The 71,104-nt window shown below is 44.7% G+C and overlaps 3 protein-coding genes across 3 annotated transcripts; all 3 read left to right on the top strand.

The window, feature by feature from the left end:
• The first annotated feature begins 11,060 nt into the window (after positions 1-11,060).
• Positions 11,061-27,131, top strand: LOC125435496 (phospholipase A2 inhibitor and Ly6/PLAUR domain-containing protein-like). Its single transcript, XM_048501694.1, has 8 exons — positions 11,061-11,114; positions 15,796-15,903; positions 16,135-16,254; positions 19,316-19,468; positions 20,082-20,222; positions 21,746-21,921; positions 24,019-24,060; positions 27,111-27,131. The coding sequence occupies exons 2-8, from the start codon at positions 15,849-15,851 to the stop codon at positions 27,129-27,131; spliced, it is 708 nt and encodes a 235-aa protein (XP_048357651.1). The 5' UTR covers positions 11,061-11,114; positions 15,796-15,848.
• Positions 27,132-27,351: 220 nt separating this feature from the next.
• Positions 27,352-37,916, top strand: LOC125435495 (phospholipase A2 inhibitor and Ly6/PLAUR domain-containing protein-like). The gene is made up of 5 exons (XM_048501693.1): positions 27,352-27,451; positions 27,516-27,632; positions 30,703-30,852; positions 35,064-35,204; positions 37,768-37,916. Exons 1-5 carry the CDS (start codon positions 27,352-27,354, stop codon positions 37,914-37,916), a joined length of 657 nt encoding a protein of 218 aa, XP_048357650.1.
• Positions 37,917-53,589: 15,673 nt separating this feature from the next.
• On the top strand, positions 53,590-70,556 carry LOC125435170 (phospholipase A2 inhibitor and Ly6/PLAUR domain-containing protein-like). The gene is made up of 7 exons (XM_048501271.1): positions 53,590-53,682; positions 54,634-54,891; positions 57,074-57,176; positions 59,813-59,929; positions 63,096-63,248; positions 65,568-65,696; positions 70,175-70,556. Exons 3-7 carry the CDS (start codon positions 57,122-57,124, stop codon positions 70,390-70,392), a joined length of 672 nt encoding a protein of 223 aa, XP_048357228.1. The 5' UTR covers positions 53,590-53,682; positions 54,634-54,891; positions 57,074-57,121; the 3' UTR covers positions 70,393-70,556.
• The last annotated feature ends 548 nt before the right edge of the window (positions 70,557-71,104 follow it).

Here is a 71,104-nt window from a genome sequence, read left to right as displayed (position 1 = left end):
AGAACAATGGCCATTCCCGCACAGCTCAAATAAGTCATCTGGGGGACATTTTTAAAAGAGGCATGTTCCTGGGTGGCTGCTTGGGCCTCAGCCCCGCCTTCCTTCTTAAGCCCTAGAAGGGTGAGGGTCTCTATCTCCCCTCATATAGGCTCATTCCGCTTTACGGCACTTTCTGGGCAGAACTGGCAGTGCTCTTTTTTGAAGCTCGTGCGGAATGAAAAAAAATCCGCTTTGCAGGCAGTTGTGAGAAGTGGTTGGACAAGCACCCATTATTTTGCGTGTGCGGAAGGGGCCATAGTTAGGCAGATGTGACTATCCCGTCGGTGTCAGGCCTGGATGCCAGGCCTGGCAAGGAGAGCCTTACAGCTCCATTGCTTCCTGCTCTTGAAGGCTGCTGGTTCCTCCAGCCATTCCGCCCTCCTCCCTGGAGATGGGCCTGCCCTATCAGCTCTCAATGACCTGGCACTTTTGTCCTGCGCTGTCTTGGTGAGTGGAGGGGGAGAATGGCAGCATGCGGGGGAGGCTGCAGCAGCATTCAAAGGCACGGGCTAGGGGCTGGGAAAATCCGGGGCTGTGGCTGGCGCCGTCCCCGGACAGTGTTCAATTTAAACAAAAATGTCCTAGAGAAAGCTAAGCTGAAAAATTTTCTTCTTGCATTGGTTTTTTTATGTATGTAGAGGTGTTGAGGGAACATTCAGATATTACAGATAGTTAAAGCAATGTAAAAGTGTTATTATTATTATTATTATTATTATTATTATTATTATTATTATTATTATTATTATTATTATTATTATTATTATTATTAATTGTATTTATAAACCACCCTCCCCCGAAGGGCTTGGGGCGGTGAACAAAACATAGAAATAGAGCACACAATAAAATCAGTAATATCAAGTGGGATTAAATAAACATTAAGCAGTGGCTCTATCAATGTTAAAATCACCCCATTAAGAGCAGTGATCAGTCAAATATATAGATGAAAGTCCCTACTAACTTGGATCCCCAAAAAAGAAAAGAAGGAAGGGGAGGCGATTGTAGGATCCACAGATGTTATAAAAAGAAGAATGTTATAATGTTATCCACAGATGTTATAAAAATTTTAAAAAAATTATTCATTAACAGTTCATAGTGGTCAACATAATCTATTCTGGCATTTAAAAGAGTTGTTAATTATACACACAAAGAAAAAATGTAGATAATATATGGGGGGCAGTATTTTGTACTTTTGCCCCCTCTCAAAAAAAAGTGTAGATCTGACTCTGGTTTTATGATGATCAAAAGGAATTCTACGCAGTAGAGAAAGTACCGTATTAAAAAGGTGTAGAAATCAAATCGTTTGTAGAAAACTCAGAATGAATAAGGCTCCCAGTCACAGTGGCTACCAAGAAGAGCAAAAGCAATATGGAAACGGCAGGTTTAAAGAGAAAAAAAGAGATTGGCACAGTTATCCTCAAGGCAGAAAGTTAAAAACTTCCCGGAAAGGGCCAAATACACAATTATTAGTGCTAGCATTTCAAAACCGTGCGTTAAAATGTAGCAGTCTCCACACATCAAGGTCCAAAATGTCCAAAGAGTTTGCTAAATACTATCAGGCCCAGGATCCCATGAGAACCTTGATGAGGGACATACCAGAAGGATCTATGATGGAATTTTCAAACCCTTGATCTAGACACTACTGTCTGATTGATGCAGCCCAGAATTGCATTGGCTTTCTTGGCTGTTACATCACACTGCTGAGCCATGTTCGGTTTGTGATCTACTAAGACTCCCAGATCCCTTTCACGTGTCCTGTTGTCAAACCAGGTGTCACCCATCGTATATCTGTGCATTTCATTTTTTTTCTGCCTATGCGTAGTATCTTACATTTATCTCTGTTGAAATTCATTTTGTTCGTTTTGGCCCAGCTCTCTAATCTGTTCAGGTCATTTTGAATTCTGACCCTGTCCTCTGGCTGCCCTTCCTATTTTGGTGTCATCTGCAAATTTGATGAGCATGCCCTCTATTCCATCATCCAAGTCATTAATTTTTAAAAAATGAAGAGCACCAGGCCCAGAACAGAACCCTGTGGCAACTCACTAGTCACTTCTCTCCAGGATGGAGATGAGCCAGTTACAAGCACCCTTTGGGTTCAGTCAGTCAACCCATTACAAAACCCCAGAACAGTAGCATTGTCTAGCCCACATTTTACCACCTTGCTTGCAAGAATATCATGGGGTACCTTGTCAAGGCCTTCCTGAAGTCAAAGTATCCTATATCCACAATATTCCCTTCATCTTCCAAACTTGTCACTCTTTCCAGAGAGAGAGAGAGAGAGAGAGAGAGAGAGAGAGAGAGGATTAGTCTGGCATAATTGTTTTTGAGAAACCCATGTTGACTTTTGGTGATCACAGTATTCCCTTCTACCCTGTTTCTCCGAAAATAAGACATCCCCTGAGAATAAGACGTAGCAGATGTTTTGCTGAAGTGCTAATTATAAAGCATCCCCCGAAAGTAAGACGTAGCAAAGTTTTTGTTTGGAAGCATGCCTGTCGAACAGAACACCAGAGCATGCAGCTGTGGAGCGGAAAAATTAGACATCTCCTGAAAATAAGACATAGTGCATCTTTGGGAGCAAAAATTAATATAAGACACTGTCTTATTTTCGGGGAAACACGGTAGCAGAAGTTTTGCTGAAGTGCTAAATATAAAGCGTCCCCCAAAAGTAAGACATAGCAAAGTTTTTGTTTGGAAGCATGCCCGTCGAACAGAACACAGAGCATGCAGCTGTGGGCGGAGAAAAATAAGACATCCCCTGAAAATGAACCTTAAGCATCTTTGGAGACAAAATTAATATAAGACACTGTCTTATTTTACGGGAAACAACGGTAGCATAGAAGTTTTGCTGAAAGTGCTAAATATAAAAGCGTCCCCCAAAAGTAAAAGGCTTAGCCTTAAAGTTTTTTTGTTTGGAAGCATGCCCGTCGAACAGAACATCAGAGCATGCAGCTGTGGAGTAGAAAAATAATACATCCCCTGAAAATAAGACATAGCGCATCTTTGGGAGCAAAAATTAATATAAGACACTGTCTTATTTTCGGAGAAACACGGTAAGTTCTTAGATTGTCTGTTTAATGATCTGCTCTGGAATCTTTCCTGATATTGATGTCAGGCTGACTGAGCAGTAATTGGGTCCTCTTTTTTCCCTTTTTTTGGATGAGGACACCATTAGTCCTCCTCCAGTATGCTGGGACTTCTCCTTGTTTCCCAGGAGTTCTATAGCAAGTTGTTCTGAGATTACTTCTGCCAGTTCTTTTAATACCCTGGATGTAGTTCATCAGATTAGAGATCTGAATTCATTTAAAGTCGTCAAGTATTCTTATACTACCTCTTTATTTATTCTGTGCTGAATTTCCCCTACTGTATCTTCTGTTCCATCTCCCCCTGACTGAGCAGTGAGCACTATTTTCCTTTTAGGAAAAGATGGAGACAAAAAAGGTGTTGAGTAGTTCTGCCTTTTTCTCCCTCCCCTGTTAGTATTTTGCCCTCTTCTCCATGCAGTGACCCTATTGTATCCCTTTTATTTCTTTTGCTATGGACATAACCAAACAAGCCTTTTTTTATTGTTTTGAATATATGAGGCAAGCCTGAACTCAATCTGAGCTTTAGCTTTCATGACTTTCTCCCCGTATGTGCTGGCTATTTATTTGAATTCCTCCTTGGTGATTTCCCCCTTTTCCCATTTCTTGTACATGCCCCTTTTAAATCTCAGCTCATCCATCCTGGTTTCCTTAAACACCTCCAATTTTTCCTCTTCTTTAGAACTGTTTGAAATTGTGCCTTCAAGATCTCACAATTAAGAAATGCCCATCCATCATGCATGCATAATGCACCATCATACAAACATCATACATACAGCAGCTTCATGTATTCATGTGTTTTCCCCCATGAGGCAATCAGCAACATTGAAGGTGTATTTGAGATCCAGGAAATGGTATGGAGAGAAAAGGATAAAAAACCCACCATGCAGCGTGGCTCAAATCAGAATGGCAGGTGTCCACAGCTGCTATTTTTCCATAACGAACATGTTTGGGGTCCTAACTTCTAGCATTTCTTTCTGGTTTGACCCTAACCCTGCTGATCTTTACAAACTAAAGATAAGCTCCTTGATCTCTTGCTGACCAAATTACATACAGAATGCGAGTGCCAGTGATTGTCTATGGAGTAAAACGTCATTTGAGCACTGATTATATTATTGCATAGGAAAAGAAAGAAACTTTAATGGGGGCTCATACCAGATTGTCTGTTACAATACACTGGGGTGAGAGCTTACATTGACCTGCTTTGAGTCACGCCATTGATGACTCTTGTAACCCTGGCCTTCATCCCCTCCCTTATAAAATATTGAAGTTCATATTATTTCTCATACTATGTGCTGCAAAATGCCAGTTTCCATGTATGGGTGGATAGCAGAGTGTCCCAGCCAAGAGCAAATCTAAGGCAAAGCAGCCTGTTTTCAGAAAGTTAATCTATGAGTTACTCCAGGCTATTATCTGGGCGTCTCATAACAAGGACATGCATCTTTGATTATCTTACCCTACCAGAATACTTCATTGACATAATGGAATCTGCACATCTCCTGAACATCACACCTCGCTAAGCTGTTTTTGGAAGCTCTCTGATGCCATGCTTACGAGAAAGGCATGACTCAAATTGCTTTCTCCCTGCATTTTTCCTCAGCCTATTGATGCAATTTCCTAAAACCAATAAATCCCTTCCCTAATCTGATGCCTCAATAGCCAAATTTGAATAACTTAAATTGGAGGCTCCAAAGAGTTACCTCTGCATAAAGCCATTCTGTGCTTCCTGATTCAATCTAAGAGCAATTGACTCCATTGTCCCAGGTACTTAGAACAATAGATGAGCTTTTGATTAGCTCAAGCCAGCAAGTCCAGCATAGAAATTCAAAGTAAAACAAAACCTAAGCTTGAAGTTCCCACCAAACCAGCAATCCACCCTATCAAAATTTTGCACCTTAAGGTCGTTGCTTTCAATGCTAGCCTTTTCTTTCTCGTGATCTACAGTTTGGTTTGAGACTGGGATATTTATTTATTTATTTATTTATTTATATTTTAGATTTATAGGCCGCCTCTTCCCCGAAGGGCTCGATATCATCCTTCGCCTGGATTCAGATGCTGGTCATTTGAATCCTTGCCTTCTACAAGATCTTCTTCAGCTGAATTTAAGAGTAGCATTATGGTCCCAGCTTCCCCAACTCCCTGCATATCACATCCCACCTATCTTTTTTTCACCATATCTATATATACTAGGAACTGTGTGCATGTGCCTTGACTTCTTACTGTATGATTGCTTAACTTCTTTGCATTTACTAGTCCTACTGTGGTTAAGTTGAGATAAGGGAGTTTCAGGGCTTAGTTGGTCATCAGTAGGGGTGCTGTTTTCAGTAGATTCAAAGTGCTCATTTGCTTCGGATGACTGTGCGTTCTGCTCTTCAGTCTCTGGATGACTCAGCAGGGCAAACTGATTGGCAGTCAGAACTCCAATATGATGAAAGCAATCCTCAGAAGAGTCTCTCGTGGCAAAGTAGGTGTTTATTTTTAGTGGTTTTTGGACAGGCCAGGTGCTTGCATCACTCTGTATCGCGCTGATTTACTTTCCTAGCACTTATATTCTGTCAATGGATTAGAACAGATTTAAAACAAACTGTTGCTACATTTTTTGAAGTTGGGCTCCTTGAATTGATTGATTAGTTAAAAACTTTCCCTCCATACAACCCTTCAGACTCCAGAAGATTCTACATAAGCCAGAAAGGGCAATAAAATGCAATAAAACAATAGGAAACAATTAGCTAAGCTAGAGTTGCTAAGAAAAACTTTCACTTTTGAAAAGCAGTTTAAGAAATATTAAAAGGACTCAGATCACCGAGATCCTAACGGTGGGATGCAACGGTGTCATGCTTATAATAAAGGTATTAAAAGAATTAAGATGCACTATAACTAAAGACTAAAACCAGTAGTAAAGCTAAAGGGATAACAGGTTTTAAAGTTTCAAAGGAGACTCAAGATTACCACGAAGCCCAATCAAATTGAATGGAGCTGGCATGTAGCTAGCATTAACAGACTTTGTGCTTGTATAATAAAACAATTCAAGTTAGTAAAACAATTTTGGATTAAAAGGGAGTGCTGGAAGATAAAAAGTGCTGAAAGATGAGGCTCTACTCAGGGGCAACCTTCCTGCGAGACGGCAGCGGCGTGTGATTGGCTTAATAGAAACAAAATTTATATAAAAATATTTAAACTGCAATTTGGTCTTTTGTGAATTCTCTGCAGATACGTTTCAAGCCGTTTCTGGTATACATAGTCTAAAAAGATCACCTCCCAGCCTGCCTCTCATACTGCCGTCGAGTAATTCCCCATTGCTCTATAAAAAATATAGTTCATAACTGTAAAGCTGGGTAACACTCTACATATACATTTCCTCTCCTAAGTTTCCTCTTCATCATTTTAGAAGGTCTGTGGTGGTTTCTAAATGCTGGAAGTGAAAGCTGAGAAACTTCGATCCCAATGGCCTCTCTGTCAAAACATATGCAATATCTTTTGGGATGGTCCCAAATCGCCATCAATTAATTTTTGAACCCCTTGCTTCCTTCAAGAAGCTTGGGGCCATAGTTCTCTTCTCCACCTATATTTACACCAACTCTATGAAATTGGTTAAGCTGAGAGTAACAGTAAGTGTTGCCTAAGGTCACCCAGTGGGATTCATGGCAGAGAAAAGGTTTAAAACTGGATCTCCCCAGCCCTAATAATTTACACTGCGTTGGCCCTGGATTGGCTTTCAGTGAGGCATTCATTTTCTTTCCAGCAGTGGCTGGCCAGATATTATTGTGGATCAAAGCACTGACTGTGCTGTGCATCCTTAACTAGATCCAAAGACATGCATTGTACTTGCAAAAAGCAGGCCTGTGGGAAGGGGATGATGATGATGATGATGAAGAACAACAACAACAACAAGAAGAAGGAGGAGGAGGAGGAGTTTGGATTTATATCCTGCTTTTCTCGACCAAAAAAAGAGTCTCAAAGCAGTTTACAAATTCCTTTCCTTATCTCTCCCCACAACAGACACCCTCGTGAGGTAAGTGAGGCTGAGAGAGTTCTGAGAGAACTGGGACTAGCCCAAGGTTGCCCAGCAGGCTTCATTGTATAGAAGGGGGAAACGAATCCAGTTCACCAGACAAGAGTCCGCTGCTCATGTGGAGGAGGTGGGAAATCAAACCCAGTTCTCCAGATTAGAGTCCACTGCTCTCCAGGCAACAGAGACTACTACACCATGTTGGATTGGGGCCATAGCACAAGGGAAGGGAGAACTAGCTCTGCTCCTCTAGCATTTCCCAGTCAGATAGTCTCTCCTGGCTTGCTTTACGCTCAGGAGAGGAAAAAGACAGGGACCATCTAGGTGATTGTCTTTTTCCCCCTTCTTGGGTATCATGAAACTTGGGAGAGGATTCATTGGAGATCAGGGAAACATCAGAGAGCAAGAGTTAACCCCTCTTCCCCATTGTCATGGTCCTAATCCAGACCCCCTCTCCCACAATTTCTTTTGCAGCTAACATAAATGTCTGGGGATCCAGTTATGGGAAGTTCCATCATGAGATGTACTGTGAGATTGAGCATGAAGCTGACAGACATTCTACTGTTCTTTGTCTCCACAGTCTGCGTAACCCGGGAGACTGTTTCTGTGGGCGGTATAAATCAGATCGCACAGACTTGCAACACAAGGGAGGCTATAAAGATATCATTTAAGTTCCCCTTCATTCTGTTTACTGATCCCACAGCACAGTAGCTACTGCTGGGTCTCTTTGAGGCCACCTGTCGCTCCAATGATTTATGACAGGCTATATTGTTTTCACCCTAATGACAGCAGAAGGAAAGTTCCCAGCAAATGGGAGGAAGGAGTTTTAGATATCTAGAGTAATCCTAGAAGTGGAGGAAGAGGGCAGAGCTACTCCAATTATATCCTGTGCCCCTCAGGCGTGAATCTGCATGACAGCACCCACAGTAAGCACTGCTGACTCGCCTCCCCCCTCCCAGCTCCACATGGAGTTTGGGGCTGACATGCCGTTCAATGCTGGGCTCCGCTTGCCCAGGTCAAGCTTCAAATTGCAGGCCTGCAATCTAAAGCTTGACCTAGCCCAGGCTTAGCTCAACTCTGAACAGGTGTTCCCAGCCCCAAACTCCATGTGGAGTTTGGGAATACGGCAAGCCTAGTTGAATGCTGAGCTCAGTCTGGCCAGGTTTAGTGTTCAACTGTACACCACGTCAATGGTGGGATTTAGCAGGTTCGCGCCACTTCGTTAAAATGGTAATTGTAAACAACCAGTTAAAGTATTTGAATCCCACCACTGCCCCCATCCCCAAACTTAACATGTTGTTTAGGGTGGGTGCAGTTCAACGGTGGCCACTCAGAGACTGTGAGGCCCATGGGAGGGCGCACCCTTTAAGGGATGGCAGCCAGGGTATGTGCCTTGCTCGATCCACTCTAGATATGCCTCTTGTGCCCCTCAGTAAACAGCTAATATTCTCAAGGCCAGAAAGAGAAGAGAAAGTGACCAGCCCCCTCCCCCTCCCTCCCCTCCCTCCCCTCCGTTGCATGCCCCCCTAACTCACTTACTCCCCTCCCTTGTATGCCTCCCCTTCCTTGCATGCCACCCCTCACTCCCCCTCACTCCCTTTCCCTTGCATGCCACCCTCCCCCTTCCTCCGCTAGGGAGGGTGGACTGTGTCCAAATGCCAGTCCCCCTCCCTCCCCTCCCTTGCATGCCACCCGTCCCTCCCTTTGCATGCCACCCCTCCCTCTTCCCTCTTCCCTCCTCCTTCCCCCTTCCCCCTTCCTCCGCTAGGGTGGGTGGGCCACCTGCCTCTTTCCTCCTCCCACCTGGCTACTGTTTTTATTGTTTTTATTGGGATAATTCGATTTGTATTCTTCTTAATTATATTGTTGTTACGTTTGTACACTGCCCTGAGCCCTTCGGGGATAGGGTGGGTTACCAAATCGAATTATTATTATTATTATTATTATTATTATTATTATTATTATTATTATTATTATTATTATTATTATTATTATTATTATTATTATTATTGTTGTTGTTGTTGTTGTTGTTGTTGTTGTTGTTGTTGTTGTTGTTGTTGCTGCTGCTGTTGCTGTTGTTGCTGTTGCTGTTGCTGTTGCTGTTGTTGTTGTTGATGATGATGATGATGATGATGATGATGATGATGATGATGATGATGATGATGATGATGATGATGTACCCGGCCTCACCACTGAAAACCCCCCTCCCCAAACACCTTTTTAATCATAGTAGTTAATATCTGTATTTGCTTTTAAAAGCTATCTTGGCTTGGACCTGGATGGCTCAGGTTAGCCCAAGCTAAGCAGGATTGGCTCAGGTTGATGCTTGGATGGGAGACCACCAAGGAAGTCTCAGGTTGCTATGTAGGGCCAGGACAGACCAAACCACCTGTGTTCATCACTTGCCTTTAACACCCTGAGGGATTTCCATACATCAGCTGTGACTTGATGGCAGCTTCCACTACCAAGCAATCCAGACTTGAAAAGATGGGTAAAAAAAATATTATTGTGGACCTGATACATAAATAACTCTGTCGGTCACTTTCCATCTTTGACCTGCCAGAACCAACATTACACAAGACAGGACTTCTCAGTGCAATTCTGAACAGATTTATGTGTGTGTAAACTGCTGTCAAGTCAAACCTGACTTATAAAGACCTCAGTAAGGGGCTTTCAAGGCAAGTGAGAATCAGAGGTGGTTTGCCATTACCTCCCTCTGCAGAATCTTCCTTGATGGTCTCCCATCTAAGTACTGACCCTGCTTAGGCTTCTTAGATCTGATGAGATCAGGCTATACCATGCCGCCTCCCCTCCCTCTCTCTAAACTGGGCTACACACTTTAAAGTCCATTAAAAACGTTCTGTAATTCCCAGAGTGTTTCAGGCTTCCTGTCTGGTCTATTAAATGCCATTCCAGCCTGGGCCCAGCTTTGAACCACCAAAATTCCACTTCTAATTCTCAGCTGGGTTCTTTGGAAATCAACAATTGGCAACCTTGTATGTGATGCACGAGGGTCAAATAAATGTACGCGATCTCCTCGTACTGGAACCCAGAGATGGGGACTTAGAGCACTTTTTACACTCTAAAACAAGATTGCTAACCTCCAGGTTGTGGATGGAGATCTACTACAGTGGTTCTCAACCTGGGGGTCGGGACCTCTTTGGGAATCGAACGATCCTTTCACAGGGGTCGCCTAAGACTCTCTGCATCAGTGTTCTCCATCTGTAAAATGGATAAATGCTAGGGTTGGGGGTCACCACAACCTGAGGAACTGTATTAAAGGGTCGCGACATTAGGAAGGTTGAGAACCACTGTCCTACTATTAAAATTGATCTCCAGGAAACAGAGATCCTCAGAGTTTCCCTGAAAAAAATGGCTGTTTTGGAAGGTGAACCCTATGGCATTATACCCGATTGATGTCCTTCCTCTTTCCAAACCCTGCCTTCTCAAGCTCTGCCCTTAAAATCTCCAGGTTTTTCCCACTCTGGAGCTGGCAGCCCTACTCTAAAATGAGGGGCTGGAGCTAAAAGGAACTAAGCCCAGATGACAAGACAGAATATATGTACCATCTTAAGCTCCTCCCGGATCTCCTAGACTTTTCTTCTGCATATAAATTATTCCTAGTTAAGCGGAGTGATATCTCCGACTGGTGTTCCCATAACACAGTATGAGACCTTGACTTGGAAGTAGATTGGCCACCTTATTATATGAAAATGCAGTGCTTCTAATTCACTGTCTTTGTCTGAAATCATTGCCATGAAAGGGCTGCTGGTGAGAGTGGAAGCAAAGCTGTGAGACTGGTGTGTGCCCTCCCTAATTTCCAATATCTGCACTATTAAGGAACTGCCAGGTGTTATCAGCTATTTCCCAGTCTACGTAAATCATCTATCAGGTGTATAAAAGGACAGAGAGGGAGAGCATTGTGCCTGACTGATCTCTGTTTCAAAGGAAAGGCTGGGATGGACTTTGGGGAACTTGGCGAACAGGTAAGCCGGCATTGGGGCTTCTGTTATTTGGGTCTTCTTAGTATCTGTCAATGGCGGTGTTTCCAAATGGCAACATCAGATGCTTACTTACTTACTGGAGCAGCAGTGGCATAGGAGGTTAAGAGCTCGTATATCTAATCTGGAGGAACCGGGTTTGATTCCCAGCTATGCCGCCTGAGCTGTGGAGGCTTATTTGGGGAATTCAGATTAGCCTGTGCACTCCCACACACGCCAGCTGGGTGACCTTGGGCTAGTCACAGCTTTCCGGAGCTCTCTCAGCCCCACCTACCTCACAGGGTGTTTGTTGTGAGGGGGGAAGGGCAAGGAGATTGTAAGCCCCTTTGAGTCTCCTGCAGGAGAGAAAGGGGGGATATAAATCCAAACTCTTCTTCTTCTTCTTCTTCTTCTTCTTCTTCTTCTTCTTCTTCTTCTTCTTCTTCTTCTTCTTCTTCTTCTTCTTCTACATAGAACTGAAACAGAATTTTGCAGCATTTCACTACGCCAGCTGTTCAGATCTCAAAAATCCAGATTTTGACACTGATCTCTCAAAGTTTGCGAAACGATATGCATGGATTAGCTCAGAAAATGAATAAAGTGAATATACAATTTAATATATTCTACTGTTATGTCAGCCCTAGTTATGTCGGGCAACATTTTTCGGTGTCAGATGCCTGTTGCAAAATTGCACCAAATACTTGCAAATCCTGAGTTCTCTGTAAATGTTTGACATCAATATATAACGGGCAACTGTCCTTCTGCTTTGTACCCATTTTTTTTGTAAGAAGTGAGGAGTCACACAGACACTTGGCTGTTTTTCAGAAACTTCTTGTTAGTTCTGATCAGATCTCACCCACATAAAGACCTCAACGTGCACTTTGAACTTTTGCATGAGACAGATTTCAAAGCTGCCGCCGTAGTTCTGTCTTGCTCAAACTATCTTTTTGGTGAGGTTTAAACTGCTGCTAGTTCTTTCTTTGCACCCAGAATAAGAATAACGGGAAGAAGGAGGAGAGGAAGAGTTTGGATTTATGCCCCACCTTTCTCTCCTGTAAAGAAACTCAAAGGGGCTTACAAGCTCCTTTCCCTTCCTTTCCCCACAACAGACACCTTGGGAGGTTGGTGGGACTGAAAGAGTTCAGAGAGAAATGTGACTGGCCCAAGGTCACCCAACAGGAATGTAGGAGTGGGGGAACAAATCTGGTTCACCAGATAAGAGTCTGCTGCTCATGTGGAGGAGTGGGGAATCAAACCCAGGTCTCCAGATTAGAGTCTTCCTGTTCTTAACCACTATACTATGCTGGCTCTCATGGTTATCATATAATCTCTTGCACAATTCAGGGATAATCAAGGTATTCAATTGTGTCCAGGAGGGTGTAGACAGGAGTATACTCTCAAGAAAAGCAAGGTTTAGAAATCTAGAGGAGAAGCTATTGGCTAGCCTTTGAGCATACCCAAAATCTTCTGTTTGGGCCTGGATGGTGCTGGTAGCATGATGAAATAACCAAAGGCTTTCTTGGGAAATTCCAAACACAAGCAAGTGTCAGAACAACAACAAAAACAAACAAACAGGAAAAGGAAACTTGTGAAAAGCGACTTGGTAGGAATGTGCTATGTTTTGATGTGGAATGATTTTAAAATCGTTTTGCCTGCATTATGATCTTGGCCGTAGGAAATGACGCAACTCACAATCTCTACACTGCTTGCTTGTGGTGAATAGTATCAATTCAATTCAATTCATTGTTTATTAGGCATAGGCTATACACACATAAACAGATACTTCAACCAAAGACCTACTCCCCACAGTTTACAAAAATATAAAACACATTGGCTCATTCTGCACATGCAGAATAATGCACTTTCAAACTGCTTTCAGTGCTCTTTGAAGCTGTGCAAAATAGCAAAATCCACTTGCAAACAGTTGTGAAAGTGGTTTGAAAATGCATTATTTTGCATGTGCGGAAGGGGCCATTGTGAGGATTTTTTCAAGCTTTAGAGTGTAGAAGCATTACAGTTCTAATAGTGTTAAGTTACCGAAGCAAGTATCATATATTTACTCATAGCAGGATCTGACTGTAATTATAAAGGTTTTCTAACCACCTTTATTACAACTTAGCTTGCATGTTTTGAACATCAGTTAAACGTTCTCTGATTTTCGCTGCTAAAAACATGACTATCGCTACTTTGAATGTAACCTCAGCATACACGTCTGCCATCAGAAAGCAAACTTTCTCTTCCTCACTACCTGTCAGGCCTGACAGGATATCATTGATATATTTGTCGCGAATAGCAGAGTAAAACGGGCAATGAAGTGTGTAGTGTATTATGTCGTCACTCTGATTTAAACTACGTCTGCATACACGTAGCTCTTTTGGTGTTTTAGCATATCTCCCCAGTGATTGTTCTGATTTAAACGTCTGATATCTCCGGGAAGTGAATGATTTCCTTAGGTGTGCTTCCTTGAGATTTGTGAGATATTGTGCATAACATTTGTTCTTTTTGACGAATAGTAGTCAGTGCCATCAGGGCAAGCCCAGTACGGGATCGTACCACCCAGCATGGCTGAGACTCGTGGGGCAAGGGCTATTACAATGAAACAGCAGCCTGGGAACTAGTCTACATCCTGAACACGGCGTACACAGGATGCAGAGTTAGGACCTAACCCTACTCTCCCCAAACGCCACACAATGGGTGAATGTAGACATGTTGACATTTTCACAGTGAAAATGGCATTGCCTCTTCATCATAATGAAGGAAGTCAAGCTGCAAGTTCAGTTGAGCATACCTCACTAGGGAAAATAGTGACAGAACTAGAGGTGTAATGAACAGAGTAACAATTCAATTTTTTTAATGCATAGTCATTAGGGAAGTAAATACATTGTTTGATGATACACATTTAGAAGAAGAAGAAGAAGAAGAAGAAGAAGAAGAAGAAGAAGAAGAAGAAGAAGAAGAAGAAGAAGAAGAAGAAGAGTTTGGATTTATATCCCCCCTTTCTCTCCCGCAGGAGACTCGAAGGGGCTTACAATCTCCTTGCCCTTCCCCCCTCACAACAAACACCCTGTGAGGTAGGTGGGGCTGAGACAGCTCCAGAAAGCTGTGACTAGCCCAAGGTCGCCCAGCTGGCATGTGTGTTTGCATAGGCTAATCTGAATTCCCCAGAAAAGCCTCAACAACTCAAGCAGCAGAGCGGGGAATCAAACCCGGTTCCTTCAGATCAGAGTGCACCTGCTCTTAGCCACTACACCACTGCTGCACCTAGGTTTTCATGTGGCTTCTGTTACAAAATACCTGGATGTGTGTGTATTGCAAGCCAGCCATTCTCCAGCTCCTTGTCTGTCAAGCCCCATTTAGGAAGCACTGGGAGAGGGGAGAAAAACAGGGATTACTGATATTGGAATTGTGTGATGCTCTAGGAATCCCCCAAAATCTTTATGGTTTTCACCACAGAGTTTTGGAAAATTCCTAGAGTGTCATATTATGCTGGTCCCTCCCCTCATTTTGTTCTTGCTGCTCTACTGAACAGCCATGGGAGCCTGCAGGCTGTGGGCAGGAGAAAAAGGAGACTGTCCTCCATAGTGGGCAGCCCTATCCATCTTCATTGGAGAACCTTATGTAGATCTCTCAGGAAGAAGTTGTGGCTTGGTGGTCAAACATCTGTTTTGCTTTCAGAAGGTCCCGGGTTCAATCCTTAGCACCTCCAGTTCAAAGGATCAGCTGATTTGCAGAGTCTTTTGCAGGGGGCTGCTGCCAACCAGAGTAGATAATACTGACTTTGATAGACCAAGGTTCTGAATAAGGACAACGAAGGTTATATCTCTTAGGTTGGCAGCATGGGGATCTGGATCAAGAACATAGCGCACAAATCAAATTAACACAAACAAACAAGGAACCTTTATTGGCATAACAACATTACATACACAGATCCACTTAACCAAGTAGAGGGAAGCTAAAATAAATGTACAGGTAGAGAAGGCTGATGTTCAGGATTTGCTCCTAAAGCGCTGTTTTACAAATCCAAAAATTTGGTGACTGCATCGTTTGCATCACTACTGGAGTTGTCCAACAGAAAGGTAATCTTTTGCAAGTCAGATGCATACTCTTTTTTGAGTAGCAGAGGTGACAGGTATTTGACTCTGGGTCCTGTGTAAAGTGGACAATAAAGTAAAATATGATCTATAGAGTCTACACTGTTCCCGTTGCATATGCATAGCCTTAAATGGTAAGGGGTTTCAGTGAATCTCCCTGTCGATAGGGCTGATGGAAGGGCATTGCAACGGGCCAACATCATTGCTCTACGGAGCCTGGGCACGGTTATCTGGTGCAGGTATTGAGCCCCCTTATTACCAGTGTAGGTGATACCTAGAGCTAAAGGAGAGCAAGTCCTGGAAGCCTTTTCGAGTAGGATCTGATGTTCCTGGTTAAACAGCCTTCTCCTCAGAAGCTGGAAAGTCTCTTTAGATGGTAGCATGGCCAGATAATCCAAAGAATAGCCTAATTTGTTAATTTTTTGTTTCTAAAATGCCCCACCATTCCGAGTGACAAGAAGTCTTGAGGGCTTTATATGACAAGGAGGCTGCATCGCGGTTGAAACAGATGCACAGCCAATATTTGAGCGTGGCAAGCCAAGCTCTTGTCTCTAAGAGCACAAATCAAATAAATAAAATAATGTCTCTTTTTGCAGTCTGTCTGACAGTTATCTTCCCCTTGAGTGACCCACATTTCCTCTAAAGAAAGATGGAAACAATCATGCCCCTCGTTCTGATCTTTAGCCTCCTTCCAAGTGTTCACGGTGAGTGTTCTTCATCTTAGTGATGGGGGGCAGACTACAGATTTGGCTGTGGGGTTCCTGGGCAAAAGACCATATGTGTGGTTTCCAGTGTATCCTTCCAATGACCTTTTGGATGCTTGTGAGGCCGAGGTCTCACTGGCTCACGGCGGGGTCAGGTTGTGACCTGCACCTCCATTTCCGCAACAGTGCTAAACCCCACTAACCTCTCAATTCCCTCCTCCTTCTTTCCAGGAGACAACAGCACTATGGAGTGTGCTTCGTGTTATCTCGGGGAGTCTTGCCAACATAAAGTGAATTGTACAGATGCAGGAATGATTTGTGTTTCTCTTGAGGTGGGCGACACCTTTGGTGGTAGGTACCAAGGATCCTAAACTTTTCAACATTCTCAATATGGTATATATGACAGAGGTTCCCAACTTTTTTGAGCCTGTGGGAGCCTTTGGAACTCTGGCATAGTGTGGTGGGCACAGCCATAAAATGGCTGCCACAGCTTACCTTCCATCACACAACTCAGAGCCTTGTGTTGTAGTGGCAGCTGATGCCAAAATCTGCCCAATCAATCAAATCTCCAATGACCAATCAGAAGCCTTGCTGGATAAAAGACCCATCTGTCACCACCCACTTTTTAAAAACACTTGGCAGGTGCCAGGAAAGGTGCCAGTGGGTGCCATGGCACAAACAGGAACTTCACTGAAGACCTCTTGTATATAGCCTTTTTATCTCAGATCAGAGGAATGAGTGTAAATCCTGTGTAGCCATAACACTCAATGGGCAGACTGGGTCCATTAATATTTTTAAACCTAAACCTTCCACAGGATGTATTGTCGAAGGCTTTCCTGGCTGGATTCAACTGGTTGTTGTGGGTTTTCCAGGCTGTATGGCTGTGGTCTGGTAGATCTCGGCCCTAACGTTTCGCCTGCATCTGTGGCTGGCATCTTCAGAGGTGTATCACAGGGAGAAGTCTGTTACACATTGTGTCTAGTAGGATGTTGCTGATCTAAAATGAGACAGGTCAATTCTACTCAAACTGCTAGAGAACATCTCACAGGCCGTGAGAAATAGCTAAGCAACAAAAGGCCCAGTGGATCTAAAATACTTGCTCTCAGGGTAGACTGTATGAGCTGCTGATGGAGACACATGCAGAGACACAGTGGGTAGACACCACTGAAGAATGATTCTCTTTCACAATGTAAACTTTTTGAGGAGCATACACAAACATCCAAGATACCTTCCCTCTTCACCCTGACCTGAATGGCCTAGCCTAGCCAGATTTCATCAGATCTCAGAAGCTAAGCAGGGTACTTGGATGGGAGACCATCAGGGGAGTTCAGGCAGTGGTGGGATCCAAAAATTTTAGTAACAGGTTCCCATGGTGGTGGGATTCAAACAGTGGCGTAGCGCCAATGGGGCTGGGCGGAGCACAATGGGGGCGTGGCTGAACATTCCAGGGGCGGGGCATTAATAATTTCTCAGTTACTGTAAAAAAAACTCTTACTGTAAAAAAAAAGTTCCTAATTTCCAGCTGGTATCTTTCTGTCCATAATTTAAACTCCTCGCATAGGGAAGTCCCATCGCTCTTACTGCCAAATAGTAGAAACAATCTACTTTGAGTCAGGCCTTCAGCCAGGGATAGGGCGGCTCCATAAGTTTAATAAAATAAAAATTAATAAAATACTTCTCCTCTAATGGACTGCCTGTCAAATACTTAATACTTTCAAATACTTAATTTTGTTTCTAGAAATCAAAAGAAGGATACTTTCCTTAAACAAGGAACTTGTTATCCCGTTTTCTACCTTCGCTAACCAGCCACATAGGAAACAACAGGACTTTATGATTTTTGGACTTAATGGAATTTCTAATGGAAAAGCAGACCCAATTAGTAACCCCCTCTCAGCATACACAAATAATTAATAACCCACTCGGGGGAACTGGTGAGAGCCTGCTGGATCCCACCTCTGAGTTCAGGGTTATTACACAGAGTCAGGCAATGGCAAACCACTTCTAAATGTAACGCCGAAGGCTTTCATGGCCAGAATCACTGGGGTGTTGCATGGTTTCCGGGCTGTATGGTCATGTTCTAGTAGCATTCTCTCTTGACATTTCGCCTGCATCTATGGCTGGCATCTTCAGAGGATCCACTGAAGATGCCAGCCACAGATGCTGGCGAAACGTCAGGAGAAAATGCTACTAGAACACAGCCATACAGCCCAGAAATCACACAACGCCCCACCTCTAAATGCCCTGAAAACCCTTCAAGGCTGTGATCTGAAGGCACTTTCTATTACCACCTTCCCTATCAAAGATTTGGGAAGCATTATTTCAGTCTATAGCCTTCCCCATAAAAAGCTTACTACTTACATATCCATCTGCATGAACTAACATCTGAACGATTCCCATTTGTTGGCAAAGGATCCCCCTTTATTTATTTATTTATTTATTTATTTATTTATTTATTTATTTATTTATTTATTTATTTATTTATTAGGCTTTTATACCGCCCATCCCCGAAGGGCTCTGGGCAGTGTACAACATATAAAAGCAACAATACAGTAATTAAAAACATTAAAAGGCAGCAGCAATTAAACAATAATTATCAAAAATGAAAACATAAATGGCATCCAGCATCCTAATTTTAAGATTCCCTCCCCACCCCCCCAGAGGGAGGCATGGTGGTCTCGTTAGATGACAAATGGCCAGATGTCAGGGTCAAACGAGGGCCAAACAGGGAGGGGGGCACCACATCAGCGGCCAGTTCTTCCAAAGGCCCGGCGGAACAGCTCCGTCTTACAGGCCCTGCGGAACTCACCAAGGTCCCGCAGGGCCCGGACAGCTGGAGGAAGAGCGTTCCACCAGGCCGGGACCAGAGCCGTAAAGGCTCCCTGGGTTCCCCCAAGGTGGGAGGAGCTACAATGCCTGGGCTAATACCATTGAGGGGCCAGGGACCACCAATAAATTGGCCTCAGCTGAACGGAGAGGCCGTGCAGGGACATATGGGGTGATGCGGTCTCGAAGATACGATGCAGCTCAGATGAAAACAAATAGGAAGAACAAATTCCCTCAATCAAGTAAAGGTCACTTCACTAGAATCTGATCGGCAAAATATAAATGTCTGTCCCACGAATTTGAATTTTATAGCATTTTCAAAAGCAGACACCGCCGGATTGAGGAAACGTTTAGAAAACAATGGCCTTCTCTCTAAAATAAATAAATACATCGATAAAATTCCAAAATGTCAAGCTTTGCATTTTGCAAGTTAACAACATAGCACATTTCTCCACTCAAGCTTAGGGGACCCCTCTACACTGGATTTTCAAAACAAAATGTGAAAACATAAATCACTGGATTTAGGCAGTGGCTGCAAATGGGTTCCCATCTCAAGGAGGAGAGAATTACTTTCAGATTTTCTCACCAGGGGGAAGCAGTGACGGGGTCTATAAAGGATGCACTTCCCCACGCTCCTGTACGCCATTAGTCCTGACCATGAGCGTCATGCCTGGAAGGCAAGTCCGGAGCAACTTGGCCTGCTGCGCAACAAGTGGCTGTAATGACCAACTGACTCTAAGCGGTGAGTACCGATGGAGTCTGGTGGCTCTGGTTCTGAGGACAAGGGAGGGGCAAGACGCTATCTCTAGTCTAGAGTTCACAAGCCAAGTTGAACTGGGCCCTTGAGTCCACAGCGGGCCTTGAACTCGTAACCTGAGAGGTTGTCAGGCATGGACTTAATCTGTGCTCCACCTTCTGCCGGTGGTCAAATGGTGGAACTGCAGGAAGACCGTGGCAAGCATCGCTCCTTGGATCGATAGGTCAGAATATTCAAAATGTACATGGCAAGCTTGCCTGTGGGTTTAAGCAACCATGGCAGGGAGTAAATATGTTTGAACTAGTGGGGATTCTCGTGCTAAATCTACTTCCCTGACTCCAGATCCTTGGGGGTGGCAAGTTTCTCCTCCATAGTGATTCCCAGTCCATTTGCTTTCTCAGAACATGTCAGGAGCCATCAAGCCTGTTTTCATCTACATCTCCTAGCCTTTTGTTCCTTCTAGAGTTGTGACAGAGAGACAGGATATGGAAACCAGCCAGCACTGGGGGCAAATGTGAGGAATTTTACTTGGCTCCCGACATGAGAGGCCTGTTTTCAGCCCTCAGGCCCATGAGAACTGCCTCCCATTGTCTTGCAGTGCCTTCAACGAGTTCGTGGAAGAATGGGATGTATTGTCCAGCCTGTGAGAACCAGAACAGCAGCTTGTGTGAAGGCCAAACTGACACCCCCTGCACAGGAGCAGAAGAGAGTTGTATCAGCCTTGAAGGAGTGTCTATCGGTACTAGTTCTCTAGATCATGCATGTAGAGCTAAGGGCCATATCTATGGATGTGGTATGAGCCCGTGTTACTCATGCAGTGACCTACACTATTACTTGTCACCTGGGTTAGGGGGAGCAGAGAAAAGAGATGAACCGGGGGAGCTGAGAGAAACTCTTTTCTGCTGTCTTCAAGGAAGGGACTGGGGTGTTGGTGTTGGTACTGGTCCCAGTACCAGTTATGAACCGTTTGGCCCTCTAAGATCTGTGCTGTTCTGCTGTACAGTTTATTTTTTATCAATTTACAGGAGGTATATTTTACCTTTTTGTCCAATCAGGGTCACCAAGGTGACTAACAATTAAAAGCAGAACATGTTCCTGCTTTCTGCAGCAATTTAGGATTGCCAACCTCACAGTGTAAGGGTGTAGGTCGAAGTTTTGTAGGAATTACAACCAATCTCCAGACAATGGAGATCAAGTCCCCTTGAGTAAATGGCTGCTTTGGAGGACAGACTCTGTGGTGCCTTTCTTTTTGGCCTTTAGATCGGGCGCCTGTTTTTAACCAACTCTTGTGAATTGCGGCTTAAGTTTTTAATGGGTTTAATAGGTTTAAGTTTTATGTCGTTTTGAGTTGCTGTCTCGGAGAACAGCCATTTTGTGAGCCGCCTCGAGCCCTTCGGGGAAGAGGCGGCCTATAAGTTAAATAAATAAATAAATGAATGAATGAATGAATGAATGAATGAATGAATGAATGAATGAATGAATGAATATCCTGCCAAGGTCTTTCCCAGCCCAAGCCCTGCTCTCCCTGAGCTCCACCTCCAAAACTCTGAGAACTTCCCAACCCAGAATGGGTGACTTTACTACTACCCCACAACACCCAAGAGGTGGGCCACATGCAGGACTTGACACCCTAGAGCCAATTGGTCATGCTGGCAGGGGCTGATGGGAATTGTAGTCCATAACATCTGGAGTGCCAAAGGTTCACCACCACTGCCCTAGAGCAGTGGTTCACAACCTATGGGTTGGGACCCCCTTGAGGGTCGAAGAGGGGGTCGCCTAAGACTCTTTGGATCAGTGTTCTCCATCTGTAAAATGGATAAATGTTAGGGTTGGGGGTCACCACAACATGAGGAACTGTATCAAAAGGTCATGGCATTAAGAAGGTTGAGGACCACTGCCGTAGAGTGCCTTTTGTTCAACATACATGGTCCACCTTATGCACTTGCTGGGGGGGGGGTATTGGGGTTGCCTGAGGCAACTGGCAACCCCCTGGCAACCTTGGGGACATGGACAGAAGTTATGGGAAATTCCAGAGCATTGCCCCTAAATCTGAGGTAATGATGTCATTTCTGGTTTTTGGCCAGAATTGATGTTGTGTGCTGGCACCCTTTCCCCCTCCCCCTGCCAGCCATGGAAGTAAACAGGAAATGGGGGTGAGTGATAGGAAGTCTCCTGCTATCGCCAACCCAGATGATTCACATATCCTTTACATCATTTGCACTTTTCCCTTAATTTGCTCCTCTGCTTATTTTTTCTCCACAGGGAATTCGAATCACAACTTCTCTATGAGGGGATGTGCTACGCCCAGCGCCTGCACCATGAAGGAAAATGACCTCATGTCCTTTGGAGGTGATGTCTACAGGCTGACCCGGAATGCCACTTGCACAAATATGGGAAGCCTAGGAGCCCTTCCCTCTCTAGCTACCCTCGTCTTTCAGGTCATGGCAGGGCTTCTCCTAGCAAACGTCCTCTGTGGCCCGGGCCTGGTTGAATACACCTCCTTATCGTTGTGACAGCCTGGATGGAAACCACAGCATCTGTGAAATCTCAGAACTTTAAGGCTTTTTCTTAATTATGTGGATTAATACTTTTAAAATAAAGGAGAAGATATATTTGGACCTAAGCTCACCATTTGCCTGTTTATTTCAGTAAGCCTAGGGAATTCCTTCAATTGACTGCAGATATTCATCTGGTTAATGAGAGGAAACAGGCCGGCCATACAGGGAGAGGAGATGCAGTCATCATCCCTGGTGATGATGCAGCTTTTGGTTTGACCTGTAAGTGGTGGCACTGTGTGTGTGTGTGCGGGGGGACACACACATTCTAGCACACAGCCTAAAACTCTATTGGAAACCATAATATTAGCTAGAACGTCATCCTGGTGTGATGACATCACTTCCGGATCACATTAGAATTTCGTGTCATCACGCAGGAACAATGAACACGACCCCCTCGCTAAGTTCCTGCCCCTCCTGATTTCCCACAACTGCCAGACCGCACCTGTCAACCCTATCTGGACCCCACATTTTTGTTAAACACATACACTGAGAACTTTCCTTGTTGGCTTAGCATGGCCGATTCCCTATGTGGGAATCTTCCTTGTTCACCCTGCATTTCTGGTAGACCATAGGGTCTGGATTTTCCACCACAAACTACTGTCCTTGTGGCCCTAAAATAGAGAATACTTTTGTCCAAAGTCTAGATTTCAGCCATGTTATCCACAGCCTTGGCCTGACCTGAACAGAGTGCACACCCCATAAATATAACTTTTCTGATACTTCCACTGTTGGTATTTTTACCAGCACTGGGCAAAACAAGAGGAACTATTCCAACCTCTGACTTAAAAGTCATTTATGAAGTTAAACTGATTTATTCTTCACCTGTACCCTACCTGGAGATTATCCTAGGCCTGCATGTATCTCTGAGAAAGGGCAGGATGAAAATAAAATTAATAAAAGCAGCCTGTCCGTTGGGAATAATTGCTTTTGTGTGTCTAATTATAATGGGGATTCATTCAGGCTGACTTGTAATGGATCTGCTTGAACCTGAGAAGAACCATGCCGCGGAATAGACAAGATAACTTCTAATTATTATTTCCCCTCCCAATGTTTCCTATTGATCAAATGCAATATAAGATCCACTCTTTCTGGATTTGTTCAGGATCACATTATATACCTGTGAGATGCATATGTGATCCCCAATTATTCACATATTCAAGTGTTCGGACTCTTTGTTGGAGAAGAATGGTGGATTGACGAATCATAGGACAGTAAATTGCTGCTGTTAGAATAACCGTTAAACCTGCAATCCACTTCATAAACATATGAAATCTCAGATCATATCCATCATGCTTCCTGAGCTTATTAGATTTCTTATTCCTGGCTACTCCTCTTCCTAAAGTTGTACCTGATGAGAAGAAAAAGAGTTTGGATTTATATCCCACCTTTCTCTTCTGTAAGGAGACTCAAGGTGGCTTACAAACTCCTTTCCCTTCCTCTCCCCACAACAGACACTTTGTGAGGTAGGTGGGGCTGAGAGAGTTCTGAGAGAACTGTGACTATCTCAAGGTCACCCAGCAATCTTCATATGTAAGAGCGGGGAAACAAATCCAGTTCACCAGATTAGAGTCTGCCACTCATGTGGAGGAGTGGGAAATCAAACCCAGTTCTCTAGGTTAGAGTTCACCAGCTCTTAACCACTACACCATGCTGGTTCTGGAAGTTAGAAAGTAGTTAATGAACGAAACTAGACTGAAGTGTTGGTGGGCTTGAGTGATGCCATCCATGTGAAACTGCAAAAAACTTAAAGACAAAGGTATTTAGGGAGTCATGCTAAGCAGGTCTACTCAGAAGTCAGCCCATGGTACCAGTTCTTTGTACTCCAGCCTTAATGTAAGTAAAACACAATAGATAAATGCTAAGCCCCAATCCAATTGGAGAGGGCTAAACTTTGCGTGAATGGAAGACCTCTCTCAAGCAATTTCCTGTGTATTTTCACAAGTACAAAAGCTCTTTGCCCTTGCGCTGTTAAATCAGGGTCCCCCTCATATTGAGGGGGCCAATGTCCCACTTCTTGGGGTAGGTTTTAATCAGGGTTTTCTGGACGCTTCTTGCTTATTTACTTATTAATTATTATCTGCTGTTTTATATGAGTTTTTAGGATGTTTTATTGATTATTAATGGGATGGAGCTTATGTGTTTGTGTATTGTGTATGATTTGCTCCTGCTTAATATTGTTTGAATTTTGTTGTTCACCGCCCGGAGCCCTTCGGGGATTGGGCGGTATAGAAATTGAATGAATGAATAAATAAATAAATAAATAAAAATTGCTTGATAAATGGTTTGGGGGAAAAGACCTGAGTAGACGTATCTTCTTACATCAATCCCCCCCCCCCAACTGGGGGCCACACAGCCCTGTATTTGCAATGAACCTGGGTAGGTCCAGAATGAAGAAGAAAAAGAAGAGTTTGGATTTATACCCCACCTTTCTCTCCTGTAGGGAGACTCAAGGTGGCTTACAAGCTTCTTTCCCCTCCTCTCCCAACATACTACACCTTTTCTTCTGAGGTAGGTGGGGCTGAGAGAGTTCCAAAGAACTGTGACTAGCCCAAGGTCATAAAAACCTGAAAAAACCTGGAGCTTTATTACTGGGCAATCAAACAGTGTTTTTTTTTTTATTGCACCAGCCATTGCCTGTTAAATCGTGAACTGAAAACAGACAGCAGACCAAAGGTTGTGTTGCTCAGAATACATTCTAGACTCATGATGTTGATGCAGAACAGAACTGCTGAGTTGCCTCTTGATAAGTTCCTCTCTTCTGAAGAATGCCTCCTTTCCCTGAGAAAATCACTGCATGCCAACACCGCTTCTACCCCCAAATAACTTATGGCAATGATCTACAACTAATGGTTGCATGGTTCGCTGAGCACATGACTTCTGAATACATTTGGCCCAGTGGTGGGATTCAAATAATTTAACTGGTTCCAAAAGGACTCAGTGGTGAGATTTCAACCAGTTCTCCGAACTTGACAAAAAAAATATTAGCTACCGGTTCTGCCGAACTGGTGCGAATAGGCTGAATCCCACCACTGATCTGGCCCCATTTTCCTCCCCTTGAACTATAACTCCTAGAAAGCCTTTCTTAAGACACCTTGGACACATAAAGGTGTCTTGTATTGTATTTATATTGTTTTGCATTTATGAGACCTTATATTGTATTTGTTTTATGTCTCATTGTACACCGCCCAGAGCCCTTTGGGGGTTGGGCGGTCTATTAAGCCGAATTAATGATGATGATGATGATGATGATGATGATGATGATGATGATGATGATGATGATGATGATGATAATAATAAACCTCTAATAGATCATTTGTCTACTTTGCTCTGCACTGCATCTCCCCATGGTTTTGGGCAATGGTTCTTCATAGCAGATCCTTTAACTAAAGTGTCAGCCAGGGATTGAACCACGCCTGCACAGTGCTATTGTTCCACACAGCGTTGCCAACTGATAGGAGTAAATGAGCCAGGAGTGATTCTGTGCCTTTAAATGACTGTTTAATGTACCAACACCACCAGATGAAACTTCTCGTTTGATGTTGTCTATTCCACTGCTAATTACTTCAGATAAAGCGGCAAGGAGCACGGTTAAAACTGGCATTCTTCCTTACCATTTGACAGACACTGCTCCCCGCTCCAAGAAGCCAAAGCAGACAACCTCAGCCCTGCTCTTGGGAATTCCACGTTCCAAAAAAAGAGCAGCCAAAGATTGACCAATAATGTTATTCGTTGGCAAACCCCCGCTTCCAAAGCTAATGACAGTGAAAGAGCCAGGACTGAACCATCTTTGCAGTACCCAGTGTGTAGCAATGCATGACACTTGACCTGGTGGTGTAAGTAGAGTTGCCACCTCCAGGAGGTGACGGGAGATCTCCTGCTGTCACAACTGATGTCCAGATGACAGAGATCAGTTCACCTGGAGAAAACGTCAGTCTTTGAAGGTGAATTCTATGGTATCATTTTCCACAGAAGATCCTCCACTCCCCAAACCCTTCCCTTCCCAGGTTCCACAACCAAAATCTCTGGTTATTTCTTGCCCTGATGTGCTTCCTGTTTCACTACGTGCCTGAGCATGTGTGAGTAATCGACCATAGTTCATATGGGACCGTATTAGTCTCTGCAATAATTTCTTTATATATACTGCCATGTGGGAGAAACATGTGGGCTTTCTATATCACATTAGAGAATCTAGGCCAGTGGCGTAATGCCCAGGGGACGGGGGCGTCTTGCACTGGGTGTGCACTGGTGCGGGGTTATTTTCTAATCTGGAGCTGGCATCTGTAGATGTAAGAAACTCTGCTTATAAATGTGGATAGAAAGTGCTGTCAAGTTGCAGCTGACTTATTGGTATGGCTTTCAAGGCAAGAGACCAACAGAGGTGGTTTGCAATTTCTTTCCCTCATCGAGAGACCCTAGACTTCCTTGGTGGTCTCCCATCCAAGTACTAACCAGGGCCGAGCCTGATTCATTTCTGAGAGCTGATAAGATCAGGCTAGCCTGGGCTATCCCAGGTCAGGGCCCTGCTTATAAAGCAGCAAGCACAAAGGTCCAGTCTTGTCCTGCACTCCTTCCCTGGTGGCCATTCTGGCCTCTGGCCCAGCTGCCTCAGCTGACATGTCCACTTCCTAGTCCATGTCGTTATGGTCAGCGAGCTGAGGACAGATGTCAGTTCCAGTCCATGAGTGAACCTCCCCGAAGCCAGAAGGAACTATCTCACACACCCCATCCTTCTGGCCTCTCCCTCCACCCTCCTGCTTTTTCCAGCCCAGAAGGTATAAATTCTTCCAAACTTAAATCTAGACAGACCTCTGGTAGCTGCTGCACCTCACTCTTGCTTTCCCTCTTGAATATTTCCTGAGACCATGCAAACACCTCTGACCTTCTGCTTCTTCTGTATACTGCTGACCACCGGTAAGTTCACAGAGTCCAATTCGTTGTTCAATCATACCATTGAGAGGGTCCAGAGGTGACCAAAAACGTACTACTGCCAACACCTTGCATTCATTTTTCACCAAGACTGATATCTCCTGACGCTGGACAAGATAACCTTCGTCCTTGTTTCTTTGCAGCCCTCATACTCTAAAGAGTGAAGCAAACCACACATATCTTAGAGGGCTTCCCGAACTCTTGTGAAATTATTTCCTTTCACGAAACTTCAGCCACCATTTTGGCTGCCATAGAAACAGGCCACCCAAACCCATGTCCGTAAACGTATGGCTCCTCTGCTTGTTCGCAAGCACACAAATCCTACCCTTTCAGTGTATTTCCACAAAGTTAGAGCTGTCTGTGGAAAAATCCCATAAAGGGACAATGGGGAACAAAGAAAACCCCAAAGAGATGCGACCAAATGTCCGCTACGGAAACACCATTCTACTGTTAATGATAGATAAGAACCTCTCCATTGGCAAAGGTGGAAAAATGGGACTAGAACTGGTTCCAACTCATTAGATTCTTCTTCTATTTCTCCATTCCAGGATTTTGCTTGCAATGTGAATACTGCAGAAGTAACAGTAACTCCTGCAATGGGGTCCCACAAACATGTTCAGAGGATGAAACTGCCTGCATCATCCTTACCATGGAGCTCAGAAAAGGTGAGAGGTTTTGGCATTTGTGTGGGAGGGTCGTGATTCAAAGGGGCTTCAGCCAGCTAAGGATATCTATCTATCTATCTATCTATCTATCTATCTATCTATCTATCTATCTATCTATCTATCTATCTATCTATCTATCTATCTATCTATCTATCTATCTATCTATCTATCTATCTATCTATCTATCTATCTATCTATCTATCTATCTATCTATCTATCTATCTGTCTGTCTGTCTGTCTGTCTGTCTGTCTGTCTGTCTGTCTGTCTGTCTGTCTGTCTGTCTGTCTGTCTGTCTGTCTGTCTGTCTGTCTGTCTGTCTGTCTGTCTGTCTGTCAAATATCTCTCTCTCTCTATTGTCTGTCTGTCTGTTTGTGGGGTAACTATGAATTCATATTGATTTTATGACAGTTTTGACTACTGACTCTTCCTCATACACCAAAGAAGGTTAGGTTTGCATATAGTGCAATAGAGTCACTTATTTATCCTTTTTTTTACATTTATTCCTCTCCTATATACAGGATCTCTAGGCAGCCTCAGCATTAAAACATTCCTTTACCACATAAACAAAAGTTAGAAACCCAACCCTAATCCCCCCCCCCCCCGCAACACACAGCATCACAGAGAGGGCATCCAGGGAAACTAACTAAATGCCTGGGTGAAGACAAAAGTATTTGGCAGGTGTCTAAACCCAACCTCTGAGGGGAGAGTATTCCAAATGCCAGCACACCACAGCCTGGGGGCAATGACAGAGAAAGCCCTCCAGCATGCCCCACCCTCTGTATCTTGGCGAGGAGGGGGGTACCACAAGGAGACCCTCCCCCTGTGATCTCAGTGCTTGGGCAGGTACATATGGACCCAGGTGTTCCTTTAGGTAGGCAGAGCCCAAACTGTTTAGGGCTTTGTACGATAACGTCAACACTTTGAATAGGGGCTGGAAGTGAATTGGGAGCCAGGGCAGTTCCTTGTCACTTATACAACATAAAGTTATCTTCAATTCACCCTGTAAGTTCGTGGTGTCTTTTTTAATGAATGATTCAGTGCGCCGTCCATGCATCATTCATAAAAAAAAGACACCACAAACTTACAGGGCGAATTGAAGTCAACTTTATTCATAAGTATACTTGTTTAGTGATATATGTTGTATAAGTGACATAATTGTATAATTTGCACGAATATATGCATGCATTAGTTGAATAATATATACCTTGCAATCATATATACAGTTTATTATTTCTTTGGGGCGATTGGCTGCCCGCTGCTTTATTGGTGCTTCTGAGCTGTATATATTTGTTTTTGTGTTAAACAACTCCTGGGAAGTGCAAGGGGCGAAGTCCTGTAATTGGCATCATGCCTACAATGTGACCTTATTTCCAGAATGAACCCGGAAGTGATATCACCGTATCAGGATGACATTCTAGGATTCACCTGAAACTAGTCCTCCCCCCTCCCTTTTCCATTAGATTTGCAGGTGAATCATAGAGCATCACCCTAATGCAGTGACATAACTTCCGGGTTCGCGCCTGAGATGACATCACAGAGTTGACATGATGTTTATTTTCTTCTTAATTTTCCTGTCAAATTTGCAGATGATACAACGGGGGTGGGGCTTATCTCTGGAGGGGATGAGTCTGCCTACCGGGGTGAGGTGGACCGGTTGCTTTTGTGGTTCAGGGGCAATAATTTGGTCCTCAGTACCAACAAGACAAAGGAGCTGATAGTAGACTATAGAAGAAACAAGTCAGAAATTCAGCCCTTGGTTATAAATGGTTATAACCTCCTATGCCACTGCTGCTCCTTAGGGTGATTACTACTGCCCAGAGAATTATTGGATGCCCTCTTCCCTCTTTGGAAGAACTTTATAATTCCCGCTGCTTAAGGAAAGCTCAGAATATTCTGGAAGACCTGTCTCACCCTGCATACTCTTTTTTTGAGGTATTACCATCTGGCAGACGATATAGGGTCATAAAAACAAGGACAACTAGGCTCAGAGACAGCTTCTGTTCCAGAGCTGTGGCTATGCTGAACTCCACGGTGTCGTGCTGATGTGGCTGTAACTATGTGGGGACGGTTGGAAGGGGATTGTGAGGATTATAGAAATATGCATCGGGGGATGTCTGTATTTTCTTCATTGTGCACGCACAACAATATTAAAGTTATCTTATCTTATCTGTCACGACTTCACCCAGCAGTGTTGAGAGGAAGGCTGACAGCTCTGGGGAAGGGATGTACCTCAGCTGGGTATAATGCAGTGGAGTCTACCTGCCAAGGCAGCCGTTTTCTCCAGGTGAACTGATCCCTGTAGTGTGGAGATCAGCTGAAAATTTAAGAGATCTCCATGGCCTCCCTTGACGTTGGCGGTACCTAAGTGGGAGTAGCAGGGATGTCAATTGGAAAACACAATGTTCAGTGTGCCAAAGGTGAAGTCCTGGTATTCTCACAGTTCAAGGCATTTTCCCCATGGCCAATAAACCCCGGGGGGGAAACTGGAATCATAAATACTGGGATGTTTCTATCTTGGTTTCTCCCTCTGCACAGCAGCCCATCAGCGCGTTCAGGTCAGGAGGAAGAACTCCAGGTGATTCCACACGGCCCCCGGTTTCGTTTCATTTTCCTCGCCGACTTTGCCGTGCATATGCGAATTGTCCCATTTTCCCGATGTTCTGATTGGCTGCAGGCGGAGAGGTGGGGAAAATAAACCGGTCCATCTCCTGCAGTGTTTGCATGGGAGCAAGATTGGGGTGGTTTTTTTTTTTTAAAAAAAAAGAACTGCCAATTTTATCGTTTTTTGAGAGGCGCGGGATAAGGGAAATCTCGCTGGGCGGGTCCAAGTTAGACCTGGAAGCCATGCAGAAGTCACAGTTGAACCGGGATGCTTCACCTCCTTATCCCAGGATATATTGGCCATGGGGAAAATGCCCAAGAGTCTCGTATAGCAGGACTGGGAATGATGCTCGGTGAGCTGAACCTACTGTTGGACCAATGGCTGCACTTGGCACAAGGCAGCCTGGTATTTATGCCACCCAAAGGGAGTCGGTCTCCTTACTGCTGATCCCTTTATACCTCTTTCAGGGACAGAGGTGACTGTGGCTACCTATAAAGGATGCACCAGACCCAGCTACTGCGCTGCCTCCCCCATGAGTATCCGAGTTCCTTCCTATCATCAACGGAGAGCCAACAAGTGTTGCCGGAATGATCTTTGCAACTCAGGAGCAGTGGAATGTAAGTAGGGGAGGGCCCACAGCTCCGTGGCAGAGTATCTGATTTGCACGTACAAGGTTCCGGGTTCAATTCTCCAAATTTCCAGTGAACAGGATCAGGTAGCAAATGGGACAAGAGACCTCTGGTTAAATCCTTGGAGAGCTGCTGCCAATCTGAATAGACAATATTGACTTTGTCTACTCCCCTCCCTCCTTCACTCCCCTTCCCTTGCATGCCACCCCTCCCCCTTCCATGGGGTGGGTGGGCCATGTCCAGATGCTGGGCTCCTCCCCCTCCCCTCCCTTGCATGCCACCCTCACCCACTCCTCTCCTCTCTCTCACTCCCCTCCCTTGCATGCCACCCTCACTCCCTCCTCTCCTTTCTCTCACTCCCCTTCCCTTGCATGCCACCCCTCCCCCTCCCTCCCCTTTCCGTGGGGTGGATGGGCCATGTCCAGATGCTGGGCCCCTCCCCCTCCCTCTCCCTCCCCTCCCCTCCTTTGCATGCCACCCCTCACTCATTCCTCTCCTCTCCCTCACTCCCTTTCCCTTGCATGCCACCCCTCCCTCCCCTTTCCGTGGGGTGGATGGGCCATGTCCAGATGCTGGCCCCCTTCCCCTCCCTCCCCTCCCCTCCTTTGCATGCCACCCCTCACTCACTCCTCTCCTCTCCTCCTCTCCCTCACTCCCCTTCCCTTGCATGCCATCCCTCTCCCTCCCTCCCCTTTCCGTGGGGTGGATGGGCCATGTCCAGATGCTGGACCCCTCCCCCTCCTTCCCCTCCCTTGCATGCCACCCCTCACTCACTCCTCTCCCTCACTCCCTTTCCCTTGCATGCCACCCCTCCCTCCCCTTTCCGTGGGGTGGATGGGCCATGTCCAGATGCCGGGTCCCTCCCCCTCCCTTCTCTCCCTTGCATGTGTTCTGATTCAACATAAGGCAGTTTCATCTCTTCATTTGTAAGGGAGGGGGTGTGGTTGAGTGGCAGAGCATTGGTTTGGCACGCAAAAGGTCCCAGGTTTGGTCCTCAGTATCTCCAGTGAAAAGGACCAGGCAGCAAGTGACATGAGAGATGTTTACCAAGAGAGTTGCAGGCAGTGGAGACCAGACAAGACTGACCCAGATAGATTAGTGGTCCAACTCAAAGTCAAGGCAGCTTCGTGCATATAGTTTGAGAAAGAGGCTGTGGCTCAGTGCTTAAGCATTTGCTTGGTAGGCAAAAGGTTCAGAAAGTGATTGTTGTGGGTTTTCCGGACTGTGTGGCCATGGTCTGGTAGATCTCGTTCCTAACATTTCGCCTGCATAAGAACATAAGAACATAAGAACAAGCCAGCTGGATCAGACCAGAGTCCATCTAGTCCAGCACTCTGCTACTCGCAGTGGCCCACCAGGTGCCTTTGGGAGCTCACAGGCAGGATGTGAAAGCAATGGCCTTCTGCGGCTGCTGCTCCCGAGCACCTGGACTGTTAAGGCATTTGCAATCTCAGATCAAAGAGGATCAAGATTGGTAGCCATACACACTGTCTCCAGACTTCTCTCTGTGATACACTTTTGAAGATGCCAGCCACAGATGCAGGCAAAATGTTAGGAATGAGATCTACCAGACCACGGCCACACAGCCCGGAAAACCCACAACAACCAGTTGAATCTGGCCGTGAAAGCCTTCGACAATACATTCAGAGAGTGAGTTCACCATATTATCAAAACAAGAGAAGAGGAGAGGTGCAACCAACATCCAAGTGAAGTATAAATTTGCACAACTGCAGCTAGCAGAATGGACTGATTATCATCACAATTTACTCAAATAACAGTATTTACACAATATATACCCAAAGCTTAAACCGTCAGCTTGTTTCCACTTCAAGGAGCTACACAGTCTCCATCAGACAGATCTCTTATTGTGACATCAAAGTCAATTTCTAAAGCTCCTCCAAGATTACATAAGCTAAGAGTCTGTAAGATCTCTAAGAAAACTCACAAGCGGCCAGTATCCAGTAGTAGTCTGGCTTTGACGTAGCTTTGGAGGCTTGTGATATTTTCAGTGTTCATCAAATTTCCACATGGATAACTTTCTCATAGGCTGATTATCCACTGCCGGCGTTCCCTGGCCTCTCCCTGCTCTGGCACAAAAAGTTGTGCTGGGAGTGCTCTTGCTTATCCTGGGGAAAGCGAGAAGTACGTGCAGGGCAAGAGGAAGTGTGTCAGGACAAGAAACTTTGCCCTGATGTGCCTCCTCTCTTGGCACACCACAAACAGGAAGCACATTGGGACAAGATTTCTTGCCCTTCCTGTCCCACTACGTGCCAGAGCATGGGTGGGTAATTGACCATAGTTCACATAGGACCGTATTAGTCTCTGCAATACTTTCTTTATATATATTGCCATGTGGGAGAAACGTGTGGGCTTTGCACGTGTGTGGACTGGGGGGAGCAGCAGTGGCATAGTGGCTAAGAGCAGTGGCTAAGAGCAGGTGCACTCTGATCTGGAGGAACCAGGTTTGATTCCCAGCTCTGCCGCTTGTGGAGGCTTATCTGGGGAATTCAGATTAGCCTGTGTACTCCCACACACGCCAGCTGGGTAACCTTGGGCTAGTCACAGCTTTGCGGAGCTCTCTCAGCCCCACCCACCTCACAGGGTGTTTGTTGTGAGGGGGGAAGGGCAAGGAGATTGTAAGCCCCTTTGAGTCTCCTACAGGAGAGAAAGGGGGGATATAAATCCAAACTCTTCTCTTCTTCTTCTTCTATATCACATTAGATAATCTAGGCCAGTGGTGTAAAGCCCAGGGGACCGGGGGGCATCTTGCACTGGGTGTGCACTGGTGCGGGGGTGTGGTGTGGGCGGGGCATGGGCATTTTGGGGCATGGCGGGGTACAGGGCAGACACGTGCCCTGGGCGCAGTTCCCCCTCTCTACGGTTCTGATCTAGGCTGATCTCATGTTGGAGAAGCTGTTTCAAATTCACTTTGATGTGACAATATGAGATCTGTCTGATATAGACATTGGTCGATTCCCCACTGGCAGGTTTGACCTAGGTTCAACCTAGGTTTGACTTAGGTATTCCCCACAGCCACTGAGTTCGACACGGTTCCGTCCCAGCTTCACCCCCTCAAACTGTCAAATTCCAACTCCATCAGGGAGGTACAACTTTTTCAGCGAACCTAGGTCGAACTCAGGTCGAAGCCGGTAAAGTGGGGAATAATCGTATGTAACCCCTTGAAGAGGAAATTAGCTGATGTTTTCAGCTTTGGGTATATGTTTTGTAAGACCTCAGTGGGATGGCGAACTGCGATCCAAGCTTTTTACAGTTATGACAGCAGTAATGATTTGGGGGGCAACTGTGAGAATGGCAGCTGTTCCCACGGGGCAGCAATAGCTTGGGTCAGAATTCTGTGTGTGGTTGAGTGCCTGGGGAAAACTCATGGAATTGCCTCCATCACCAGCCAGCATGGTGTAGTGGTTAAGAGCAGGCAGATTCTAATCTGGAGAACTGGGTTTGATTCCCCACTCCCCCCCACCTGAGTGTCAGAGGCTTATCTGGTGAACCAGATGTGTTTCCACATTCCTACATTCCTGCTGGGTGACCTTGGGCTCGTCACAGTTCTTCGGAACTCTCTCAGCCCCACCTACCTCACAAGGTGTTTGTTGTGGTGAGAGGAAAGGATAGGAGCTTGTAGGCCACCTTGAGTCCCCTTACAGGACAGAAAGGTGGGGTCTAAATCCAAACTCTTCTTCTTCTTCACCTTTAATTTGCTTGAGGTAATGTTCAAGGAAAATCTGAACATTCCTCATTGGGAAAATGTTTGTGGAGTTTTGTGAGAATTAACAGAAGCGCCCTCAGTTTGGGGCAGGGGTGGTGTTAATCATTTTGGGGGCCTGGAAAAAGACCAGTCTGGGGCCTCCAAATCACTGTAACCCCTCCATCTCCCCATCACCTGGGCCAAACAAAGGTCTCCCTTACTTTGAGCGGGATGGGTGGGAGCCACCCCAGCTGCTGAAAGGAAGCTACCTGGAATCCAGATGGGGAAGATTCAAAAGGTAGCGGGATCCTGTTCTTCTTTCGCCTTCCCTTCAATGGTCCAATGTGGATGGATTGGCTTTTAAACCCTGCGCGGGTTGGGGCAACTGCCCTTGTTGCTCGTTGGCAAGACCACCCCTGATTTGGAATCCTGAAGCTCTCGGTGGGGTTGAGGGATGGGGAAGGCTCTTCTTCTTGCTCTCTGTGCTTGTTCCCAGTGCCGCCCCTACGGCTCAACCTGAACAGAAGGCAGTGTCCCGGGTGCTTGTCGTCGGATCCGAAATGCCTACCCACGGAGATCATCAACTGCCGAGGCTGGGAAGTCTTTTGCGTCTTCTACGAAGTGAGGACCGATGACGGTGAGGTCCACAGACTGCCTTTGCACTGTAGTCTTAGCTTGTGGGGGAAACGGGCAGGTGTGGTCATGAAAAGCTGACCCGAGATCAAGTCCACTCTTCCTAAATGAGCCAAGTTTAAACCAGCTTGGTGTAGTTGTTAAGAGCGGCAGGTCCTAACCCAGTGATGGCGAACCTTTTCGAGACCGAGTGCCCAAACTGCAACCCAAAACCCACCTATTTATCGCAAAGTGCCAACACGGCAATTTAACCTGAATGCTGAGGTTTTCGTTTAGAAAAAACGGTTGGCTCCGAGGCGTGCGTTACTCGGGAGTAAGCTTGGTGGTAGTCGGCGGCTTTGCTTTGAAGCAACGCGCGCTAAATTTTCCATAACGGGTGAATCGAATTTAACCCTAGGAAGGTTTACTCAGAAGCAAGCCCCATTGCCAGCAACTGAGCTTACTCCCAGGTAAAGGATCGCGCTTTAGTTCTTCGCATGGAAATCAGTGGGGTTTAACAGCGCTTAACAGGGTTATCTACACTGCTTCCCCAAAACTAGGTCTTAGGTTAAATGCTAATAATCGAGCCCAGTGGCCCAGGCCAGCCTAGATGTGGGGGGGGGGGGGCGTTCACCATCACTGTCCTAACCTGTAGAATTGGATTTGAGTCCCCCCTCCTCCACATGAAGCCTGCAGGATGACCTTGGACTAGTCAAAGGTCATTTCTGCACAAATTCCCTTAAATGTTTCTAAAATGTTTTCAATCCCCACCCATTGCAACTATGTATGTCTGCACTTACCTCCTCGACATGATTCCTTGCCACCATTATGTAATCCCGCCCCCCCCCCCAATTTTTTTAGAGTTCTGTGCTGAATTGATGCTTCAATGCTTCACGGTCTCGTGCTGCATTCTATATATTGGGCAATATAACAAATAATGAATAAAATGTATTCTCCAAGGCTTTCACGGTCGGAATCCCACTTTAAGGTGTTGTATGGCCAGGTTCTGGAACAGCCATTAAAGGACATGTTGCTTCAGCAGCATTTTCTCCTGACGTTTTGCCTGCATCTGTGGCTAGCATCTTCAGAGGATCCTCTGAAGATGCCAGCCACAGATGCAGGTGAAACATCAGGAGAAAATGCTGCTAGAACATGGCCATACAGCCCAGAAACCACACAACACCCCCATTGATAACAGGTCTTCAACCTTGCCAAAGCCTCAGAGGCAAAGATGTACGCCCAGAGAGGTTTAATCAAATCTGCCCCAATGAACATCTGTAGGCACTGATTGGAAATGTCTCTTAGAAAAAGTTTAGTAAAAAGGTGCCTGAGTAAAAGCCCTCTGGGGATAGGGCGGTATACAAAACCAAACAATAAATCAGTGTTTCCCAACCTTTTCAAGGTCAGGGTACCCTTGACCTTACTCTTCATATCTCACAGTACCCCTGCCGCCACCCTCCACTGTCCCCTCCCATTGCCCCTGCTTGCCACACACCCCACCTTCCCCTCCCAGGGTGAAGGGAAGCACTGGGGGGGGTGGCTGCTGACCTTGTGGCAGGCCCTGCCCCATGGGCCAGCTCCATGTCCTTGCTGGCGCCGGTGGGAGAAACCACAAAAATGAGGGGGGGCAGTAGTGTTGCCGCGGTAACCCTGGGACATTCTCAGGGCACCCCAAGGTACCACGGAACCCTGGTTGAGAATGGCTGCAATAAATAAATAAATAAATAAATAAAAGAGCAGATCTTTCTAACCATTCTTTAAGAAAAGCTTTTAAGGAGAGCCAGTATTGTGTAGGGGTTAGGAGTGGTGGACTTTAATCTGGTGAATCAGGTTTAATTCCCCACTCCTACACATGACCAGTGGACTCTTATCTGGCAAACTGGTGAACTGGATTTGTTTCCCCACTTCTACACATCAGGCCTGTTGGGTGACCTTGGAATTAGTCACAGTTCTCTTAGAACTATCTCAGCCCCACCTACTTTACAAGGCAGAGGCATAGCAAGGGGGGAAAGCACCCGGTGCGCTGGTGTGTCCTCCACCCCCGTCCTGCCCCAGAACGCCACCGTCCTGCCCTGGAATGCCCCCGCCATGCCCCCGGAATGCACCCGCCACACCTCACAGGGGGGCGTGCCCGGTGCATCATGCACCCATTGTCCCCTTGGAGCTACGCCTCTGTTACAAGGTGTTTGTTGTGGGGAGAGGAAGGGAAAAGGAGTTTGTAAGCCATCTTGAGTAAGCCATCTTGAGAAAAGGAGTTGGTAAGCCATCCTTACAAGAGAGAATGGCATGGTATAAATCCAAATTCTTCTTTTACTAAGGCAAAGCAGTGAGACAGAATGCTCTATCCAGGTTTTCTCTGTCTCCATTCATTCATTCATTCATTCATTCATTCATTCATTCATTCATTCATTCATTCATTCATTCATTCATTCATTCATTCATTCATTAGATTTTAAACCGCCCATCCCCGAAGGGCTCTGGGCAGTGTACAGCAGGCCTGCAATAACAATACATAATAACATTAAACACAGCAGGCTAATAACAACATTGCAACAGCTCCTGACCCTTTTTACCCTCCAATGCCACAGGTGGCACCGTCACCTCTGTTTCAAAAGGGGGCTGTGGAAACAAAGAAGCATGCATGCACGAGCCAAACATCATCGGAATTCCTGGGCTGTTTCTGGAGACTGTCAGGAAGACGGAGTGCACTCACGCTCCCATGCTGCGTCTCAATTAGCGACTCTCTCAAAGCGAAATGGGTGAGGCTGAGACTCGGGCGAAACCAGACCTCCTCTGAAGCATTTCTCCGCTTTCTAACACCTGGAAGTTCCGAAGCTCAGACCTTTATTTCTCCTCCCTGGGCCTCATGAACAGGGTGGGACACTGAGATAAAAGTCTCCGCTTTCCTTTGTAACCTGATCCTAATGAATAAAATTCTGTCAAATTGAAACTCATGCCTTCTTGGCAGAGGCTTCCAGATTGGACCTTTACATGTTATGGTCTATAATTGCATATTTCCAGGTTGAATTGTGTTCTTCACAAAGATTTTGCACCATTTTATTTCATTTGACATTAGTTATAAGAACTATAAGAACATAAGGGGAATCCACTAGCCGCCTGCTGGATCAAGACCAGGAGTCCATCTGTAATCCAGTAGCCTCTACTACTTGCTACTCGCAGTGGCCCACCAGGTGCCTTTGGGAGCTCACGTGCAGGATGTGAAAGCAATGGCCTTCTGCTGCTGCTGCTGCTGCTCCTGAGCACCTGGTCTGCGAAGGCATTTGCAATCTGAGATCAAGGAGGATCAAGATTGGTAGCCATAGATCGACTTCTCCTCCATTATAGTCCACCTTTCTCCCAGAGACCCCAGGTAGATTGAGGAATGTAAGTTGAATACAGTCAACAGGATGCAACAGCCAACAAACAGTACAATAGGGTTTGGATTATAGAAATCTGGAAAAAAAACACCACCTCTCAAAGACAACCTGAAACATACTGGAAATTTGAAACAAAGCATAAGCGTTTACACATGGCACATTCAATCACTGGCAACTTTAGGATGGGGCAAACCAGGAGTTAATGAGCCAGCCCACTGGCGTGGCAGTAGCGTAGTGCCCAGGGGGTGGGGTGGGACATCTTGCCCTGGGTGCATGATACCGAGTGCAGAAGTGGAAGGTGCGTAATGTCATGGCAGGGGCATGGCAGGGGTGCAGGGCACACACGTGCCCCAAGCGCAGTTCCTCCTTGCTATGGTTCTGGCCCTGGGCACTACTTGCCTAGGGACACCTGGGCTGCCTTTTTGCAAAGCAACTTCCTGCTGCCTCTGGGAGGGCAAGTCTACCCACCATTAAGAAACTCTGAGTAGACAGAGGCCAGGTCTACCTTTTATTCTTAACAGCGGGTTGACCAGCCCTTCGGATAGTTGGTACCAAGACTTCCAGTACTTTTTAATGGCAGGTAGACAAACACTCTGGATAGCTGGTCTACCCATGGTTGAAAGTAACGGCTAGACCTTGCCTTTGCAATACTAAATGGTAGGCAGACCAGCCCTTTAGAGAGCTGGTTACCCCAATTGAGAATTATGGTAGACCTGGCCACTGGAGAACTGGTTCCAAGATGTGGGAAGACCTGTTGAATTTGAGGGTGGCCACCATTTTCTTTAGATACACCTTTGCATTCAACAATGTAGAAACAACATAGTAGAAGCATGCTTATAGTGATAAGCAGCAATACAGCAGCTCAGGTCATGATCCCTTTACCTTTATCAACACAACTTTCCGAACCATTAAACATACTTATATACAAAATCAGGAAACTCATTTTCCACATTTTGCTGTCCTGATTTCTTTAATCCTCATTTCTTACTGTATTTTATATTGCTTAAGTTTGTTATTATTGCCCTGATCTGGACGGCCCAGGCTAGCCTGATCTCATAAGCTAAACAGCATCAGTCCTGGTTACTAATTCAATGGGAGACCTCCAAGGAATAGTAGGGTCATGACTCAGAGGTAGGCAATGGCAAACCACCTGTGAGAGGGTCTTGCCTCATAAACCCTTCTGGGTTGCCATAAATCGACTGTGAGTTTCCAGCACTTTAAACACATACAGGTTCGTTATTATTTATTGTGCAAAACACAATATTCTGTCTTCCTTGGTCCCAAGCATCTGCAATCCCAGGGGTTCCCAATGGGGTATAACAACCCATAGCATTCGCTGACAACTTTCTTGGTGCCCATCAAGTGTTTTTAGAAAGTGTGTGAGGCACTTGCTCTCGTTTGCTACTGAATTGCTGTTGGGCTATACAGATTAAATTAATATGTGAGGCCAGAACTCATGTCCGACCTACGCAGCTGTTTTGAGAAAAGATAGGTTAGAAATAAATTCCAAAAAAAAAAGCATCAGACATCTGACATCAGAAACAAAACAGACAGTTTTTACTTAACAGAATATAGAAAGTGACAGAAGGTGAACTCTCCCAAGGGAGAGGCACGCTCTGGGTTCTCTCGAAAGAGAGACACTCCCCTTCTGGGTGTTCTCGAAAGAGAGACACACCCACCATACGAAAGACCTTAGTCTTTATAGATACAAAGAATACATACGTCACAGTTCATCCCCTTACTCACGTACATCATCCATACCCCTTTCACGTGCTATAAGCGTGAACCTTGAAATCCCATTGGATAGTTCTGTCTCCTTGTCACATTAAGACAGCCTCTATTCTACATGTCACATTCCTTCTGTTACACAAGCACTGCATGCTGTTTGCTCACGTCCCTCGGCCCATATGCAAACGGCTGCAATAAAACTAACTTCTGCCTTCTCCTGTTTCCAAGAATAACTTGTTTTCCTGCTTTTCTAAGTTTGCTTCTGAAGAGAGAGATACCTCTTCAGGGTATGCAAGTTTGACATTCCTTGATCAAATACAATTTGTAGACATTCTAGTCCATTCCCACAATATGATTTCAGTGGAAGCTGTTCCCGCAGTGGCCATCTTATTCTTTCTCGCCCCTCTTGCCAGTGCATTTTTAATTCTCCCTTTCCCGCTCTACTTGGGCTTCCTCTGTGTGCATGGCTCTGCCTTTTGAAGCAGCCATGTTGTATTTGGTTCAGCTGCCAGTGGAAGCCATTTTGGAGTTCTGCCTGCCCATATAAGTATGTGTAATGGTTTAATGGCTGCAAGGTTCATTCCAGGTCAGAATTCAAAAGATGCCCACAGGCTGAAAAAGATGGAGGACGCTTGTGCTAGCCAAAGTAGATAGAGTGTTCTTTCAGCTGCCACGGCTGACAACACCCCCATGGAACCAACCTGCCACCTATTCGATACCAAAGATTTCTCTCTCATGCCCATTGTGCCACCTAGAGGCAATGAATTCCATGGACTAACAAGTTCCATTGCACAGGTATGATGGCCCATGGCAGCAAAATGACATGCCCTGTTGTTGCACCGGAGACTCTAATTGGGGCGCAATTTCTCCTGGTCTATTTCATTGGCTTAATAGAATGCCTTTAGAAAGGATATGACTGTAGGGGTTCAATCACAGTAAACCATATCATAGCAAATTTTGACATTTAAAACATGGATTTATATTCCTGCATCTTAGTGGCTGGAGGGAAGACGGCACGGTATAGCCCAATCTCATCAGATCTCGGAAGCTAAGCAAGGTCGGTACTTGGAAGGAAGACCACCATGAAAGGCTCTGCAGAGGAAAGCAATGGCAAACCACCTCTGCTTCTCACTGGCTTAGAAAGGCCAAAGCTGGGGTCACCATACATCTGCTAAGACTTGATGGGGCAAAAACATTTTCGTGGCCAACACAATCTCCAGTGTCAATGAGTTTCGTAAACAAATGGTGCAGGAACACTCCCTAATGCATGGGTGGTTTAACCTAGTGTGCATGCTCCAGATTGTTTCATGGACTCAGATTCCCCATCAGCCTCCTCGCCAGCATGGCCCATTATTGGGGATGATGCTGGAGATTGTAGTCCATTAGCTAACATCTGGAGCGCCATAGGTTGGCCACCCCCACCCTAATGGAATTCTCCCTGGGCAACAGTGACTATATTGCAGTGGTTCTCAACCTGTGGGTCGGGACCCCTTTAGGGGTCAAATGACCTTTTCACAGGGGTCGCCTAAGACTCTCTGCTTCAGTGTTCTCCATCAGTAAAATGGATAAATGTTAGGGTTGGGGGTCACCACAACCTGAGGAACTGTATTAAAGGGTCGCTTGCCCAGCATTAGGGAAGGGTTGGAGAACCAGTCTAACACTATATTGGGTACAAGTGGGGATGCCCTCTCCATCTTCTCACCAGCTTACACACCTCGAGTTTCAAGTGTGCCAGAGAGGGGTTTGCCTAGGGACATTCACTAATTCAAGTTCTCCAGGAGATGTCCCACGCTGAACTCCCTACATAGGAATAGAGCAATGACCCAGGAATAGGTTTTTTGCAGAGCTTCTAGGGGCAGAAGGGTGCAGAATGTGTGGAAAAGCGGAAGCCAGTTGGGAGCTTCATGAGTTCTTAACACCTTGTTTCAGGACTGTTGTTTGTCTAGTGGGGAGTTCTCTTGAGACCCGCATCTTCGAAGCCAGTATACAAGGTATTCAGTTGGAGACTTCCTGGGCTACCAACAAGAGGAGAGAAATACGCTTTGGGGTTGGCAAGCTCTGAAAAACGAGAAAAGTTAATTGTTAACCTTCGAAAGATCATGCTTCTCTTAGGTGACTTAGATATGTGTTGTTAAATGAAAAGTTAAAATGTTTTATTCTCTTTGAATGGCTGCCAGATTCATTCCAAGTACTGCCCCACTGAACTCATAAGCTGAGGCTACACTTAGCCAGCCTGTAAGTGAACCTCTAGTCAGTGTGGCCTCTGGAATGGATGCACCCAGGAACAAGCTGCTGTCCACATAAAGAGCTGCTGTTTTCAAAACTATAAGTCATTGCTTTGCATTGCGCACATGCGCGCTTAACACGACTTATCGCACGACGACGCGACTATCGCCATATCTATCGCGCGCATCGCGACACACACAATAATACCACACACACACAGAGAGAGAGAGAGAGAGAGAGAGAATCTGGGTCCCCTGAATTTCTGAAAAAGGTTGTCATGATTGGGTAGCCAAGCAGTCTTGGAACTGGATGCACTGTTTCACTGACATTATACAGTGGGTTCACTCCATTCACAAAGCAGCGAATCAACTGGATAAAAACTGTCTTCACTTCCTGCAAATCTCTTTAGGCCCCTTCCGCACACGCAAAATAATGCGTTTTCAAACCACTTTCACAACTGTTTGCAAGTGGATTTTGCTATTCCGCACAGCTTCAAAGAGCACTGAAAGCAGTTTAAAAGTGCATTATTCTGCATGTGCGGAATGAGCCTTAGATATGGTCCTTCAAGATTTTTAGTGCAACCAACAAATCCCTTAGCGGTCAGCCTTCTTCCAGACCTGCTCCTGGGGTTTAAGTGGGTTGTTTTTAGCACAGAGAACTTGCATAACCTGGATTGCCCACGCAGTCATCTGGACTCTCCCCTTTTACTCTCTCCCAGTGCCCATGAAGAGAAAAATGTCTTGGTGGAATTGATACATAAACATTGTGTGCAGATATGCGCAGGTTCTCTCCAATAAATATTAACACGTTTGCTAGCTGGAAATGAATAGGCAGCAGCCCGTTTATTAAACAGTATAACATTTTGCATATAACTGCAACACCAAAGGAAGCTGGGTGAGGCATAAAGGAGCCCCCAGGCAGCAAGCACTGACCTGGTAACAGGGCAGCCCCAGCTGCCCCTAGACCCTTTGGACAGCAACTACTGTCCGGCACGTCCCTGAAGGGACTGGAACAGGAAGTTACTAAGTGCCACTTACTAAGTGCCACTCATTTGTGACACCCCTTCCTGCCAGGTAGCGAGTTCTTGCATGGCCCCCAGGCCTGCACCATCGAGCTCTCCACTACCTTGGACCTCTTATGGAGGCCCCCAAAGCGGGAGGGTCTGGCACGCAAGCTCTGCCTTCCCGAAACGGGTGTGCTCCATTGCTCCAACCACCCAAGCTGCGACAAAATTTAACAAAAACATTAACTACAACCCCATGCTATACATTTGGGAGGGAGGGTCCTCTTGCTCCGCAGCCTCGGAAGGGGCTGTTTCCCCGGCCGAGCCCCCTTATAAGGGGTTGCTCGGCCCTAGTCACGAGCCGGTTCCCAGTCACGTGACGGGGGCTCCTCCGGCTGGAGGAGAGCCGGGTGATCGCTCACCCCTCTCCTGCCGCAACGGCACCCCAGGTTAATGCCTGGGGGGCATTTTATAAGAGGAAAACCAAAGGTGGAGAGAACAGAGACATAATGCAGAAAATAAATTACAAGAAATGTCCCTTTCCCAATTTATTTGCTGCTTCCAGGACCAAAGCTGAACAGGAGTGTGGCTTCTTTGGGCTATTTACTTCCCTCCTTAGACTGATAACGGTTCTTTTGGACAGTTGAGTTCACTGCCCCCTCTCACGTAAGATGTGATGTTTCAGGCTATATTTAGCAACATTAATCAGTACAAGGAAGCAGAGCTGCATGCAGACTTCCATATGAGTCATGGACGGATAAAATGTGTGTGAATCCAGCTTGTCCTCCATGAAGGAGTCTTGATTTCATTCCAGCTACTTGTGATACATTAATAATGGTGCACAGGTTAACTGGAGATCAATTGCCACCCACTAATCAGGATTTGGTATTGGAGGAGAGCTTTTCACATATGGAGAACGACCCAAAGGACAAACAAGTGGGCTCTATATTAAATCAAACCTGAACTGAGCCCTTTGGGGGAGGGCGGTATAAAAGTGGAACCAATAAATAAATAAAATAAATAAATAAATAAACTTTCCCTGGAAGCTAAAATGACAAAACTGAGGCTGTTGTACTTTGATCATATTATGAGAAGACAAGAGTCCCGGGAAAAGAGGAAGAGCTGGTTTTTATATCTCACTTTTCTCTACTTTAATGAAGTCTAGAGGCAGCTTACAATCACTGTCCCTTCCCCTTCCTGCAACAGACACCTTGTGAGGTAGGTGGGGCTGAGAGAGTTGGTAGAGAACCAGTGGTGGGATCCAAAAATTTTAGTAACAGGTTCCCTCGCCAGCCCCCCCCCCCCACCTCAGCAAAGGGGGCAGAGGCGTACCTAGGCAAACCTGAGCCCTGGGCAAAACCTGAGTTGGATGCCCCCCCATGGGCAGCCACCCCACCACGACCCCCCCCAATTTTTTTTTGCACCAGGTCATTTCTAAATCATCATCCCATTATAGAAAATGCCCCAACTCACAAATCTGAACACAGCAATGGTGAAACACACAGATTATTTGATAGAGACTGGTGAGATAAAAGGTACGAAGAAGGCTGAGAATCAATGGAATTGCAGTACCTGGAAAGGGATTAACCCAGTTCAGGGAGTTACATTATTAGTCGCAATTGCTATATGGAACCTTCACGTTCAAAGGCAGGATGCCTCTCGGGGAAGCGAGGGCGTGGAGATGGAAAAGCGGACCCAGTTAGTAACCCCCTCTCGGCACACACAAATAATTAGCAACCCACTCTCAGGAACTGGTGAGAACCTGCTGGCACTGGCGTAATGACCATTGGGCAAGGTGGGCAGCTGCCCAGGGCATCAGCTTGTGGGGGGCATCAAAATGCTGGGTTTGTTTTGGGGTATTTTTAGTGGTTTTCCATTTTTGAGCTAGCAGCACCAAAATTTCAGCGTATCATCAGGAGACTGTCCTTATGCTACCCCCCAAGTTTGGTGAGGTTTGGTTCAGGGAGTCCAAAGGTATGGACTCCCAAAGGGGGTACCCCTATCCCCCATTGTTTCCAATGGGAGCTAATAGAAGATGGGGGCTACAGTTTTGAGGGTCCATAACTTTGGCCCCCCTGAACGAAACTGCACCAAACCGGGGGGTATCATTAGGGCAGTCTCCTGATGAGACCCTGAAAGTTTTGAGACTGTGCCTTCAGAAATGTGCCCCCCCAGCCTGCAACCCCCATTGACATCAATGCAGAAAACTCAATGCAGAACAAAGATTCTTGGGCAAATTTCGGGATGTTCTTGCAGGGAGGGCATTCTTGGATGTATCAGCACCAAAATTTCAGGGTATCATCTGGTTCAGGGGGCCCAAAGTTATGGACCCTCAAAAGGGTAGCCCTCATCTCCTTAGCAAAGAATGGGGGATGAGGCACCCCCTTTGAGGGTCCATAACTTTGGACTCCTTGAGCCAAACCTCACCGAACTTGGGGGGTAGCATAAGGACAGTCTCCTAATGATACAATGAAATTTTGGTGCTGATATGTCTAAAAATGCACCCCCTGCACGCACCAATGTCATGGTGCAAAAAAAAATTTGATTATGGTGGAGTGGCCGCCCATGGGGGGAGCATTCAACACAGGCTTTGCCCAGGGCTACAGTTTGCCTCGTTACGCCCCTGCCGGCTGGATCCCACCTCTGTAGAGAACTGTGACAGTAATGCAAAGAAAAGTTGAAGGCCGCAGGAAAGGAGAAGGACTAACATGAGATGGATTGATGTTAGATAAAATATATAGTTTTGCAGAGCAAATAATCATAGCCACTGCTGTAATTAAGTTTAAGGGGGCATGGATAGAAAACAATAAACAGTGATCTCTACGTGGATTTACACATCACTTCTACACTGTGAAAAGAGTGACTGAGAAGAACAAAGAGGGGAAGTTACTTTTACAACTTTCTCTGAGATTGTCCACATGACCTGTGACACATTCCATACAGCAACGTATTGATCAGGCAATGACAGTCAGTAGATCATCTCAGTAATGCAGGTAACTAATTATTCCACTCCCCATTGCCTATGCTAGTCTAGCTATCTGTTTATGCACAAACATCATCGTTAACTCTTTCATGACCGAAAAGCTGACTCTTGCTTATACCAACAACTGACTGTATAAAGGAAGGCATAGCCCTCAGTCTGCAAGACTTGAGCAAGGGACTTAACCATAGGACATTTTGGAGGACATTTAAACATAGGGTTGCCATGAGTCAAAAGTGATTCGACAACATTTAACCCACACATAATTAGAGTTGGTGAATCCTGGATTGAGGTAGTGAGGAAGGAAACTATTTTTGGCTCAGCTTGCATAAGAAGTGACTGGCGCTAAATCAGCATCAAACAGGAACTGGGTAGTATCTTAAAAACTAACATGATCTGTGTGGTGTGGTGGTAAAGAGGAAGTGGACTCTAATCTGGAGAACTGGGCAGACTCTTATCTGGTGAACTGGATTTGTTTCCTTACTCCTACATTCCTACTGGGTGACCTTGGGCTAGTCACAGTTCTCTCAGAACTCTCTCAGCCCCACCTACTTCACAAGGTGGGGAGAGGAAGGGAAAGGAGCTTGTAAGCCACCTTGAGTCTCCTTAGAGAAGAGAAAGGTGAGCTATAAATCCATGCTCTTCTTTTTCTTTTGGGGAGAGGAAGGGAAATTTTGCTAATTTTATTTGACAGACAGACAGACAGAAGCCTTTACTGACATTTTATTTGACTGTGGTCAGATTAGATCAGAGAAGGCAGAGGGAAAGAAGCACTTGATTTGGATTGGCCTCTGTTCAAGGAAATAGTAATTACAATTCCCACCACTAGATAGTGGCAGAGCATTATGAACAACTTGAAATTGAAAAACTTCACCCAAAGCAGAACTTTACAGTGGATCATGGTAAACTAGACAGGAAATGCTGTCTCCAAAGTGGCCCCAAAGGGATACAGCATTACTGGTAGCCCACAACGTCTCCCAACTTAACCCACTCCAATGCTGAGTCAGTGATCTATGGCCTATCTTGAATAATTTTCCCCATCAATGTATTTCTTCCATGCTTACTGGCAGCTCCCTTATCTAAAACAGTTTCTTACCAACAAAAGAGTGGACCTCCAGTCAGAGGTCAGATCCTATAACAATGTTAGGCAACACAATTACAAAATGTGTTAGGCAACACAGTTACAAAATTACCATCTTGGGCTCAATCACTTATTCATCCTTGAATGTGCCCTTATGTATCAAGAATGCCCCTCTGCTTGCTACAGAGATCAAAATAGAATAGGATAAATGGATGCAGATCTGACAATCCAAACTTCAGTTTTCAGAAACTGATGTGGGGGATTTCTGTTACCTGAAATGGTGGGAGTCTTTCTCTTTTAGAGTGGGGAATTAGCAAGAGCAGACTCTTGGCTTAGCAAAAAGTTGGGCAAGCTCGAGATCTTGGTTGCATATGCATACGGATCAGCTTTTGTAAGAAATCCCACAGGGAAGCAAATACAGTTTAACAATTTTATTTAGGGATAATAGGGATACACAAGTACACAATCAAAGCAGCAGAATACACACACAGTCCTAGGATATAAACGGTGTTGAATTGATAGGTTTGGAATAGATGAAGGGAATTGGGGAGTAAGGGTTACAGTCACCTGATCTTGGAGCAGAATGGTCTAATGAACACTGCTGAGCAGCCTGCGCTTAGCTCTGGCAGAAGAACAACGCGTTGTGGAACAATGCCAACAGACAGATACTAGCTCAGGGGTCTGCAACCTGCGGCTCTCCAGATGTTCATGGACTACAATTCCTATCAGTGCCTGCCAGCATGACCCCTGCACTCGTTACAGGGATAGGGGGGTTCTTATAGGGAAAAAGGGACCCTCAGGCTCATGCAGAGTGACCCTTAATCTCCCAGGACAAAGAGGGCCCCTGCCTTTCCGGAGAAAGACAAGAGACAGACATCAACCTTAATGGTTTGAATTGTTAATCTAATGGCTGAGGCATTAGCTTTATGGGCCAAACTTGGGAATGCCTGAAGATGGGAGGAAACTGATGAAATTACAGTTTCTGTAATAATGACAATGAAAATGAGATGGCCATTGGAAAAAGATTAGTCAGAGGAAGAAGCATTGGATTAATACAACATTTGGCAGGAACACTTGGGGCAAACACATTAACAAATGGTTGCAGTGGGTTTTCTGGGCTATGTGGCCGTGGTCTGGTGGATCTTGTTCTTCACGTTTCGCCTGCATCTGTAGGCTGGCATCTTCAACACCACCTGCAACCCCCCCCCCACCTGCAATACTATACTATCAAGTTCCACCCAAACACTTACTGATTGGTTCCCCACCCGGGGACATGAACATTTATACCCCACTAAAACATTCCCTTCTCTCTGGACACAGTGTGTAACAGACTTCCCTCTGTCATACGCCTCTGAAGATGCCAGCCACAGATGCAGGTGAAATGTTAGGAACAAGATCCACCAGACCACAGCCACACAGCTCGGAAAACCTACTACAACCAGTTGAATCCAGCCATTAAAGCCTTTGACAATACATTAACAAGTCATTTACCTCCACAGGGTTGTATAGTCCAGGACTGGAGATGGGAATGCTCTCCAGGGCAGGGATATTGTGCTCTCTTAATCCCTTCAGGAAGGGTGTGAGATCAGTGATTTGTATGGCAGATATGGGCAAGGGCAAGTCCAGACAAGCGCTTACTGTGTACTTGTGGGTACACTCAACCAATGCAAAGAATGGGCTTCTGATTTTGGCACTGCACTGCTAGGCACCCCAAGGGTTCACAGGATGATTAGAGACACTGCTGTCTTAAAAGCAGGGTTCCCCCCAACCCCCCATGGGTCAGTTGGGTACCATTTCTGCCTTCTAAGACATTTTGTCGCTGATCTAAAAATCACTGGTCCTTTCTGCACAACCAAAATAAGACATGCTGAGGATGTCTTAAACTCATCTCCTCATTTTTTTTGTCTGCACAGTACAGACAAAAATAAAGTATTTGAGGAGACATCCCCTCCCGTGTATTGTTTTTTTCCCGCCCGACTTAATTTGTTTAACTTTCATTTTCTCCTGTCAGTGATTTTCTACTTTCCTGCTCTCTTGTGCCTGCCATTTTTGTGAAGATGTCCTGGGATGTTTGTTCTGCAGACAACATGTTACCTTGGGGTAACGGGTTCAAAATATTGAAGCCAAAAAGCTCAAGCCGACAATGAATAAAACCGATTAAATATTTTATTCAGGCCAACAAACGGGCAAGCTAGCATCAGAGGAGCCACACAAAATGGATGCGGGTTCTTACTTTTATAGGTCACATCAAAACAGCATAAGAAAGAATACACCCCAAAATGCAACCATCATCAATCAATCACTGTATAGGGAGGGAATTATCCCTTTCCCCAAAACATTTAGGACAGGCAAGGGCCCTTATTGGAAGATGTCAGTATCCCACCCTTTGACGCTCCCAGAACTAAGGCTCCAGCCTCACCCTTATCAGAAGAAATTTCTGGGCCTTTCCCCACTTATTGCAAGCCTGCGTGCTAGCCTTTGAGGAGAGTAGCGCTGGGTTCCTCCTCCCTCCTCATCGCAGGGGCTGCCACAGCGCAGTCAGCCTCGACGCCGGGCTGTCACGCCCCTTTAGCGCTGCTGGGCATCCCAGGCGCTCTTCCGAACGGTGGCGCCGGATCTACCCCGCACAGAGCGCAGTCGCGGGGACGCTTCAAGGCGCAAGGCTTGATGCCGCGCGCTGAGAGCAGCGCGTGGCATAGGGGGGATGGAAGGGAGTGGGGAAAGTCCCTCTGTTGCCCTATTTTTCTAGACAAAGGGCCTAAACATTCAACCATATTCCTGCTTTGTATCAGAAAAAGACAGACTTATGGTGCCTGTCAGAACAAGAAGACCTTACAGGCAGCATATTTGAAATATTGTTGATTCTAAAGGGGAAAACTAGAACAAAGGAGTATTCACCAAGGTTGTTACTGCTCTGGTTAGCAACAAGGGGAGAGGACAAAGTGCAAAGGGCCTATATGAGTTTTGTTTAATTGGTTATGTTTAAGACACAACTTATAAGAGCAAGAATTGCTAAAGAAGAAACAATATTCTATAAAGTTAATATAAGATCTTCAATCTACACTCTGCGCCTACAATCATGGCACTTGACCTTTTATTGAATACAGTAAATGATTGAACTTGGCTCTTCTTGCCTATTTCGGCAATATATTGTTCTGCCATTTTTTTTAAAAAAAAAATTAGCTGGCGTGTCTTTGAAGCTTCACAGACTTGATATAAGAATCGTCTTGGATTCTCATATTGAGTCTGTGAAGCTTTGAAGACACATGCTCTAAAATTAAAAAAATGGAAAAAGTATATATTGCCGAAATCAGCAAGAAGAGCTGAGTTCAATTAAGTACTTTATTCAGAAAAAGGGCAGGCAGCTGCAATGCCTGCCAAGCAAATGTCCCAGGAGATCTTTACAAAATGGTGGGTACAACAGAGAAGGCAAGCAGCAAATTGCCAGTGGAGGAAAATGAAAGTAAAGAGATTTAAGTGAGGCAGGAAAAAAAATAAATTGGGCTGTCCACACAGTTATTGAGGAAAGTGTCTTTAACCCATCCGGGAGTGGCGGGGGGGGGGGGGGGGTTTCACTAGTAATTTTTTGAAAAAAACTGGTTTGGGAGAAAAAAACCTGACCTAAGAACATAAGAACATAAGAACAAGCCAGCTGGATCAGACCAAAGTCCATCTAGTCCAGCTCTCTGCTACTCGCAGTGGCCCAACAGGTGCCTTGTGGAGCTCACATGTAGGATGTGAACGCAATGGCCTTCTGCGGCTGTTGCTCCCAATCACCTGAAGATGTCTAGAGGGGAAAAGCCGTGTGGAGTTCCTCCCCAACACACTTTTTATAATGTCCTCAAGACATTATTTTGTGCTGTGCAGAAAGAACCGCTATTGCCTTGCATAATACTCCAGAGTTCACTCTATTTGGGAAGTGTTGCATTTTTCGGGAGCCTTTCCCACCCTGAATATTCACTTAGGATTTCTCATTCACTAGAGTTGTGTGAACAACCTAAGCAGAACTTGGGACGGCCCACCAGCTGACTTGTTAACTTGTTGTTAACTTGCTTAGCAAAGCTAGCTAGTAATCTCTGTATTTTTCTTGATTAGGTCTGAATTTAACGTAATCACCTTTCACATTCAACAGCCTAGATTTTATGGCCCTCGACCCTGTTGTTTAATTTTTAGTACCTCCTATAGCCGTGGCGGCGAACCTTTGGCACTCCAGATGTTATGGACTACAATTCCCATCAGCCCCTGCCAGCATGGCCAATTGGGTTTGGCCAGCATGGCCAAAGGTTCGCCACCACTGTCCTATAGAAAACTTTGCAGCACTAAAAGACAAAGTTCAAATAGCAGAGAGAGCCAAAATAATTAGAAACCCTTGTTGCATTTTGGAGTCTGGCATTCCAATGTTTCAGAGATCTCCCTTGAATTAAGCTAGGGCTTTGAAACATTTCCTGGTTTCAGTTGCGTGCAAAATCTCACCCCAGTTCTGCTCTAAATACCTACAGCAGGGGCCCCCAGCCCTTTGTAATTCTGACACATTGTAGTGGGCTTAACTCAAAATGGTTGCTGCAGGAAGTGGAGAACAAAATGTCAGGGAGTGAGGTTATGCCTAATTCTGACAGCAGATGTTCAACATTTCAAACAGTAGCTTTGCTGGTATATTATATATGTATGTATGTATGTATGTATGTATGTATGTATGTATGTATGTATGTATGTATGTATGTATGTACGTGTGTGTGTGTGTGTGTGTATGTATGTACGTGTGTGTGTGTGTATATATATATATATATAACTATATATATATATATAGTTATATATATATAGTTATATTTATATTATATATTTATTATGTACACTAACTATAATATAATAATATAATAATATGTACACTAACTATAATATATATACATATATATATATAAATAATATAACTATAGTTTTATGTATTTTGTAAATTGTTTTAACCTGCTCTAATTTATTTTATTCTGTGTATTGCTGTTCTGGCCATTGTATGTAATACTGTGTTTGGCCTAGTGTACACCGCCCAGAGCCCTTTGGGGGTGGGCGGTTTATAAATTTGATATATAAATAAATATATATATACACACACATACATACACACATACACATATAATAGTTATATTAGTGTACATAATAAATAGTAGGTATTTTTAAAAGACAGCTAAATTTAATAGAATATTGTTTTAAGGGATGATTGATAATGTCAAGATTGATTTTATATCTTGATGGTAACTGTTTTGCTATTTTTATCTGCAAAGGTTTTATCTTTTACTGGGAAACTTTGTTAATTGTTTAACTATAAATATGAAATTAATTTTTAAAAATTTCAGGATGCTTTTAAAAAATGAAAATGTTATTGAGAAATATTTTGTGGCTTACGTACCACTCGCCTTCATTCAACACTGGATATGGCTATGTTGTGGAGCCAGCTACTACTAAAGAGAGGTTTATGAATCACCACTCCATGAGATCTCTAGCGACCAATTAGAAGGGTTTCTGTGCAGAAGCCCTCCTGGTAGATGTTAAAAAAAGGTGTCAGAAAAGGCACCAACTGGACCCTGCTGAGGATGCCTCTTTCAGTGGGATGTACAGGACAGTATCACACTGTTGATTTAACTGGACTGCCATTTCTTTGCATTCAAAGCATTCATCAGCATGTTCACGATTACACCTAAGAAACATAGAAACAAAAGCTGGAAGGGCTCTAACCTCTTCCTATCCACAAGATGCATTATAAGTGCACTTACTTTATTTTTCTGGATTTCTATCCAATCATCACCCTTGAGATACAGAAAATACTTATTGTTAAGATACAGAACACTGAATTGCCTGTGCAAGGGGATTTCCCCAAGCCACTGTGCCTTGTCTTCTGCACTTCCTTGATCAGTAGCAGCCTACTGATTGGTTGTAGCATTGAGCAGAATGTAACGCTGTCTTATGCCAAGTCAAATCATGCGGTTCTGTAGCAACTCTCCCATTCAGCAGCTTTCTGGCAGAGATCTGCCCCAGCCCCGAGTTTTGGTTCAGCTACTTCTTCTCATGGAAGCTGACAGATTGTTTTTCTTTCCTGACCTTTAATCTGGCATTTTTGTGAGTCGGGACTCACTTCATCAACGGCATGTCCCTCCAAAATTCTTTGCATCTTTGCATTCTTTGCAGATTAAGTGGTAGAAATTCAGATTTAGAATCTGTGCTCACATCTGATTTAATCTCTCCATCACAAATCAAGGAATGTCTTTAAAGTTTTAACTGCTGTTCTTTTGGTCGCCATTATTGAAGAACTTTCAATACAGCTTAATGTTTTGTCCTTTCAGTGTCTGGAGTCTTCTCCCCTCTCTCCTGGGTCATAACTTATTGATTTAGCATCTTTGTTTCATTTCCAAGTGAAAAGAAACTAAAGTCATAAGTGCAATTTAGAGAGATTTGATAGAATTGGCAGTCAAGTTTTGAAAATCAATTATTTATCGAGTTATGGTTTCAAAGGCTTCTTATTTTTCTTTCCTTTGCTCTCCAGTTTTGATTTAGACTTTATAAGGCATTTTATTGGAATTAGGAGCTCCCTATGTTGTAGCGTCCCATCATTTCCGTTTCTGCTGCTCTGTGTACTTTTGAAGCTTTCTGCTTTTCAGCTCTGGAAGGGCCTCTCTTTTGTTAAGTTCTTCTATGTCAATCCCATGATTCTATTGTTCTTCTTAAAGGTGTCTAGATCTGTGTTTTATCTTAATGATAATTAGAGATATAATGATGTCCTTTTTGACTTACAAGTTCGTCTCTGCGGCAGTCCCATCAAGGTAGTTTTGAAAATAACCTCTGTCTTTCACGTCTCCAGATTCTATGCTATGGTTCGACTCTTCGCCATTTATCATAAATTATGCTTGCTGTAGATAGAGGTTGAAATTCTTCAAGGGTGACAGATAAGCCTTCTTGAAATCGAATCCTTTAGTTGTGTTATAAATTTTATTTATGTTCATTCGTACCAGTGGTGGGGTTGCAGACTCTTTATTCATAAATTATTCTTCCTCCATTGCAATGCTCCATCAGGTTCTGCGGAATGGCTCCAATGTCGGTTCCCTCTCTGCTGTTCTCGTAGGGCTACCACAGGGATAGCACTTTTACACTTCCACGTGGTCATCCAAGGTGTGTTGGGGTCTGAAAAAATTGATTAGACATCAGATGCTAACGGAGGAAGATGCTTCACGTCTCCAGATTCTATGAAATGATTTAACGGAATTATTCCCCTAACTCAGCGCTCCGGAGAGGGTATGGCACCTTTTCCCCAGACATCCTCTTTCTGAATGGGTAAGTTTCTCATGTGCAAAGGGGGAAATGTGTTCATTCATGACAAGTTACACCCATTATGAATGAGCTGTGTGGAATTCACCATAATCTTGCAGCTTTCCAGCATCTGTGATTTTTCCTTTAGTAACAAAGACTGTATATCTTGAATAGTCATCCATAAATGTTAGAAAGTACTTAAAATGACCCATGGTTGCATATAGAGGTCCACTTACGTCTCTGTAAATCAGTTCCAGAGGCTTTTTTGGTCTTCTGTACACTCTGCTTTGGAAAGGCCTTATTAACTGCTTTAGATTCAAGACAACAGATACAATTAGCCACAACATCACAAAATGAAGAGACAGGAGGAAAAAAGTGTGGAAGAGAAACAGAAACTTGCAATCTGCGCTTCAAAAGGATAGCATCCAGTAGTTAGAACTGCATGGATATTTAAGTATTTCACTATTGTATGGAAAACCTTTATAGGCCTAGCCTTGACTATCTACCAACAATCTTGAATTCTGCATTGTTTACACCATCCTTGTTTGGGTTCTTTTTGTCATGAAATTAAAGCTATATGGAACCTTTGAAACGTTTTTTAAAAAGAGAGAGAAAAGGATAGCATCAGAGTGGTGAAAGCAAGGATGGTCAGTGTTCCTGCCTATCTGTCTCTCTGGCTCATTCCGCACATGCAGAATAATGCACTTTCAAACTGCTTTCAGCACTCTTTGAAGCTGTGCGGAATGGCAAAATCCACTTGCAAACAGTTGTGAAAGTGGTTTGAAAATGCATTATTTTGCATGTGCGGAAGGGGCCTCTGACTCTCTTGCAATCTTCCTTTGCCATTGAGGCAAGAGCCAGTACACAGTCCCTCACTTCTCTCAGGATTCTCTGTGTCAGCTACTCAATTTGCACAGCCTATGCCTATCATGATTTCTCTCTTTAGCACTGTGTCAAATTTTGTAATTTTACATTTGCACATAGACATGCGTGTCTGCCAATATAGAATACAGTTCTGGTTCTAACTTTGGATTTCAGAATTTAAGTCAATCTAAAAGAAAATGTATTTTAAAACTGCAATTCACAAATTACACTCAAATATAGAGTATTGTTAGAGTATTGTTTGCTTTAATATATACTATTCCACATTTACATCCCCTAATACGGATTAACAGATCACAGTGCATCTAAATTGTTTCTGTGGAATCAACATTTCACTATTTTGATAGATTCATGGGAAATATTAACTCGACACCCCCTACTTTTCTATTCATAATCTGAAGTGAGATTTGTGTTCGGTTACTAAGTATGTGTTAGTTCTCAATCCGGAGTAGGATGAGAAGAAATGAGACTAGAAGTGGTGGGGAGACAAACACTGAAGAATTAGATGATAGGGAGACTGAGAAATGAAGGCAAACCAGATTGGTTGATGAACTAATTGGCAAATATGAACTTCAGTCCTCCACAAGTTGACGACTCTGTTCATGGTTAAGAATAAAGTCTGGTTGTTTCAAATAGCACTGTATCCTTGGTTGACCAGGAGTGTTTACAACAAGGTTACTAGCCTCTTCTTCAATAGGCTTGCCAACCTCCCGATGGGGCTTGGAAATCTTCCAGACTTACAACTGATCTGGGCAAGGGCAAGTCCAGACTGCTTTGGAGTAGATTCTAGGCCATTATACCCCAACAAGTTCCCTCTTCAGCCTTCCCTTAAATCTGCAGAAGTTTCGCAAAGCAGAGTTGGCAACCCTATTTTCAGCCACGCTCAGTGACTTGAACTTGTGTGAATAATTGTTTCCAGGGGTAGCTAAAAAGACAGCTTGTCTACATCCAATACTGAACTGGTTTCAATAGGCTGAGCCTGGTGTAACTTCGCCTAGGTTTGCCTCATAATTGTAACTAAAGAGACAGTAGTGACAGCAAGTGTGAGTATGCTTTGTGCAGATAAAATTGGGAGCCATCTCTTTCCCCATTTTATGTGTACTCTTTGAGTTTATCTCTCTTTTTATCAGTTCAATCTTTGAGTGTCCTGTCATTCTTAATAGTAACAGTATTCCATTCCCCAAAAAGGGACAGAACAGGAATCAATGGTCAAAAGTCATAAAACAAAACCTTCCGCCATTGTTTAGCCCTTATTGGCTCAGCGAAACCTGCAGAAAGCCCTTTTATGGCATATAAATTCCCTGTGCAAAAACTGATCTTTCAGATGGAGAATCCACCCCAACCCTGACCTGACTGCACCCTGGACGTTGAGATGGCTTTTCTCATCCTCTTCCTCTTTGCTCTTCTATATGTTGCAGCTAGACCAGGTATGATGCATGAATGTGAAAATGTGAGAGGTTTCCCTTCCCCCATTTTGCTTAACGTTGTTCCTTTATCCCTCCTGGAACTTAAGGTTACAAAAACCGCTCTGTGACTTCATGGAAACAAGGGATCTGAAAGGTGGGGACACCAGCCTCCAAATGGAGCCTGGGGATCTCCCAGAATTACAGTTTAATTACAGACTACAAAGGGATGCTTGGAAGGTGGACTTGTTAGGGGGATTTTTTTAAGTATTGGCGGGACGCCAATTTAATGTAGCAATCGCTGTTTTAAACTAAATTAATATTTTAGAGTTTATGGGACTGAGTTTTTCATGTTAGGTATTATTTATTGGTTCCTATTTACTCGCCCCTCTTGTTATTGTATTTTATGTTGATGTTGTACACTGCCCAGAGTCCTCCAGGGATGGAACAGTATACCAAATTTAATCATCATCATCATCATCATCATCATCATCATCATCATCATCAACATCAACATCAACATCAACATCAACATCAACATCAACATCATCATCATCAACAACAACAACAACAACAACAACAACAACAACAACACACCAGACATCACCGTGATCGAGGACAAGAAAGTGAGCATCATCAACATAGCAGTCCCCGGTGACAGCAGGGTCATTGAAAAAGAACACGAGAAGGTCACTAGATACCCACAATGATTTTGAAAATCGAGCTTCAGTGTCTATGGCACAAACCAGCTGAGTTCGTCCCAGTGGTAATCGGCACGCTGGGCGCCATCCTGAAAACACTAGGGCAGCTCTTGAAACATCTGTGAATTGACAAAATTAACATTGGTCAAATTCAAAAGGCAGCCCTGCTGGGATCCTCACGAATACTACGCCCATACATTACAACTTCCTAGGCCTCTGGGTGAGGCTCGAATTGCAATGAAGGCCAACAACCAGCTAAAGATCTGGCAGCTGTGAAATCTACCATAATAATATGACATCGTACCCCACTGAAGTCCCTATCATCTCAAGTTCCATCCTCAAATCTTTAGGAGTAACCAGAATTATGAAGAAGAAGAGTTTGGATTTATACCCCCACCTTTACAAACTCCTTTTCCTTCCTCTCAGATTTTTCAGATTCATAGAAAGATCTGTCTTGTCCATTGACAGTTCCAGTCACTGGATTTAAGTATTCAAAGATGTAAGCTTATAGCTCTTTGTAGCAAGTATGATTCCCATGTTAATTGACTAATGAGGCTCCTGTCTAATTTGGCCCTTAGAGTGGCCAGTGCAAGAATTACTACACTCAAAAACCAGTAGGGGAACATTTTAATCTTCCTGAACATGCCATTTCTGACATAAGAGTGACAGTCCTCAAACAAGGAAACTTCTCAAAGAAAGATTTGTGCATGTGTGTTTGTGGAAAGTGTTGTCAAGTTGCAGCTGAATCATGGCAACCCCGCAGGGGAGATTACAATGGGAAATTGCTGAACTGGAATTCGTTCGCGTGTTTAGAACATTGGACCCTGACCCATCTCAGGAGCAATAGGGACACAGAATTCTTATCGCACTACAAATGCTAATTTTATGTCCCCAACCATTTTCTTCCACTCTAATCAAGCTGATGACAGTATGCATTGTACCTTTGCAAGCTTTCTTGAGTATATTGGTCCTAGCCCCTTACTTTTCCATGCTGGAGGTCAACAAGGTCAGAAGGACTTTCCCTCTGGCCAGATATGACACCTTGTTGTTGGCAGTTCCTGGAAGTAGATAAGAAAGTAGAAAGAAGAGTAGGAGTAGGAGTTTGGATTTATACCCCCCCCTTTCTCTCCCATAAGGAGACTCAAAGGGGTTTACAATCTCCTTTCCCTTCCACCCCCCACCCCCCCACAACAAACACCCTGTGAGGTGGGTGGGGCTGAGGGAGCTCCAAAGAGCTGTGACTAGTCCAAGATCTCCCAGCTGGCATGAGTTGGAGTGCACAGGCTAATCTCGTTCCCCAGATAAGCCTCCCCAGCTCAACTGGCAGAGCTGGGAATCAAACCCAGTTCTCCAGATTAGAGTGCACCTGCTCTTAACCACTACACCACTGCTGCTCCTAAGACACTGTATGCAGAGAGAATTTATCCACGTGGTGTAAAAGAAATAGTGACTGTGGTGACTGTTTTTTCCCTATTGTCCTTTTTGCAATGAGTTGCAACTGACGATTATTTATCCCTCATTAGTTAATTTCATTTGGATAAAATGCATCTCAAAAAAAATTAACTTGCTTGGGTGAATTAAATTCTATGACTCTTCGAGGCAAGGTGGCATCAGAGTTTAAGCGCCTTCTTTATTTATAAAGGATGCAAATGATTTAATGCTGAAAAAGGTAAAGATGCAGTTTAAAATCTCATTTTAATTTTTTTTAGAGATACTATATATTTTATTGATGGAAATTGTTTCTAAACTTGTCCTTTCTTGTAACTTTGTGATTGAATGTTTTTATACTGGTCTATGGCTGCAATAAATAGACTGCCTGCTTGCCTGCCAGAATTTTTACAACACCCTTCTTACCTTCTGATTCAGATGAAAAAAGATCTCCATTTGTCTCTACATGAAATTAAGTTGCCTCTACACTAGTTTCTCTTTTACTCAGCCTTTTCCTGTGTGTATTTTCAGCATTCACCATTCAATGCCGAACTTGTACAGGTGTAAATATTGAGTGTACTGGCACCCTCACCACGTGCAGCTCTGAGTACGACACCTGTCACTTAATTTTCACTGAAGCAACACTGTGTAAGTATGAGGAACTTAAGATCACACATATCCATGAACTTGTTGCCAGATGTTCTGTTTGGGCATCAGAAGGAAGGCGCAAACCTCTCATTGTGGCTTGCTGACTGTCATAGCCTTTCTTGGGCCGTTTCTGCATGGCGATGATGGGGGTTGGGTCGGTGTATTCCACACCGACCCAACCCCCCTGGGACCGTTCGCGCATCAACTTGGGTCCCAGAAATAGCTAAGGAAGACGGGCAATGGCCGCAGAAGCAGCCGTCGCATCGACTAACCATATTACATGTCGGATTGAGTGCCGTCCGACGCAGTCGCCGAGGCCTGGGGACATGCCCCCCTTGCCCCGCGTGAGTGCTCCAGCGTCGCAGGGCAGGGAGGCGTGTCCCCAGGCCTCGGCGACGCACCGGACGGCCACAGCCATGGTAGGTAGAGGGCAGAAAGGGGGGAGGGCGCCTTGGAGCCACTGCCGTTTGCATGGCAGCGGCTCCAAGCCACCATTTCCCAAAAACCTCGCTTCCCAAGCAAGGTTGGGAAACGGCGACTTCGCACCGCTCGGGTGGGGCGAGGGCGGCGCGGCTGCGAAGCAGCTGCGCCCCCTGTGCAAATGGCTCCCTGGGGACAGCGTTTTTGCCGTCCCCAGGGCACCATAATCCGCCCGTGCGGAAAGGGCCTTGGTTTTCTTTTAAATCTTTTTAAAGCAACCTTTTCCTACATAGCCATATGCCAACTGAGAAAGTAAAAACCTCCAATTTGATGGCTGAAGAAGATGTTACTTGTAAGTCTTGCCTACTTTGGAGTAAGCAATGCCTGTGACTTTTGCTCATTTTCAATGTTAATTTAATTTGTTTTATTTATTTATTAGGGAAGGTGGCTCTCCGCGTTGAAATAAAATCTGCCAGAATTCTGTTATTAGGGCAGAATTTTCTGTGAAAATTTCTCAGCTGCTGAACAAAGGACATGAAACAGGAAGGAAATCCCTTGGGCACGTTCTGAACATCCCTTGTCGAAATACATGGGCTAGATCCCAAGGATCTAGTCTTCTAACAGGGACACTTTCCTAAATGCCAAATATTCTTCCAAGTGTGCTACATCAGGTTCAGGCTCCTTCGAAAGTATCCCTCCTAGTAGAACAGTTCTGCAGGATCCAAACCCATATCTCCAATATTCAAAAAAATTTCCAAGGCAGTGTTTGCAAATTAAATGTTTAAATGTTATATGTTTGTATGACATTCAAACGTTGAGTGCTTTGTACTGAGGGTCTCCAACAAGGGAAACATGGTGCTCAATGACACCTTTCCTGGTTTCTGCCAAATGTTTTTTTAAAAGTGGAGGTCTTAGTGCAGTGATGGCGAACCTTTTTGAGACCGGGTGCCACAAATTGTCTTCGAACTGTAGCCTTATCTTGGGGGAGAAACGAGCAGGTGAAGCCATGAAAAGCTGACCCAAGATCAAGTCCTGTCTTCTTAAATGAGCCAAGTTTAAATCAGCTTGGTGTAATTGTTAAGAGCAGCAGGTCCTAACCCAGTGATGGCAAACCTTTTTGAGACTGAGTGCCCAAATTGCAACCCAAAACCCACTTATTTATCGCAAAGTGCCAACACTGCAATTTAACCTGAATACTGAGGTTTTCGTTTAGAAAAAACGGTTGACTCCGAGGCGTGTGTTACTTAGGAGTAAGTGTAACCTCAGCTTGTGGGTTCTGTGGGGCAGTACTTGGAAGGAGTTGCAAAGAACCAAATTTAAACAAAACAGTTTACTTCTCTTTACAAATAACATTAAACATCAACATTTAACATTACAATTCAAGGTCCTGTTCAGGTTGCATTTCAAGTCCTTCTGGTTACAGTCTACTGATACTGCCAAGTCCAATTCTTCTTTGCAAGTGGGTTGGCTCCTGAAGACTCCAAGGGCTTGATGAACAGGATGCAACATGATGAAGGTTTCCAGGAGAACTCTCACCCATTACAACCACAAAAGAAACCCTGAAACAATAAACTCCAACATTTACAACATAGCAAAACAAACAACTACCTTCCCAGTAGAAGTTCCCAATAATATTGCAGTTTTACCTTAACAAGGGTAAGTTAAGGGCTTATATAGAACCAAGGTCCGAAGTTCAGGTAGCCCTTTGTCTTCTCCAAAGAGCTCTGCAGCCTTTCTTTAAGCTGCTCTGAGTCTCCAAGCAATCACTCCCCTTACTGGTTCTAACCCATTTTCCTGGGCATGGGGGGTTACATAAGCTTGGTGTGGGTAGTCGGTGGCTTTGCTTTTGAAGCAACCGCGCAACTCTTCCAACGGGTGAATCAACGACTTAGTAGGCGTTTACTCAGAAGCAAGCCCCATTGCCAGCAACTGAGAGCTTTTTTACTTCCCATGTAAAGGGATCACGCGAATTTTGTTCTTTGCATGAGAATCAGTGGGGTTAACAGCGCTTAACAGGGTTACCTACACTGATTCCCCAAAACTAGGTCTTAGGTTTAATGCGTTAATTTCAATCGGGAAAGCTCCAGCTGCCTCCAGGCCAGCTCTTAAGTAGATGTGTATGTGTGTGTGTGGGGGGGGGAGTGATTCCCCCCCCCACATGATGAACTCTGTTTGAGCGTGCCCACAGAGAAGGCTCTGAGTGCCACCTCTGGCACCCATGCCATAGATTCGCCACCACTGTCTTAGTGAGTCTTTGCCCAGCCTTTGGAGATTTGATTGGCTGTGAAGGTGTTTTTTTAATGATGCTTTGGCAGTAGCTGCCACCACAGCACAAGGATCTTCACTATGGTATTGAAAGGAATCTGCAGCAGCCATTTTGTGGCTGGCTATTTTCTGCGGTAGCCATTTTGTATAAATGTTTTTTGTGACTGAGGCTACCACACTGCATCAGAATTCCAAAGGTGCCCTCAGGCTCAGAAAGGCTGGCAACACCTGCTTTAGACCCATCTCTTCATTGTTGAGAGAAGCTTCAAACATAAAACCTCCCAAATACTGAATACCATCGACTGAAAGGAAGTTTCTGAGGTTGCTGATTAGATATAAAACATTACAAAGTGTAAAGAATATTGAACATCAGAATTGCAGAACAGAATTTCTGGAAGTCGTTAGGCAGTTCTTTTCATGGATTATTTGGAAAAAAATGCTATTTCACACTAGTGAATCCCAATCTTATTCTAACATACAGCCGGAAAGACGCTGAAAACCACACGAAGATCATGTACAACACAAAAGAGCTGCATTCCTGGGGATATATTTATGCATCTTGCAAATGGATATCAAGAGACAGGGCAAAGCCTTTGCTGTACAACGGACGACTGCAACGCAGCAAATTTTACAGGTATGACTCTTGTGTGCTTATAAAGCTGCCAAATACTACTAAGTATGGAATTCATATATGGTTCTGTACTGTTTTCCTTGGCTGGCAATGGCTCTTCCTAAACTGAGTTTCAAGATATCCTTTAAGAAGTAAATGGAGAGATCTGAGCCTTATACATTTTTTTTGTGTTTTATTTGCCACTGGGTTATGGGTCTTCCCCCAGATCTGTTTCCTTTATATTTATAATAGCCCTCCTAATCATCCAGATTCTATCCACTCATTCTCTTGATCTTCTCCGGATGGCTTATACAGCTGAGCTTCCTCTGTCTCATCTGAGACTGGAAGTCGTGGTTCAAGTATGGTCATTTTAGACTCTGGCATTGTCGTGCATCCTTTACAGCAATATGTACTTCACAAAACTGCTATACTCTGTTTCATAGAAAGGTAAAAATGTGGTCAGTAGTAGTTAGGTTGAAGGAGCATGCTTCTCCACTAAAAAAATTCCCTACTGTCATCCTCTCTTCTGAGAAGGGCCATAAACATGTCTTTTGCCAGTGGCTCAGCTGAGGTTGCTTCTCAGTGGCAGCCGAGATCACCACGTTGTTGGGTTTTTCATTCTAGCATACAAAAACTGCACTGCATGCTGGGAGAATTTTCAAAGATGAGGCTGTCAGTTATGACAGTAGAACTGAGACCTCTCAGTACTGAGCTCTCTCAGTTTGTCTGTTGACTAAAAGCTCTCTCTCTATGTAATTCTGTCAGTTTAGACATTTACTGTTCTGCTGTAAGCTGTAAATATGAAAAGGGCTACTTTATGTTGTTTGTGATGTAACAAAATAAGTAAACTCAAAATTCAACAGTTCTCTGTGAGGGACAAAATGGCTTATTTTTCCACAGAAGTATAACCAGCGGATCTTAATAAGATGCAGCAACATAGTCTCTAAACTTCCCTGCATACTCTGTTTGGGATCCTATATATAAAAAAGAAAAAAAACCTAGCAGAATCTACTTAAAACTAATGTTTTTCCTTCACATATCGCTCTTCCTTCCCTCCCTATCTGCTTGGCCTGGGTCAATTGGAGGAGAAAGGCAGAGAGAGGGAAAGAAGGAGGTTTGTGAGACATAACATTGCCACGGGGGGGTGGTATTCTTTTTGCACGCTCCCTCTTTTCCCTTCCTCTGTCAGGGTCTCATTGGTTTGTTGCTAACTCCCTGGCCCTCCCCACCATGGCTGCAGCTGCATTGGGGATGCCGGGGTCAGTGGCAGCAAGAAGTCCCCTTGCATCCCCTTTCCCTGCCACCTGGGCCTGTTGTTCTGAGGCGGCTGCTTCTTGCCTCGCCTCACCTTGTAGGGCTCTTCTTGTCTCCCAAGCTGGTTCAAGGTGCCCAGCACTGCCCTTTGTGTATTTGTCAGTAAGGAGGAGCGAGAGTGGGGGAGAGGCAGGGGCTGGCAAGAGTGAATGGACCCAGAAAGGAAGGAGGAGCAGCCACTATTGCTGCAAAGAACCACAACAGCCTCCAGCTGTTGGGGAAACTCTGCTGCCGCTTCCTTCCCTCAGCCCCCTTTGCTCTCCTCACATGTCCCCCCATCACCAACCTGCAGCTGCTCGCACAGAGGCCATGACTGTGACACCTCAGATGGCACTAAGACACAAGAGAAGCATTCCATAGAAAAAAGAAGTCCCAGGCGTTGGCAGCGGATTGATTCTCAATTGAGGTCCTTTCTTTCTTTGAGACAGGGTACACTGCACTTAAAAGCAGACCTAAATCAAACCATCTTCAACTGTCTCCTAAAGTTCAAAAGTTCAAAACCTCCATGGGGAGGGTGTTCTGTAATTGTGAGGCTGCTACTGAAATGGCCCTTTCTCATGTACCCAACAAACATCTTTGAGTGGTGAAACAGTCAGGAGAGTCTCTCCCTGTGATCTTAATTTCCAGGCAGGAACATATGGGAGAAGATGACCCTTTATATACCTTGGTCTTGGGTCATGTAGGGCTGTCAAGGTCAAAACCAACATCTTGAATGGAGGTTGGGAATTTGGAGAGCAAGCAACTTCTAAGGGGGTAAGGGAGAAAGGTTTGGGGTTCGCTATTTTAGTTTTTGTCTTTAACCAAAAATGTTTTCAAAATATTATTATAAGCTGCCTTGAACCATGAGGAAAGGCAGTATTCAAATGTTTCAACAACAAAAAATAATTTTCAAAGGCCTCTTTTGGGGCGCTGAAATTCAAAACCAATTTCAGTTCGAAATGTAGAACTTGTTCAACTCCCTTTCTCTACTTTCTTGTTAGTCTTATCCATGGAGTCATTAAAAGCTTGTTCTTGGCTGTTGGTTCCTAGTGCCGGCCTGGAATGAAATTCTGAATGGGAAGCAGTGCCCTTCCTGTAGTGCTGAGAGCCCCAATACGTGCCAACAAGAGACCATTAATTGCATGGGATCAGAAGACCGGTGCTTCACCAGGGAAATTGGTAATTCTGATTGTCTCACTAATTTATCTTTCATATTTTAGCTATGACAGAAATTCAGACATAGGCTTCTGGTTCATTTCAAAGGAGACATTTCAATTTTATTTAAGAGACAGCAGCTAAAAGTTAAATAGGTTCTGTGGGTTCTTAGCAGAGAGCAGAAAACTCTCCATATATGCTCTGAGGAACACTTTGCCCACTAGGGTTGGTCAATACTAAAAAAATTCGGTAAAATTCGGATTTGGGTATTTTGGGGCATAAAATTATTTGTATGCCCGAATCCGAATCGTAGCCAATTCGACATAACCCGAAAATTCGCAACCGAAATTCAACCGCTTTTATTATTTTTTGAATTTTGCGTTTTACACGTTTTGGCCTGGCAGGGGACGCAATTTTAAAGTTATGGCACTGAAAATTCCTCGATATCATCTGAGACTGTCTCTGGCATGATTCTCCGTTTGCAGTTTGCCCAGGTGCTATTGACCTCAAAAGGGTGCTCCCATCCCCATTGTTTCCAATGGAAGCAGAGATGGGGCTATGAATTTTGAAGGTCCATAATGTTGGGACCCTGAATTAAACTTCACCAAACTGTGAGTATCATAGGACAGTACATTTATGATACCCCAAAAATTTTGGTGATAGTAGTTTCTAAAATCAGTAACTCCTCACAGTCATCTAAAAGAATTTCCCAGATTCGCGCTCTGTAGCATATTGGTCTATTAGAGCCAATAGGTTTCGAGGCTTTGAGCACATTTTCATGGTAAACGAATAAAACTTTCAGGGTATCTTCGAGTTCCATGACACCATCCAGGTTTGCGGACCGTTGCTTCAAGGGTTCAGCTATGTAGGGCCCACCTCCCACTCGCCCCCATAAGCAAGTTCTCAAACTCTGATGGTGTCATCCAAAGACTCTCCTGAAGATAATTCTGAACATTTTGTGACTTCGTACCTTTGATAAATGTGCACCCTAAGGGTGCCCTCCTAAATTTCAGAAATCCTTAATATTTTCGGACAGCAAATGCAGAAGCTCAATGCGGCGAAAAAAAAAAAAAAGAACCTTGGCAATTTTGGGGTACCAGGCACATTTTAGATATCAGCACTGAAATATTAGACATTGAGATCGTCCCGATGACACCTTCACACTTGGTGCAGTTTAGGGGCCAAAGTATAGACTCCTCAAATGGTAGCCACCATCTCCTCTTAGCTGTCATTGTTCAATGGGGATAGAGGCTACCTTTGAGGGTCCATAACTTTGGCCCCTGAACTCAAACTGGCACTGTAAACTTGGGGTGTCATCAGGACAGTCTCCTGATGATACCCTGAAATTTGGTGCCACTAGTTTAAAATTCCGGCCATGTTTCACCGCTTTCCTGCACATGAAGCTCGCTGGAGGAGTGAGCGAAACACGAAAACCAGCATTTTAAAGCTAGTGACATCAACTAGGGTAACATCAGGAGACTGTCCTGATGATAGCCCTCAGCTCTGGTGCAGTTTGGTCTGGAGTCGCGTTATGGACTCTCAAAAGGCGTAGCCCTCATCCCCTATCAGCTCCCCATTGGAAACAATGGGGATAAGTTAGTAATCCTTTGGAGTGGTCCATACCCGGAACCAAACTGGCACTGAATCTCTGTTATGGGCAACATCAGGACAGCTCACCTGATGATACCTGATAATTTGTTAATACATCTCAGAACAAGTGCCTCAGAGGTACTTCAGAATTTTGTTTAAGATTTCTTAGCTTGCAGATTCATTGCATTGCTGCTCAATGGGAAATTTCTGAGTAGAGGCTGTGAAGGTGCACATTACTGAAGGTATGGTGTCACAAAACTTTCAGGGTGTTATCTTTCAGGAGAGTCTCTTGATGACACCATCCTGGTAGTTTGAATTTTGCTTCAGGTTTAAATTCTATGGGACCCAAAACGGTGAGGGCCCATCTCCCACTTCCCCTGAAGCAGAAAGTTCCCAAAACCTGGATGGTGTCATCATCCAGAGACTCTCCTGAAGATACCCTGAAAGCTTCGTGGGTTTACCATGAAAAATGCGCACTCCACAGCCCCTCAGAAATTCCCTATTGACAGCAATGCAGCCAAGTCACAGAACAAAGAATCTGTGCAAATTTTTCTAGGGTGCCTTGCAGGGTGCATTTAGATGTAATTTGTACTAATATTTCAGTAGTATCACCATTAGGCGACTGTCCTGATGAGGCTCTCCCGATTTGCGTAAGTTTGGTTCCAGGGAAGCAAAGTTATGGACCCTCAAAGGGTAGCCCTCATTCCCCTTAGTTCTCATTGGAAAAGAATGGGGATAGGGACACACTTTTTTGGGGTCCATAAACTTTGGCCCCCCCTAAACCAAAAAATGCACTGAATTGAGGGTATCATCAGGACAGTCTCCTGATGATACCTGAAAATTTGGTTGGTGCTGGGATATGTTTTAAAAATGTCTCCCCTGCGCCGAAAATGTGAAAACACCAAAAAAATAAAAAAAACGCATTCGAAGTTGGTAATCCGAATCCCATGGATTCGGATCTGTTAGGATTCGGACAGCTCAGATTCGGCCCCTGCTCGTCCGAATCCGTCCGAATCCGTGCAGATTCGGTAAAAATTCGGATTTGGACTGTCCGAATCTCCAACCCTATTGCCCACCATTACTCCACATGGTACAGGGCTGAGTTATGACACATATTAAGATCAGAAGTAAGGGGTGGTGGTGGTGCTAAAATATGCAGTCTAGATTCTTGTAGGGCATGCTATAGGGTTGCCATGTCCAGGTTTTGAAATTCCTAGAGATTTGTGAATGGAACCTGAGGAGGGCGGAACTTACAGAGGGGGAAGGACTTCACTGAGGTAAAATGCCATGGGCACCACTCTCCAAAACAGCCATTTTCTCTCATCAAAAAATCAATTGTAATTCCAAGGAGATATCCAGATCTAAGCTAGAAGTTGGCAATCCTAGTTGCTGAGCAGCAAAAGAAAGGAGGTTCTTGAATTAAGGAAGCCAAGGGGTGAGGAGACTAGTAAGGCCACGAAGAGATAATCTAATGCCGTGGTTGCAAACCTATGGCGCTCCAGATGTTCATGGACTACAAACCCCATCAGCCCCTGCCAGCATGGCCAATTGGCTATGCTGGCAGGGGCTGATGGGAATTGTAGTCCATGGACATCTGGAGCACCATAGGTTCTCCACCACTGATCTAGGGCCTTCTGCCTTCATCCCATAAAAGGAAGTCCTGGAATCACACTTGGGCCCTTTCCTTATAAGTCACCTAAATTGTTTGCAAAACATAATCAATCCCCCCAACCCCCAACCCCTGTTTGTTTGCACCTACATGAAATACAACTTGATTACGAAATCTCCAAAACACATTAGCTATTTTGTTTCTTAATCCTTTAAAGGGAAAGAAACATATTGATATCAATGTGATTATATCTGTGGCTAATGTTCCGTTTTCAAATCAACTCACTTTTCAGTAGCCACCTCTCCAACAATGATATCCACCCATTAATATGTAATCCATTAATGATTTAACAATATCATAATTCTTAATCAAGATGTGAGTGCAGACAAATGGGAAGTTTTGAAAAAAATTTGCAAAACATTTGCTAAATGTTTTCAGGGGCTTGTGCAGAAAGGACCAATGAGAGCCCCACTATTCAACAGAGAGATACAGGCACAGTCTAATTCTGCTGCAAAGAGAAATATAGATCCCCAGAGTCTGATGGGGTGATTTTGGTGTGAATCCAGGGGAGAGCAGGGTTTGAGGAGGGCAGTGACCTCAGTGGGGTATAATGCCATAGACTCCACACTCCAAAACACTTATTTTCTCCAGAGAAACTGATCTCTGTAGCTTGGGGTTAATCTAGTTGTAGCTCTCTTTCTCACAATACTAGAACCAGGGGACATCCATTGAAAATGCTGGAGGGAAGAATTAGGACGAATAAAAGGAAACATTTTTTCATGCAACATGTGATTGGTGTTTGGAATATGCTGCCACAGGAGGTGGTGATGGCCACTAACCTGGATAGTTTTAAAAAGGGATTGGACAGATTTATGGAGGAGAAGTCGATGTATGGCTCCCAATCTTGATCCTCCTTGATCTCAGATTGCAAATGCCTTAGCAGACCAGGTGCTCAGGAGCAGCAGCAGCAGCAGAAGGCCATTGCTTTCACATCCTGCATATGAGCTCCCAAAGGCATCTGGTGGGCCACTGCGAGTAGCAGAGCGCTGGACTAGATGGACTCTGGTCTGATCCAGCTGGAGAGTGTAGGGGCAAGAATTCTTGTCCCAACACATTGCCTATTGCTTTGCCTGTACTTCTCATTTTCCCCATGGAAAGCAAGAGCACGTCTGGTGTGACTTTTGTGCCAGACTGCCAGGCAAGGGAACGGCAGAGCTAGCCATTGGGTAATCGACTTCTCTTCCATCTTGTTCTCTCCTCTTTTTCTCCTATTTACTGATGTGGCTTTATTTTGTTCCTGTAGGTTCCACCATCCAGAAGGGCTGTGCCACCAGATCTTTCTGTGCCAATAGTTTTGCAATTACCTTTTCTGAAAGCCTGATCCTGTCTTCTCAAACAATACAGTGTGGAAATGAAGATGTGCCAGGAATAACAAATACAGCTCCGGAATCAAGATGGCTTTGCCTCCAAATCTTTTCTGGGTTTCTGATAGCAAAGCCTTTCTTACAATGTTTTTTTTAATGTGTACAATCATGAGAACCTCACACAGATATTTTCTGCTTCTTATCTTATTCCCTCCAGATTAGACTACTGTAACTCACTCTATGCGGCCTTGCCTTTAGCCATGATCCGGAAATTAAAACTCATTCAGAATGCAGCAGCCAGGCTGCTTACTAGCAGTTCGAGCAGGGATCGAATCACACTGATCCTATACCATCTGCACTGGCTGCTGATTGAGTTCTGGATTATGTTTAAAGTGTTGGTTTTGACCTTCAAAGCCGTTTGCGGTCTCGGACCTGCATACCTGAGGGACCGCCTCTCCCCATATTGCCCCGGTAGGCCCCTCCGCTCCTCGGAGGAGGACCTACTTGTGATCCCTGGCTCTGAAATGACTCCAAGGCTGGCCTCGACGAGGGGCAGGGCCTTTTCAGCCCTGACCCCTACCTGGTGGAACAGGCTCCCTAGGGAGATCAGGGCCCTGCGGGACTTACAGAGTTTCTGCAGGGCCTGCAAGACGGACCTGTTCCGCCAGACGTTTGGCCAGCCTGGTTAAAAATATAACTACCATGTCATCTGGCCTCCCGTGGGCACAAAAGGGGGGGAGGGGCAGCTGAATGCCATCCACATTTTTAAATGGGTTTTTATATTACTGATATTTAAATTATGTTTTAAGGTATGTTTTAACCTTGTTGTGAACCACCCTGAGCCCTCAGGGGGAGGGCGGTATACAAGA

This window comes from Sphaerodactylus townsendi, linkage group LG06 (assembly GCF_021028975.2).
Source record: "Sphaerodactylus townsendi isolate TG3544 linkage group LG06, MPM_Stown_v2.3, whole genome shotgun sequence".
NCBI classification, from domain to species: domain Eukaryota; kingdom Metazoa; phylum Chordata; class Lepidosauria; order Squamata; family Sphaerodactylidae; genus Sphaerodactylus; species Sphaerodactylus townsendi.
Note: the sequence above shows the minus strand (reverse complement) of the source record. Positions and strands in the feature narration are given on the sequence as shown.

Excerpts from the sequence above, each read along its gene's own strand:
- LOC125435170 (XM_048501271.1), top strand. The coding sequence starts at position 57,122 with ATGGCTTTTCTCATCCTCTTCCTCTTTGCTCTTCTATATGTTGCAGCT. Across the intron at positions 57,177-59,812 it reads ATATGTTGCAGCTAGACCAG|CATTCACCATTCAATGCCGA; the intron begins GTATGATGCATG and ends GTGTATTTTCAG. Across the intron at positions 63,249-65,567 it reads CAACGCAGCAAATTTTACAG|TGCCGGCCTGGAATGAAATT; the intron begins GTATGACTCTTG and ends GTTGGTTCCTAG.
- LOC125435496 (XM_048501694.1), top strand. The coding sequence starts at position 15,849 with ATGGAAACAATCATGCCCCTCGTTCTGATCTTTAGCCTCCTTCCAAGT. Across the intron at positions 19,469-20,081 it reads TGACCAACTGACTCTAAGCG|TGCCTTCAACGAGTTCGTGG; the intron begins GTGAGTACCGAT and ends ATTGTCTTGCAG. Across the intron at positions 21,922-24,018 it reads TAGCTACCCTCGTCTTTCAG|GGTCCCCCTCATATTGAGGG; the intron begins GTCATGGCAGGG and ends CTGTTAAATCAG.
- LOC125435495 (XM_048501693.1), top strand. The coding sequence starts at position 27,352 with ATGGGGAACAAAGAAAACCCCAAAGAGATGCGACCAAATGTCCGCTAC. Across the intron at positions 27,452-27,515 it reads GAACCTCTCCATTGGCAAAG|GATTTTGCTTGCAATGTGAA; the intron begins GTGGAAAAATGG and ends TCTCCATTCCAG. Across the intron at positions 27,633-30,702 it reads TACCATGGAGCTCAGAAAAG|GGACAGAGGTGACTGTGGCT; the intron begins GTGAGAGGTTTT and ends TACCTCTTTCAG.